The 72,089-nt window shown below is 33.2% G+C and overlaps 6 protein-coding genes and 2 long non-coding RNA genes across 9 annotated transcripts; 1 reads left to right on the top strand and 7 right to left on the bottom strand.

Moving 5' to 3' along the window:
* Window positions 1–4,246: 4,246 nt before the first annotated feature.
* Window positions 4,247–4,957, bottom strand: LOC114401816 (AT-hook motif nuclear-localized protein 28-like). The gene has a single exon (XM_028364400.1). It carries the CDS (start codon window positions 4,955–4,957, stop codon window positions 4,247–4,249), a length of 711 nt encoding a protein of 236 aa, XP_028220201.1.
* A 15,090-nt stretch (window positions 4,958–20,047) lies between these two features.
* Window positions 20,048–20,455, bottom strand: LOC114401815 (AT-hook motif nuclear-localized protein 17-like). Its single transcript, XM_028364398.1, has one exon. The coding sequence runs from the start codon at window positions 20,453–20,455 to the stop codon at window positions 20,048–20,050; it is 408 nt and encodes a 135-aa protein (XP_028220199.1).
* A 12,843-nt stretch (window positions 20,456–33,298) lies between these two features.
* LOC114401814 (AT-hook motif nuclear-localized protein 16-like) lies at window positions 33,299–37,617 on the bottom strand. The gene is made up of 2 exons (XM_028364397.1): window positions 37,132–37,617; window positions 33,299–33,412 (listed from the first exon to the last, which is right to left on the bottom strand). Exons 1-2 carry the CDS (start codon window positions 37,615–37,617, stop codon window positions 33,299–33,301), a joined length of 600 nt encoding a protein of 199 aa, XP_028220198.1.
* Window positions 37,618–45,539: 7,922 nt separating this feature from the next.
* LOC114401405 lies at window positions 45,540–48,052 on the bottom strand. The gene is made up of 5 exons (XR_003664265.1): window positions 47,716–48,052; window positions 47,520–47,609; window positions 46,957–47,034; window positions 46,152–46,227; window positions 45,540–45,642 (listed from the first exon to the last, which is right to left on the bottom strand). It is a non-coding gene; the product is annotated as an uncharacterized LOC114401405 (long non-coding RNA).
* Window positions 48,053–48,336: 284 nt separating this feature from the next.
* On the bottom strand, window positions 48,337–50,048 carry LOC114401813 (increased DNA methylation 1-like). Its single transcript, XM_028364396.1, has 4 exons — window positions 49,943–50,048; window positions 49,732–49,817; window positions 49,099–49,281; window positions 48,337–48,504 (listed from the first exon to the last, which is right to left on the bottom strand). Exons 1-4 carry the CDS (start codon window positions 50,046–50,048, stop codon window positions 48,403–48,405), a joined length of 477 nt encoding a protein of 158 aa, XP_028220197.1. The 3' UTR covers window positions 48,337–48,402.
* A 1,604-nt stretch (window positions 50,049–51,652) lies between these two features.
* On the bottom strand, window positions 51,653–53,281 carry LOC114403158. The gene is made up of 3 exons (XR_003664605.1): window positions 53,147–53,281; window positions 51,893–51,951; window positions 51,653–51,784 (listed from the first exon to the last, which is right to left on the bottom strand). It is a non-coding gene; the product is annotated as an uncharacterized LOC114403158 (long non-coding RNA).
* A 10,055-nt stretch (window positions 53,282–63,336) lies between these two features.
* Window positions 63,337–63,921, bottom strand: LOC114401811 (AT-hook motif nuclear-localized protein 19-like). Its single transcript, XM_028364395.1, has one exon. The coding sequence runs from the start codon at window positions 63,919–63,921 to the stop codon at window positions 63,337–63,339; it is 585 nt and encodes a 194-aa protein (XP_028220196.1).
* A 3,049-nt stretch (window positions 63,922–66,970) lies between these two features.
* On the top strand, window positions 66,971–71,818 carry LOC114403442. 2 transcript variants are annotated; one of them, XR_003664661.1, is made up of 9 exons: window positions 66,971–67,454; window positions 67,643–67,799; window positions 67,959–68,054; window positions 69,262–69,493; window positions 69,575–69,843; window positions 70,215–70,369; window positions 70,461–70,549; window positions 70,896–71,137; window positions 71,243–71,818. XR_003664661.1 is itself a non-coding variant. In XM_028366424.1 (7 exons), exons 2-6 carry the CDS (start codon window positions 67,752–67,754, stop codon window positions 69,720–69,722), a joined length of 450 nt encoding a protein of 149 aa, XP_028222225.1. In that variant the 5' UTR covers window positions 66,971–67,454; window positions 67,643–67,751; the 3' UTR covers window positions 69,723–69,843; window positions 70,215–70,373. The 2 variants fall into 2 exon arrangements, 1 of the variants encoding a protein (XP_028222225.1); XM_028366424.1 differs by lacking the exons at window positions 70,461–70,549; window positions 70,896–71,137; window positions 71,243–71,818 and adding an exon at window positions 68,516–68,569 and having other exon boundaries at window positions 69,390–69,493; window positions 70,215–70,373.
* The last annotated feature ends 271 nt before the right edge of the window (window positions 71,819–72,089 follow it).

Below are 72,089 nucleotides of genomic sequence, written 5' to 3'. Positions count from 1 at the left end.
GCTTTTCGCTTTTTCAAATACGATTGTAATTTTTATACTTCATTTTTTATTATTTTTGTATAATTTCTTGAAATTCTAAAATATTTTTGTTTTACATTTATTATTTTTGGAGTTCATAGAGCATTGTGGTGAAATATCTCAACTCAAAATATAAAGCAATCAATTTGCAAGTTGGCAATAGTTTTATTGTTCTAAATTTTTTTTCAAAATCTTGATTTATAATTTTTTTTTTCATTTTTTATAAATTAGTTGCTTTATTTCAAAATGTCAACTCAAAAATTTGAATATGGTTATTCAAAACTAAAAAAAAAAAGTTCATGCTTTAGTTGAATCACAGAAAAAGGGATTTTGATAGATTTATCAAAACAAATAAAAATAAATATGAAACTATAGGTAATTGCTCATGGAATGAACAAGTTAATAATGTATAAATTGATGAAAATGAAAATAGAAAAGAAGTATTAGTTAATGAACAAGTTAACAATGTAGTAATTGATGAAAATGAAGATAGTGGGGAATTATTATTAGTTAATGAACAAGATTATATTGATTCAAAACTCAAAATGAAAAAGAAGAAATTAATAAATTAAAAGAAACAAGTATTAAAAATATATATGATCCAAGTCAATGGACAAATATTAGTACAAATTCGAGAGATTTATTAGTAGAAAAAAGGTCCTACTAAAATTACTAATATAGATTTTCCTAAGGATGAATTCTCAAGGTACTTTTCTTTATCATTTTACATTCAGAAGCTGCCTAATAGTGAACAACATGAAAGAAGATGGTTAATTTATTCTCAAGATTTGCATAAAGTGTTTTGTTTTTGTTGCAAATTCTTTAATCTTGTTCCTAGTGCAACTTAATTTGCTAATGAAGGTAGTAGGGATGGGAGAAATATTAGTCATCAGTTGAGGAATCATGAGATAAGTAATGGGCACATTGCTAATATGAGTTTATGGATTGACTTAGAAACAAGGTTACTAAAAAATAAAACAATTGACAAACATGTTCAAGAACAAATAAATAGAGATAGGAAACATTTGATAAATATTTTATTTAGAATTATTGCGGTTGTTAAAACTCTTGCAATAAAAAATTCAAGTATAATTTAAATGATTGCAAAATTTGATCCTATAATGCAAGAACATATTGATCGAATTAAATATAATAATATTCATAACCATTACCTTAGGCATGGGATACAAGATTAATTGATAAATTTGTTAGCAATTGAAGTTAAAACAAATATTATAAAAAATATTAATAATGCAAAATATTTTTCAATCATACTTGATTGTACTCCTGATATAAGTCATCAAGAACAAATAACTTTTGTATTACGATATGTAAATGTTTCTTCAATTCAAATACAAGTTTTTGAATGTTTTTTAGAATTTCTAAAAGTAGATGATACAACTGGAAAAAGGCCTTTTTGAAACTATTATGAATGAAATAAATAATATTTCACTTGATATTAATTACTTAAGAAGACAAGGTTATGATAATGGATCAAATATGAAAGGAAAACATCAAGGTGTGCAAAAAAGAATTTTAGACATTAATTCTCGATCATTTTATACTCCACGTGATTGTCATAGTCTAAATTTGGTACTTTGTGATATGACTAACTCTTGTCCTAAAATTACATCTTTTTTCGGAGTACTAAAATGCATATATACTCTATTTTCTTCTTCAATAAAAAGATGGAAAATTCTACAATATGATATTCTAGCCTAACTCTCAAACCATTGTCACAAACACGATGGGAAAAGTCATATTGAAAGTATAAAAGCTTTTTGATTTCAAACTCCACAAATAAATGATGCTTTACTAAAATTACGTCAAATTAATGATGATCTGAAAAATAAAAAAGCAAAGCTAATTGTTTGGCAACTTATGAGCTTCAAAATTGAGTTTTTGTTAAGTATGATTATTTGGTATGACATATTATTTGTTGTAATCCATTAGTAAAAAGTTACAAATAAAAAGATATCAGAATGTATGTTGCTATAGAATAATTGAAAGGCCTAGTCTTGGAGGGATAAGCAAGGCATGGATCTAGTCTTGGAGGCATTGATGGAGAGGTTCTCCTGGTCCCTCTCGCAATGGCTTGGGAACCATAGAGGGGGAGTTAGAGAATGAGAATACACAGAGTGCGAGAGAGTAGAGGGAGACATCAAATATTAAAAAAAAACGAAAATTCTTCTAAGACAGTTTTGTAAAATTGTCTTAGAATGACAATCTTCTAAAATGGTTTTTACAAAATTGTCTTAGAACGATAGTCTTCTAAGACTGTTTCCAATAAATCATCGTAGAATGATTGTATTTATTTACAAAAATGCCACCACATTTCTTTCTAAGATGATTTTTTGACAACAGTTTTAAATATGCCTCGTAAAAACTATTTTTTTAGTAGCGACAAGACATTCTATATTATTATGAAAAAAAATAATTTACAAGTTAATTCTTCAAATGTAATCACTAGTTGAAAGCATCACTTGGTTATCCTCTAACCCGAGTAGCATGGGGCACGTGGAATCCCAAGTGAATCAGCAAGGGTGAATGACTATTCTGAGATCAAACAAGAAAACATTCTAGGTAGTATTTTTTTTAAGTGAAGTTTAGGTTGTAAAATTAAAATGAATATTATATGTAAGAAAAAATATATTTAAGCCAAAATTATATAATTAGATGATAATGTGATAATTTTATCCAATATCAGTATATTCTAGTTAAATTCTCACAATTATATAAATAATCTAATTGGAAAATATGTAAAACTCAATTTTCAAATGGTAACATAATTTAATATAAATTTATATTTAAAATAAATTTAAATGCAAGTTTGAATCACATTGAATGGGTTTGTGTTAAACGTATGAACATTAGTTTTATTAAATTTTACACCAATTTAATTAATTAACTGATAAGAAAAACAATTTAGTTCAATTATGTCTGACTCTTTGACCAGCAAAAACATGCTTGACTATGTGGAAAGTCAAATGAGCTGGAAGATACTAGATATACGTCAAATGTGTGTCCAATGCCCAAACAGTGAAATAAAACATAAATTTTTACGTACACTATAAATCAATTTATATATTTTTTATGGTGTCATTGACTGTAATAAATGTCTTATTTATTTTATTTAAAAAATTGAATGTGAAATAACTAAGGATGTAGTTAAAGAATTCATAAAAGTAACAAAGAATTAGAGTTTTATGAAATGCATGAGACTTTATAACAGAAATGATGTGTAAGGGTCTTTAATAACGAAAAAGAGGAGAATTTTCCATGCATTATTCATAATGGAATAATGAAAGCAACTTGAATTGAACATGGTGTAGTCCAGTGAGCCATTTGTGGCCTGTTCCTTCAAAGCACCATGCACCATTGACTTAGCTTCTTAATTTCTCTTTCGTTGTCTTCATCCTCAACATTGGAGATCATAAATCAAACATCTCTTGACAACGAAGAAGCAAAAGAAAGAAACACACCCTGTTATGCTATGGAAGTCCATAACCACTCCCTGGCACACATTATCATTGGCTACATTAGACACCCAACCAAAACTACAATTTCCACTTAACATGATAATAGACACCTCAACAATACAATAACTCAATTTGTCTATCCTTCTTGTTACATTATATGATTTATCATATTATGATGTCTCACCCTTCTGTTTCTTTATCTTTCATTCTGTTGATTAGAATTTATTGTCAACAATACAATATTCATTTCCACTACTAAATCTATCTATTCCATCTACAAGAATTCCGAAAACCATCATGCACTGCCACAAAAGATATTTGGTTTTTCATGAACTTGCAATTCTCTTAAAGGAACAAATCGCATGAATGGAAAAATAAAATTGATTTGAAAAAAAGAAAGAGGAATTGATTAATTGAAGAGTTTCATTTAAAATAGATAAGTTGAAACAAGTATATATGTTGAACATATTTTTTCACCCAACAAAAAGCACCAGCAAATAGAGTGTTGTAGAGGGCCATCCTCTTATTTTACCCCCATGACACAATGTAACAACTAACACACTTCCAACAAGACCCAAAACATAAACAAAAAACCACAAAAAAATTGACACATTTAGAGAGATAGATCTTCATTTATTTGATGCGTTCTTGCTCTCATGTTATAACTTTCACATCATTCACCACCCATGGACTCCGATCCATAACTAATCATGTTGAACCCCAATAACTCATTACTCCCATTAAAAGCTTTAGTTATTGTTATAATTGTTATTGTTATTATTGTCACCCCTGTCTCTTTCTTTGTCTCTAGAAGCGTACTTGTACATCACAGGGTTCTTGAAGGTGCAAATTGTAAGGCTAACATCATTACCGGCAATGACTCTACTGCCTATGGCACCGCCAAAGACTTGCCCTTGAGAGGTGGAAAAGCTGATCCCAAAGGATAAGGGAGGGGCAGGGGTGGCTCCAGGGTGAAGGGTGTAGTGGTTGTTGTATAAGTAGGAGCCATTGAGGGAGAGCAAGGTGAAGGGCCCGTGAAGTGTGAGGGCATCAACACCATGCAAAGAGTTGTTGAGGGTTACTCCAGTGATTGTTCCAGAGGCACTGAGGACAGTGAGGCTAACGTGGCCTCGACGAGCAACATCAAGAATGGACTCAATGATATCGCTGCTTGGGGTCACATTGACAATGATGACCTTCATGTAGGGTTCCACAGGTTGGGCCACCAAGAAAAGGGTGGTCTTGGGCTTGTTCTTGGAGCCCGCGGGCCTACCACATGGCTTCTTGGTGGATGGGTTTGTAAGGGGGAGATTCTCTAGGGGTTGGTTTGTAGTTGGTGATGGTGGACAACGAGGGAGTCGAGAGGAGGAGCTAGTGTGGTTGAGCCAGGAGGATGTCAAGTCTAAGTCGAAGGAGACGGAGTTCTGGGAGTTGGAAATTGCCATGGAATTGTTGGTCATTATGACAAAGAGGGGAATGAAATGAGAGGAGGTAGAAAATGTAATAGGTGTTTTAAATGTTTCAAGAGGTATGGAGTGAAAGAAAAAAAAAAGAGGTAAAATGTTTTGGGTGAGAGAGAGTTAGATGGAACAAGGTCCAATAGCCTTGGTTTTAATGGTGTGAAGTTTTGTTTGTGAAGGAATTTTTAGTGTGGTACTGGTAGTGACTTCTATGAATTTCTTTTCAGTAAACAAGAATCAAGGGGCTTTTTGGGGAAGGTAATGTGAGCGATTTTTGAAAGTGGGGCTCTTTTATGCACAATGCAACAAAAGTTTTTAAAGTCTCACGAAATTTATTTATAAAAAGGTAATATAATTTAAAGTTAGGATTATAGTCAAAGATTTTAAAATCATTTATTAAAATTATTACAAAAACTACTTCTAATAAAAGGAAGAATTTATTGGTATATATTATTTTTAATGTTCTATTTAATTAAGTCAAAGTCATGTTAGACATATTTATTATTACTAAGCACATAGATTAGTTAGTCTGAAATTTTTTTCATCATAATCAATAGTCTCAAGTTCAATTTATGGAAAAGCAACTATGTTAAATACATAGAGAGAGCTTTGTTACTAATAGTGATTCTACATAACTTAATAAGGCGTCTCCTTTGAATGATAACATGCAATCTCTACAAAGAAAAAAAAAACATATCCAAGCCCAAAAATGTTATACTTGTTAATTAAAAAATAAAGCTCATCAATGAGACATATGCTATTATGTGAATTTTATTCAACAAAAAATATATTTAAAAATGTGTCATGAGAATCGAGTTCAATGAAATATTGTTGTTATTTGAATTTTATTTGGATTTAATTCAATAATAAATAAAAATGAGTGTAAATAAAAATAATTAGAATTTGTATTAATTAAACTTTCCTAATTGCATTACGAAAAAGGTGTGATGAGAAAAATACTGATAAAATAGTTGAGCTCATTAAATAGAAATTTTTATATAATTTTGATTTATTTTCATATCATTTATCTACAAGATTAATAATTAAAATTTATCAGTAAAGTTCTCTACTTGCGAATAACTTATAAATGTTAACACCTAAAAATTTAGTCATTGGAGCAATAGCTAAAAACCACAGATTTCACCTCTTCCAAAGATGATTGAGCTGTTAGCAGGATATTATCATCAATACTAACCAGATTAGGAATTGTCTTCGCAATAAGGTCATTGAATTCACATTATATGCTGCATAAAACTTCTTAAAAGAAGTTAAAAACAAGATCTTCTAGTTTTGCCTGAGACTGGATTTACATCCCATCTTTCTTCATTGCATTCATATTCTTAGTAGCCCTTCTCACCTTAGTTACTTAATGAAAAAATGCAGTGTTATGGTCCCTTTGCTATGCCAATGATGCCTAGCTTTATCCTTCCAAAAATACTCTTGGACTACTAATTCATTTTGAAGTTCAATTTGTTCCTTTGTTTCAAGCAAATGAAGTTCCTCCTAGAGATCTATCACTTTATGCACACCTCCAAAACACCAGCTTATTCTAGGGTTTAAGTTCATTCTTTAAACCTCTAAGTTTTTGCCCTAAGACATACATAGGAGATCCATATATACGAGAACTTCAAACTTTAGAAAAGTCTTCTACAATCTGGATTATTAATCCACATCTTGTGAAATTTAAAAGAAGAGGCAAGAGAAGTTAGCCTATGTTTAAGGTCAAGAAGTAAAGGATAATGGTCAGTTCTTACCTTCATTAGTGTGCTACTATTAATAAAGTTTCAAAAATTGAATGCCTCATCATTACTCAACAATCTGTCCAGCCTCAATGAAATATATTGACTGCCATTCTTCCCATTTGACCAAGTAATTTAGCACCTAAGGTAGTTATGTGAACTAAGCCACAACTATCTAACCAACATCTAAATTCTTGACATTAGGCCAAGAAAGGATAGCACCCATCATTCTTCTCATGAGCCCCAAGAATTGTATTAAAGTCACCGTTGTAACACCATGGTTCAGGATTCACAGCTTGATTGTTAAGGGTCTTGATTTTTCTAATCTTCTAAAATGTAGTTTGGTTCTCCCCCTACTCAGCTATGCCCCTTCTTCCTAACATATATAACTTGGACCTTCCCTAGCAATGGCATTGTCTTGCAAAATGATCTCTTTATTTTTTTGTTTGGAGGACATGAACCTCTTTCTTCCTAGCTCCGATTACAGAACATTGTTTGATTCCTTTGATTTCTTTTTGCACTCTATAGGAGAATGACTTTCATTGTGGAAGCTAGAAAAAATGAAGTGAGTCTTTCATACTTGATACGCACAAAGAGAGCATATCCTTTCCTTTCCACTAAGACTTGTTCTGTAGTTTTCTATCAAGGTCCACATCTAAAAAAATCCAAGCATAGTGTCCAAATGCACGACTATTCATTGCATCATCTGTGCAGAGGGGATCCCAACACCTATTGCGATGGAGAATAGGATGGCTTGTCTCCATACTTTTGTGCTAACCCTAGAATTCGAATACAACTCTGGGTATTGGTTTGTTTCACCAAATTAGGGTTAAAGTTTGGGGTTCAGTTGAAAAGCCTCAGGGTGCTAGGGTTTAGGTTCCAAATCCCTACCACCAATACCTTACGTAAATCTTGAACTAAGGAGAAAGAAGAATTGAAATAGCCTTTTCCAATTGGGATCATATGCCAACGTCCCAAAGGATGCCAAAGCTTTGCAAGCTTGGCTTGCAAATAAGAAACTCTTTGAGGAGGGACGCCCTTTGCCAAAAGAATCCTGCTATGCAAATAACTTTTGCAGTCTTCAAGGCCTGCTATGTATTCCTCTTTCGGTATTGCAATAACAACCACATAACCCTTCAAAGCTTCTAACTATATTTACATGTGGCAAATATATATAACACATCACTATATATACATATATAGAATAAAAATAATACACAAGCAAGATATTCAAACTCATGAATTTCCTAATTAGTTCCTAAAGTATACTTAAGCAAATACATATATTTTATATATGAAATTGAAATCTAAAACAAAATCACTACAGATGTATCATTATATATATATATATATATATATATATATATATATATATATATATATAACACATTAGAATCTTATATACATATAATTTTATATATGGAAAACAAATATACATATATCACTAAACATATTCCAAGGCAACCATAAGAATCTAGCCACGAGAAGTTTAGTCAATAGAAGACTATGATCAATTTTAATTGGTGAAGCTTCGCATTCTAATTCACAAAAACATGGTTTCATGCATTGTACCAATATTACGGAGATTAATCACAAAATTTAAGAATTATCATATCTGTAAAACACAATTCGGCAAAATTCATCATTGGTGAAAAGGGGAAATTGTTACGAACATCATAACAAAAAATTTGTCCCTTCAAAATAAAATTAAACTTATTTGGAATTTTTCAACCCGTTCAAATCAAGGAAAAATTATACAATAGAAGGAAGAGAGAGAGCTCACTCCCCTTCACTCGAAAATATGATTCCCAAAGGCAAGACACTGTTGAAGTTGCTACAAATTTCTAGAATATTCTTAAATATAATATGTATGAATATGGTAGAACAATCTACAACTATAGTGTATATGAATATGGTAGAACAATCTAGAACTATAATGTGTATGAATATGGTAGAACAATCTAGAATCATAAGTGTATGTATAAGATAGAAGAATCTAGAATTATCATGATACTAATCTATCATGAAAACTCTAGAAAGACCTAAAGTAATGTAGAAACATTCACCACCATTGAGAGGTTGGTGACTTGAGCCTATAAATAGGCAATTGGTATGTTGTAATTGATAATCAAAGAAATCAATGACATAGCCTTCTTTCTAAAACAATTCTCTAAAACTATCAACTATCAACTATCATCTAACCAACTACCAACATGGCATCAGAGCTACGTTCGGTCATACATTGGGCGTAGTTATCTTACCTACCTACCATTCCAAAATCCTCCAACCTACTTCAAAAATTTCCTTTGTACTATTAACCCACTCTAATAATATTTTTTTCTAAGCTATGGATAACACTACTCAATCGTCAACTATTTCTGTCCCTATCTTCAATGGTGAAAATTATGATTTCTGGCGTGTTAAAATGGAAACATATTTTTCATCTCAAGATTTATGGGACATAGTAGAAGAAGGCTTCACCATTCCCGCGGATACTTCAGCTCTTAATGCATCTTAAGAAAAAGAGTTGAAGAAAAATAAACAGAAAAATTCAAAGGCGTTGTTCACCTTGCAACAAGCAGTGACTGGTCCAATTTTCCCAAGAATTATGGGAGCTAAGACTGCCAAAGAAGCGTGGAACACATTGCAGGAGGAGTTTCAAGGAAGTGTTAAGGTACGTGCCGTTAAACTTCAATCTCTAAGAAGAGATTTTGAAATATTGAAGATGAAGGAGTCTGAGATAGTTAAAGATTACTATTCTAAAGTTAAAGAAAGAGTTAATCAAATGAGAGCTTTTGGGGAAGATATTCTTGACAAGAAAATTGTTGAGAAAATTCTAATTACTATGCCCCAAAAGTTTGACCCAATCGTGACAACGATTGAGGAAACCAAAGATCTGTCCACTCTATCAGAGACAGAACTTGTGGGCTCTCTTGAAGCATATGAGCAAAGACTGTATAGGCATAAAGAAGATACAATTGAAAATGCCTTCTAGTCAAAGTTTAAATTTCAGCCCCAAAACAAAGAAAATAAAGGAAAGAAAAATTATGGAGAAACTTCCAGAAGAAGAGAAGGTTCTAGGAATTTCCTTAAGAACAAAACAGATAAAAATCCTCCATGCAATATATGCAAAAGGCAAGGCCACGCAGAGAAAAATTGTTGGTTCCATAATATGCCACAATGCAACCATTGCAAGAAGTTCGGGCACGTAGAGAAAAATTGTCGCAACAAAAATAGGCATCAAGCCAATATCGCAGAGGAGCATGATCAAGAACAATGTACGTTCTACGCCACTCAAGACTCAATAAAAGAAAATGGAGGAAACTGGTACTTGGATAGTGGATGTAGCAATCACATGGCCAAGGATGAGACTATTTTCAAAAGCATTGACGAGTCGGTCAAAGTCAATGTTCGACTGGGAAATGGAAGTGTGGTTGAATCTAAAGGCAAAGGCACTGTCATGGTGGAGACAGATAAAGGTACGCGACTCATCCATGATGTCTTACTAGTTCCCAGCCTAAAAGAAAATCTTCTAAGCATTGGCCAAATAATCGAGAGAGGCTACACACTTCACTTTGAAGGAGGTGTATGCAAAATCTTAGACAACGAAAATAAAAGGTCTGAGATAGCCCAAGTAAAGATGAATAAGAGCAATAGAAGCTTCCCTCTAAATTTAAAATATGCAACAAACATTGCCATGAAGGTACAAGTTGATGATTCATGGCTATGGCATCGAAGATTTGGCCACTTCAACACACATGCCTTGAAGTTGTTACATGAGAAGAACATGATGAGAGATCTTCCAAGCATAAAGGAGAATAATGAAGTGTGTGAAGGATGTCTCCTTGGTAAGCAACACCGATTTCCTTTCTCAACAAGCGGAGCATGGAGAGCGAAAGATCTATTGGAGCTGATACATACGGACGTTTGTGGACCAATGAGGACACCATCACATGGGAACAGTAGGTACTTCATACTCTTCATTGATGACTACTCTAGAATGACATGGGTATATTTTCTCAAAGAAAAATTATAAGTCTTTGGAGTATTAAAAAAGTTGAAGGCCCTTGCTGAAAATCAAAGTGGAAAACGGATAAAAGTACTAAGAAGTGATTGCGGCAAAGAGTACACCTCTTGCGAGTTTGAAAGATTTTGTGAGGATGAAGGCATTGAGCGACAACTTACAGTTGCATATTCTCCTCAACAAAATGGAGTGTCCGAGAGAAAGAATCGCACAGTTATGGAGATGGCTAGATCGATGCTCAAGGAGAAGGGACTACCTAACACATTCTGGGTTGAAGCAGTCTACACTGTTGTTTACATACTCAACAGATGTCCAACTAAGTCTGTAAAAGACAAGACCCCAATTGAAGCTTGGAACGGGAAGAAGCCATCAACAAAGCACCTAAGGGTCTTTGGATCTATATGCTACATTCATATTCCAGACGTGAAGAGACACAAGCTTGAAGACAAGACTATACGAGGTATCTTCCTTGGGTATAGCAATATCTCTAAGGGCTACCGTGTCTACAACTTGCAAACTAAGAAACTCGTCATTAGTCGAGATGTTGAAGTTGATGAATATGCTTCTTGGAATTGGGATGAATAAAAAGTGGAGAAGAATGTTCTTATACCCACTCAACTACCTCAAGAAGAAGCTGAGGAAGAAGACCCAGGTGAACCAGCTTCACCTCCACCACAACAACAAGATCAAGAACTATCATCACCAGTGTCTACTCCAAGACGAGTAAGATCTTTGGTGGACATATATGAAACCTGTAACTTGGCCATACTTGAACCTGGAAGCTTTGAAGAAGCGTCAAAGCAAGAAGTATGGGTCAAGGCAATGGAAGAAGAGATACAGATGATCGAGAAAAACAACACATGGGAGTTAGTAAATCGTCCCCATGGAAAAGATATCATTGGCGTTAAGTGGGTCTATAAGACAAAGCTCAACCTTGATGGAACCATACAAAAACACAAGGCGAGGCTAGTAGCTAAGGGTTACTCACAGCAACCCAGAATTGACTACAATGAGACATTTGCACTAGTAGCTTGTCTTGATACCATAAGAGCTCTAATAGCTCTTGCGTCACAAAAAGGATGGAGTATCCATCAACTAGATGTCAAATCCGCCTTCTTTAACGGCGTACTTGAAGAAGAGATCTATGTGGAGCAGCCACAAGGATTCGTGTCTGAAGGCAAAGAAAACAAAGTGTTAAGACTAAGAAAAGCACTCTACGGTTTGAAGCAAGCACCTCGAGCATGGTATAGCATAATCGATCAGTATTTCATGGATCGAGGATTCAGGAGGAGCAAGAGTGAGCCTACACTTTACATCAAGTCTCAAGGTCAGTACACTCTCTTACTCTCTTTATATGTAGATGATCTTATCTACACGGGAAACAATACTAAGATGATGATGGAGTTTAAAGAAGACATGATGAAGACCTTTGAGATGAATGACCTTGGTTTGATGAGTTACTTCCTCGGCATAGAGGTAAGTCAGAGAAATGAAGGGATATTCATCTCGCAAAAGAAATACACAGAAGGCTTACTTAAGAAATTCAAGATGTATGGTTGCAAACCTGTTGCTACTCCACTCATAACAAATGAGAAACTACAGAAGAATGATGGAGCACCAGAAGCTGATGCATCCAAATATCGAAGTCTAATTGGAAGTCTCCTATATTTGACAGCTACACGGCCTGACATAATGTATGCTACAAGTCTTCTATCAAGATTCATGCAAAGCCCAAGTCAAATACACTTTGGAGCAGAAAAAAGAATTTGGAGGTATCTACAAGGAACAAAAGAGTTCAGTATATGGTATACTACCGAGACCAACTCAGAATTACTTGGCTACATCGACAGTGATTGGGCAGGTTCGGCAGATGACATGAAGAGTACCTCTGGCTATGCTTTCTCACTAGGATCAGGAATGTTCTCTTGGGCATCGAAGAAGCAAGCTACAGTAGCACAATCAACAGCAGAAGCAGAGTACGTGGCAATTGCTGAAGCAACGGGTCAAGCTATATGGCTTCGTAGGATACTTGAAGACATGGGAGAAAAACAAGATGAGCCTACTAAAATCAACTGCGACAACAAATCAACAATTGCAATGGTGAAGAATCCAGTTCATCAGAGCAGAACAAAACACATAGCAATCAAGTATCACTTTATCAGAGAAGCTGAAGCAACTAAAGAGATCAAACTCGACTACTGCAGAACAGAAGATCAAATTGCAGACATATTCACAAAGGCTTTGTCGAGACCAAGATTTGAAGAATTACGAGCTATGCTCGGAGTCACAGAAATTTGCATCAAGGAGGAGTGTTGAAATTGCTACAAATTTCTAGAATATTCTTAAATATAATATGTATGAATATGGTAGAACAATCTAGAACTATAGTGTATATGAATATGGTAGAACAATCTAGAACTATAATGTGTATGAATATGGTAGAACAATCTAGAATCATAAGTGTATGTATAAGATAGAAGAATCTAGAACTATCATGATACTAATCTATCATGAAAACTCTAGAAAGACCTAAAGTAATGTAGAAACATTCACCACCATTGAGAGGTTGGTGACTTGAGCCTATAAATAGGCAATTGGTATGTTGTAATTGATAATCAAAGAAATCAATGACATATCCTTCTTTCTAAAACAATTCTCTAAAACTATCAACTATCATCTAACCAACTACCAACAGACACAAATACGGTGATTCTTTGTGATTTCCTCTTCACTGTTGCGTTTGTGTTTCTGATGGCACATTTCTCAATGAAAGTAGATAGAGTGCAAAGAAAAAATAGGTTTTAGAAAACCTATCAGCTTTTAAAGTTGTTTAATAACAAATAATATATATTTAAAAATAAATTTGATGTTACATTCAATCCTTAAGAAACTGAGCATTGTCTTCTTGTCAACAGATTTTGGGCGTGGTCTTTCATAAAGCATTATATCCACCGTTTCATAGGTTATGTCCTCCCAGTCTTTATCGAACACCAATGCCTCCTTGAAACAATCACTTGTAGCAGTAATGCTTTTAGAAAAGATAATCACCTCCTCCCTATTTACGCATCCTCTGATGCTTACTTTGTCTGGCCTTTTTGTTCCCCAAAATAAGGCATAGGGGCAATAATGCAAGGTACTAAATTTTTCAAGAAAAATAGTCCATCCTACATAATCAAACAAATCTTTTACATCAGACCCATCTTCTTTCAAATTTCTGAAGTTCACCCATCTTCTAGGAATGAACCACTGTTTTAGGAAAGCTTTCTTCGCATTTTCAACGTTGTTGATTACTAGAATAGAGACCGCTTTGTTCTTCTTAGGGAACATTTTCACAAACATGTTTTTTAAAGAGAAGAAGAGAGTTTTTGAATGACTAAATTCTCATATGCAACCAAAACGCACAAGAGTTCTCAGAGTTCAAGTTTTCAAAAGAGTCTCTATAGATGCCTACCTTTGCCTTTTATAGGTTTTTGAAAAGAAAGAAAGAAATGAACAATAATGATTCAAATCACATTTAATATTTTTTGAAACTATTTTCAATCATGGCAAAATAGGTGGCACACATTGTTCAAAAGGAAACTAATAACCTTTGTCTTGTCGAACATGCTTCCTTTTCCGTCTGTATACTTTAACACATGTTAGTCCCAATAGATTAATGAACAACCATAAGACCATGGCATCATCCAAGATGATATAACATAAATCATCAATTTGATAAACTAACCATATTTAAATGTTCCTAATACAAACGAAACAGTCTTTAGACAAAGACTTAGTAAAGATATCAACCCATTGATGATTTGTGTCTATGAATTTTATACCAAAACATATTTTTGCACATAATCACAAATGAAATGATATCCTATCTCAATATGCTCAACCTTTGAATGAAGTATGGGATTCTTAGATAGATTGATTACACTAGTATTGTCATAATATATAGGAATATTGTTTCAAAACTAGAGTAATCTTCTACCTAATACTTTACCCATAATAGTTATGAGCAACAACTTACAACAAACACATATTTAGCTTCAACTGGGGATAAACCAATGGAGTTATGCTTCTTGTTTTCCCAATATATCAGACTTCCAATATAATGGAATCCTCTACTTGTGCTTTTTTATTCTACTTTGTTTCTTACATAGTTTGCATAACAATATCCTACTAACTTGAAATCTTGATATTTCTTATAAAACAAACTTTGGTCAATAATTCCTATTAGATATCGTAAGATCCTCTTAACAACTTGAAGATGTGACTCTCGAGAATCAAACTGAAATCTAGCACATAGACATACACTATACATAATATTAGGTCTACTTGCATTTAGATAGAAAAGTGAATCAATCATACCTCTATAAATCATCTGATCTATTGGTTTACCTAAATTGTCTATACTTAGAGGATTGGAAGAATGCATGAGATTTTTCATTGGTTTAACATCCTCCATCTTGAACTTCTTTAGAAGTTCCTTAATGCATTTCTGCTGGTGAATGAATATACCATTGTTATCTTGCTTGATCTAAAGCCCCAAAAAGAACTTAAGTTCTCCCATCATGCTCATTTCAAACTCACTCTTCATCATATCAGAGAAATCCTTGCAGAAAGATTCATTAGTAGCTCCAAAAATAATATGATCTACATATATTTTAACTATAATGAAATCTTTGAAAACTTCTCTTCTAAAAAGAGTAGTGTCTACCTTGCCTCTCATAAAGTCATTTTCTAAAAGAAAAGAACTTAGTCCATCATACCAAGCACGATGCCCATTTTAGAACATACATGGACTTTCTAAGTTTGAAAACATGTTCTAGAAGAGTATGATCTTCAAAACCAGAAGGTTGTTTAACATACACTTCTTCAATAAAGACATTTAGAAAAAACACTTTTAACATCCATTTAAAAAATTGATGTTAACAAACTCGTCTTAGCATCCCTTTTACCAAAAATCAATGTTACTGAAAAAATATAGAGAAAACTCAAACAAATGTGGGTTGAGGTTTGTTCTTCTGCTGCTCGTGTCAGCATAAAGGAAACTTGTGTCGATACCTAAGGGAAGGACCTAGAAATGGGTGACTCAAAATAATGTGGGTTGTATGTCGATGAAAATCCTCCTCGACTGGTTGTTTTTGGAAGAGTTCATGAGGGATCGACGACCGTCCACAATGTTCCTTTGGGCAATGATCAAGTTAAGGTTGGTGTTGAGGAAGTTCAAAATGCTGATGCTCGCGTTCCAGTACCCACTCAAGAGGTTCAGTTAGTGAGACAGGTACTTAACACCTTCCTTGCTTGGACAACACATATTGTAAAACCTTTTTTAGAATAGGTATTTCATTTTGTTGTTTTTAAGAATTATTAAAAATGGATTTGTTACAAATAATGTTTCCACTGTCATTCGTTTATGTTTATCAACTGTGTAGGAAAACATGGAATTGAGGGACTGGAAAAACTTGTAGATAGGTTGAATCCTGATGTCAATCCCTTATACTTGATGACAATGACCATCCCTTCACGCTGGCCAACATTTTTTGCATGATGAATTTCTTCAGGACCTTCATCTCAGATGACATGATGTTCCCCATGGCACCGGCGATGGGAGGGATAAGCAAGACATGGATTTGATCTAGGAGGTGTTGACAGAGAGTTTCCCTTGGTCCTTGACACTATGGCTTGGGAATCCTAGATGGGGAGTCAGAGAGTGAGAGGGAGAGTGAGAATACATAGAGTCCGTGAGAGTAGGGGAAGACATCTAATATTAAAAACAACAAAAAATCATCTAAGATAGTTTTTACAAAACCGTCTTAGATGACAACCTTTGAAGATGGTTTTTACAAAATTGTCTTAGAATGACAACCTTCTAAGACGATTTTCAATAAACCACTGTAGAATGATTGTATTTATTTACAAAAATACCACCACATTTCTTTCTAACACAATTTTTCGACAATCATCTTTAAATACGCATTGTAAAAAGTATTTTTTTAGTAGTGAAAAGTCATTCTATATTATTATGAAAAAAATAATTTACAATTCAATTCTTCAAAGGTAATCACTAGCAGAAAGCATCACTAGCTTATGTTTTGACCCAAGTAGCATGGGGCACGTGGAATCTTGTGTGAATCAGCAACGGTGAATGGCTATTATGATATCGAACAAGAAAAATTGAATATAATTAATTCAATTTATACAACTTTGAAACAATTAGAAAATTACAAAAATAAAGTATTGTTACAAATGGGTCATTCGGGTGATATGCGAGTGTGTCTGCATTTACTTATTCAAAGTGACTTAGACAAATCTTTTTTGTCCATAACCTCAAACCAATCAATCGAGTATTGATTAATATGTAATCAATTGAACACTACTTGAAAATGGCTATTTTGGTAAAAAATGAAATAGTCCAAATGTTCCAGGAAATTCAATTATATGATAATTTGAAATAATCACAATCAAAAAAGTTAATATATTATTATTATTATTATTATTATTATTATTATTATTATTATTATTATTATTTATTTTTAATGTGAAGCAAATACTTTTCATAAAAAATATATAATTAAAATAATAATATTTGAAATATTAATAAACTCAATTTCAAAAAATCATATAACAGATTAAAAAAACAATATTCAACCCTCTTAAACGAGGTGTCAAAGCATTACAAGCGAAATTTAATTTTTATGTTAATAATAAATTAAAAATTATCGCTAAATCTATATTTTAAAAAAATTGTTATAAATTTTAATAGGTATTACAAGAGTCACGAATTTTATTATAAATAAATATCTATAAATTATAGTCTTAAATATATTTTTCATACTTGTAATAAAGGAATAATATTAAAGACTAAATGAATATTATATCATCACTTAACGAATCCCAACAGATGTTATAATCAAACATAAAAAACATTCCGCGTAGTATTTTTTTTAGTGAAATTTAGGTTGTAAAATAAAAATGAATATTATTTGTAAGAAAAAACATATTTAAGCCTAAATTATATAATAATCTATAATAATATGTAATTATATGGTGATGTGATAATTTTATCCACTATTAGTATATTCTGGTTAAATTCTCACAATTATATAAATTATCTAATTGGAAAATATGTAAAACTAAATTTTCAAATGGTAACATAATTTAATATAAATTTATATTTAAAATAAATTTAAATGCAAGTTTGAATCACATGGAATGGGTTTTTGTTAAATCTATGAACATTAGTTTTATTAAATTTTAAACCAATTTAAATAATTAACTGATAAGAAAAACAATTTAGTTCAACTATATCTGAGACTTTGACCAGCAAAAAGATGCTAGACTATGTAGAAAGTCATCTCGATCAAATATTTTTAAAGGTTGACTGACCGTAGTCCAAACTGTCTGGTTGTTTTAGAAACATGTATCAAACAGTTTTGAGACATACTTTAATGTAGGCCAATACATGGTTGAAAACGCTAGTCAAAGGAGTATTGTCAATGCCACATCAAAAATGAATAATTTGTTGGCCATATTTGTAATTAAATAATGAAAATATTTAGAGAGTTTCATTAAGAGCTATCTTGTACAAATTTAATATATTAGTTGTTACAGGTCAAATTTATAAAAAAAATAATTTATTATAGTCAACAAATTATTCATTGATAAATATAAATATATCATTGATAAATAATATAAATATTTCATGCTAAAAATAAATAAAAACTAAATGTATTATAATTTAATGGTGCAATAGCATCTGGTTTACAATTGCTGCTTTAGAATAGACATGTTTAAGTCACTCATTGTGGTTGTCAAAACATAAACATTCTAGTTGAGTGTGTATACTAAGAATTCAAAATGGCGTGTAAAGGTTTCCAACACTTCGTTAATATACACTTTTTAATAAACTTTGATAATACCTTAGGTACTCCATTTGTTACATAATATTTGTCATTTTAAGTTTTTTTATATAGACAAAAAATTTAATAAATAAATAAATGAGAGTAAAATTTTTATAAAGTTAACCTTATTATCCTTAATTTATATATAGATTTTGTTGTTCATATTATTAATATTATAAGCAACATTTTTTCTTGTTACATTAAAAATAACAATTATTTATAGACTTATTTTTTTACATGATAATTATTATATGACAGATGAAGTATCTAACTAGACCATGAGCTGGAAGATACTAGGCCGGTATACATCAAATGCAAGATGTGTGTCCAAGCCCAAACAGTCAAACAAAACGTAAATCTTTACAGTATAAATCAATTTATATATTTTTAATGGTGCCATTGACTGTAAAAAATGTCTTATTAATTTTATTTTAAAAAATTAAATGTCTAATAAATAAGGATGTAATTAAAGAATTCATAAAAGTAACAGAATTAGAGATTTATGAAATGCATGACACTTTATAACAGAAATGATGTAATGGTCTTTAATAACGAAAAAGAGAAGGAGAATTTCCGTGCATTATTCATAAAGGAATAATGAAAGCAACTTGAATTGACACATGGTGTTGTCTAATGAGCCATTTGTGGCCTGTTTGTTCAAAGCACCATGCACCATTAACATAGCTTCTCAATTTCTCTTTCGTTGTCTTCATGCTCAACATTGGAGATCATAAATCAAACATCTATTGACGAGGAAGCAAAACAAAGAAACACACTCTGCTATGCTATGAAATTCCATAACCACCCATTGGCACACATTATCATTGGCTACATTAGACACACAACGAAACTAAAATTTCCACTTAACATGATAATAGACAGCTCAACTATACAATAACTCATTTAATGTAAATAACTCATTTTTTCTATCCTCGTTACATTATATGACTTATCATATCATCATATCTCACTCTTCTGTTTCTTTATCTCTCATTGTGTTGATTAGAATTTATTGTCAACAATACAATATTCGTTTCCACTACTAAATCTATCTATTCCATCTACAAGAATTCCAAAAAAACCATCACGCATTGCCAAAAGATATTTGATTTTTCATGAACTCACAATTCTCTCAAAGGAACAAATCGCATGAATGGAAAAATAAAATTGATTTGAAAAAAGAAAGAGACATTGATTAATTGAAGAATTTCATTTAAAATAGATAGGTTGAAACATATTTTTTCACCCAACAAAAAGCGCTAGCAAATAGTGTTTGTAGAGAGCCATCCACTTATTTTACCCTCATGACACAATGTAACAACTAACACACTTCCAACAAGACCCAAAAAAAACACAAAAAAATTGACACATTTTGAGAGATAGATCTTCATTTATTTGTTGTGTTCTTGCTCCCATGTTGTCACTTTCATATCATTCACCACCCACGGACTCCACAACTAATCATGTTGAACCCCAACAACTCACTACTTCCAATAAAATCTTTAGAGTTATTGTTATAATTGTTGTTGTTATTATTGTTACCCTCATTCTTTTCTTTGTCTCTAGAGGCATACTTGTACATCACAGGGTTCTTGAAGGTGCAAATTGAAAGGCTGACATCATTACCGGCAATGACTCTACCGCCAATGGCACCGCCAAAGACTTGCCCTTGAGAGGTGGAAAAGCTAATCCCAAAGGATAAGGGAGGGACAAGGGTGGCTCCAGGATGAAGGGTGTAGTGGTTGTTGTATAAGTAGGAGCCGTTCAGGGAGAGCAAGGTGAAGGGCCCGCAAAGTGGGAGGGCACCAGCACCATGCGAAGAGTTATGGAGGGTTACTTCCATGATCGTTCCAGAGGAACTGAGGACAGTGAGGCTAACATGGCCTCGATGAACAACATCAAGAATGGACTCAATGATATCGCTACTCGAGGTCACATTGACAATGATGACCTTCATGCTGGGTTCCATGGGTTGGGCCACCAGGAAGGGGGTGGTCTTGGGCTTGTTCTTGGAGCCCGCGAACCTGCCACGTGGCTTCTTGGTGGGTGAGTTTGTAAGAGGTAGATTCTCTAGGGGTTGGTTTGTAGTAGGTGATGGTGGACAACAAGAGCGTTGGGAGGAGGAGCTAGTGTGGTTGTCCCGGGAGGATGTCGAGTCTAAGTCAAAGGTGATGAGTTTTGGGAGAAGGAGATTGTCATGGAATTGTGGGTCATTGTGAAAAGAGGAGAATGAAATAAGAGGAGGCACAAAATGTAATGGTGTTTGAAGTGTTTCAAGAGGTGTGGAGTGAAAGAAAAAGAGATAAAATGTTTTGGGCGAGAGAGTTAGATAGGGCAAGATCTAAAAGCCTTGGTTTTAATGGTGTGAAGTTTTGTTTGTGAATAAATTTATAGTGTGGTACTGATAATGACTTCTACGAATTTTTTTTAGTAAACAAGAATCGAGGGGCTTTCTGAGGAAGGTAATGTGAGTAGGTTTTTTGAAAGTGGGGCTCTTTTATGCACATCGCAACAAAAGTTTTTAAAGCCTTAAGAAATTTATTTATAAAAAGGTAATATAATTTAAAGTTAGGATTATAGTCAAAGATTTTAAAATCATTTATGGAAATATATTAATTAGGTCAAAGTCATGTTAGACCTATTAATTATTACTAAGCACGTAGATTAGTTAGTCTGGAATTTTTTCATCTTAATCAATGGTCTCGAGTTCAATTTATGGAAATGCAACTAAGTTAAATACACAGAGAGAGCTTTGTTAAAAATAGTGATTCTACATAACTTAAGTAAGGCATCTCCTCTAAAGTATAACATGCTATCTCTACAAAAAAAAAAACATATCTAAGCCCAAAAATGCTATGCTTGCTAATTCAAAAATAAAGCTCAATGAGACATGTGCTATTATGTGAACTTTATTCAACAAACAATAGATTTAAAAATATGTATCATGATAATTAAGTTCAATGAAATATTGTTGTTATGTGAATTTTATTTGGATTTAATTCAATAATAAATTAAAATGAGTGAAAATAAAAATAATTATAATTTGTACTAATTAAACTTTTCTAATTGCATCACGAAAAAGGTGTGATGAGAAAAATACTGATAAAATAGTTGAGCTTGTTAAATAGAATTTTTTTATATAATTTTGATTTATTTTCATCTCATTTATCTACAAAAATTAATAATTAAAATTTATAAGTAAATTTCTCTACTTGGGAATAATTTTATAAATGTTAACACCTAATAATTTAGCCATTGGAGGAACAAATGTTTATTGGATATGACTAGGACAAGGAAACTGATTGAGGTGGCTGAAGTGGCTAAATTGGGGTAAAATGGTCAAGTGACTTAGACAAAATACTTTGAATAGTGTGTAGGCCATTTCAGAGAACATGGGCGAATGACAAACAAGGAAGCGATTGAAGGGATGATAACCATGATCTCCTAGATTTTAGGGATTCTTAATAGTGTTTCAGCTAATGTAGCCATTAGTCGGTAATTATGAATAGGGCCTATCACAAGTATTGTAGCAAGGGACAAAGACATCAATACACAAAACCTAGTCATTTTCCTGCCTATTACTATTTGCATCATTTCGCTTATTTGCTTTATTTTGCCTACTTCTTTAAGTTTCTTTATTGCTTTTAGTCATTTATTGCTTCCTTTAGCGCAATTCCACATAGGAGTAGCCTAATTTAGAAACTTTAGTTTATTGATCAATTGCGGGAAAAGCTCTTTGGAGTGGACCAAGAACCCAACAAAGGAACAAAATCCCTTCCTTAAGTCAATCACCTAAAGGGAATCATCATTTGATATTTAGTCGTCACAATGACTAAAGGAATTCAACACCAATACAAAATTAGCATGATGAGTGGGACCCCAATTACATCACTAAGGTTTCCAACTCTTCCGGCATCATGTTGTCTGTGAGGAAAACCTAGCCCTCGTGGGATAGGAATCTCCACGGGACTTTGGAAATAAACCATGTACGTATTGTTTGTGAACCATGCATCATGTTGTGCATATGTGCTTTAAAGTGAAGAACGTTTATGAACATAACCGAAAGGTAATGAATGAGTTAACAAATGACTTTTACCTTGGGGGTGGTGTAACGGTTTAAAATCTCTTTTAAGCTCATGTTGATCACATGGGTTGGAGTATCCTTGCAAAGCTAGAACACCATAATGCATCGTTGGTGGTGTCATCTTGGTGAGAGTGATAATGTCAATTGCCCATTGTGTGACAATTCATCGACTACATGGACTCCTGGATTACATTCATAATGTTTTCGAAAATGATACCACATGTATACGAGTTTGAGTCTAATGTGCGTCGTATTTCATATGAGTTTGAGTGTAAGTGACGTTTAATTTGGTAGTGGTGTGTTTGTGAGACGTAAATATTCATATATGCAATTTATTTCTTTATGAATTACTTAAGCTTGAAATTTATTTGAGATGTATCTCACACCTCATCTCTTTGACTTGCTTGTGTTTAGGATGAATTGACCCCTTGCATGTGTGTCTCTATAGAAAGTTACAATGATAGTGCTGAAAGAAAGACTTAGGCCTCTACTTTATTATCTTTAAATTTTATGGTTATGGGTGCTCTAAAATAATGTAGCATTAGGTATGGATTTTATAAATTTATTTTGTTTTCAATTCATTAGTAGTTTTCTTTATTTTTTTATTCAGTATGAATTGCATGGCCACTAGAGTGCCAAGATTACTTTAACTATAAATTATATTATTGACTGAACTATTTTCTTAAGTTTACGAAGATAGTCATGTAATGCTTCTTTACCACAAAAAGTTTTTGGAAAGTCGTTACATCCCTTTGAATTAAATTCAACTGTGAACATATTTTAAAAATATTAAGTGTATCTGTTCCAAGGAAGAAAGGTGTTACAGTTGTACAATGTGTTAAATCAAAATGCTTGTTTACTGAATGTTACTTTTGGCTTGCATATATGATATTGTTTTAGGTGATGGGAACAAGTCCTTGAGTTTTAAGATTAATGCATATCATTTGGGTTTGTATGATCATTATGAGACTTCTTCCATGTGTTTTTTTGTTTGTAACAAGATTGGGAGTGATGAACTCTATAAGCATGAAGCACATATGTTAAAGGATAAGACGTTTTGTATGCCTATAATGTTATTACATGGAGAATCTCATGATAAAATTTTATTGGTTACGTTAAACATGAAACTAAATGTACATCAGATGTGTGGTGGGGGCATTAAAGTTGAAAATGCTAGGAATAACGTATTGTTCCATTAGTCATAAATTGTATTGCAAATGATGTGTGTGTGTGTCTTTGACCTAGGAGGATGGTTACAAGGTAATTCAATAAGAGGTTCCCTACTTTCCTCTAAAGTAAAACGTACATGTCTTTTTGTGTTAATTTATGATGTAGGTATCTTAGCACTGAATTCGAGGTCAATTTTTTTCAAGATAGAGGGAATGATAAAGGTCTAAAAAAAGGAGGTTGGAGGCTACATTGGAGTCAAATAATAGATTAAAGAATTTATGTAATTTTGTGTTTAACTTGTTGGGCCTTGTTAGTTAGTAGTATAAATAGGACTCTTAACATTTTGCAAGGGAGATTTTGGATCAAGTTTGAGATTAAACTTTGTGCTATGTGCAAGAGTTCCCTATTGGCTCTTGGATTAGAACCTTTTGATTCTTATCAAAGAAACACATTCTTTGTAGCGAATCTTCCTCGACTTATCAAACGATTTTTGTTTGTGGCATCATATCCATTTTTATCTTTTTTGGTTTTGGTATTTCTTCACCTTTTTAGTTCCATTTTTTTGTGTATTGATTCTAAATTTGTGATCCAATTTTGGCGGTAATATCAATTTGATATATGCACTATTGTATTTCATAAATGTTTATTATACTATTTTAATGCATTTCCACTATATAACTATATGTTTTTTAATACTGTAATAGTAATCCTTAGCTAATTGAGGCAGAGCTAAATACCTTCCACTTGTAGTTAGAGAAAGTGTGACCATAATTATCTGTGTAATGTGACACATAGATGGTTACGTTGAACTGGTGCTCAATGAAGTTGGGACTGGAGATATCCTTGTACTGTAAGACATAGACCTTGGATACGTGTTGGTAGTTAGTGACTTGAGACCAAAGATATTAATTATTAGATAGTAAGTTATGAGTACTGTTAAGTTAGGAACATGCAGTGACATGTTGCCTATAATGGAAGACAAAGCTTAGCAACCTAAGGAATGAAAGGCAAGGGCTCACAAACGGAAGTCTTGGGCATATGGTGTCTAGTGATGAAGTAACTGAAGGGCCAGAGGTAGTGGTGGATCCATAAATTTTTCTTAGTGGGAGCAAAAAATAGTTTATGATATTTTTGGATAAGTGACCATTTTGGTCTTGAAAGGTGTAAGCCATTTAGTCATAAAAGAACAAAATTTTGGTTTAGTGATTAAATATGTAAAGAGTGTGACATGTGTGTTCTGTTGTTATGTTTTGTGAAACCATTTTGGCTTTAAGCTATAGTGTTCACATACCAATTTTTCAATAAGTTATATTTTTTGAAGACTAATTTTTTTCAAGATGCTATTATCACACTTCTTAATTACATGTTTATGAACTAAATAAAAAATCTTTTAGAGACCAAATTGTCACTAATTTACATATTCAGAAACCAAAATTATCAATTATCAAATATGTTTACAAAAAAATATTGCGAGTTTTTACAAAAATACATAATGTCATGACAAAAGAAATCTAACATAATGAATAAAAAAAATAAAAAATACTTAAAGATCAAACTAAATTACAATTGTTCTATATGTGTAGAAGCAAATAACACAAAAAGGGGGATTAAATTGTGTTTTTAACTATTTAAAACTATTTCTACGTCTAAAAATATGTTTATCATCTGATAAATAGACCTTAAACACTTAGAGATCAGACTGTATCAAACGATGAGAGAAACAATTTTTCTTTGTAAAACAAAACAAGATATAAAATCTAACACTACTACTTTTAACATCGGTTATTTTGGACATTCAACATCGGTTCAAAATTGATATTGAAACTATCAACGTTAAAAGTATCAACGTTAATATCAGTTATGAAAACCGATGTTAAAATACAATACACAACATTAGTTTTAAGAAACCGATGAGGTAATATAAGAAATAAACCAAAAAAATGTAAAATATGCAGAAAACCAACATCGGTTTTATTAAAAAGTTACAACATCGATTTTGACCAAAACTGATGTAGAAAGACACTTTCTACATCGGTTTTAGCCAAAATTGATGTTGTGATGCAAAAAATAACATCAGTTTTTTCAAAAACCGATGTTGAATGTTCTTTGACATTGGTTTTAGACCAACTGATGTTGCTTTTTGCAAAAATTTTAAATATTTTGTTTGCTTTTACAATGAACCAACTAAAACTAATTTACAAAAAATATATTAATTTTAAATTAAAATATTATTTTCATTACAATATCACATTAGTTACGAAATCATTTGGTATTATTAACAAAGAAAATATAGCAGAATAAAATTACCTTGATGAACAATAACAAATTTTCTATAACAAGCCAAAGAACTATAACAAGCTCTCAACATTAGTGAAATATTCTCAAAGGAAAGATCTCAAAGGGATTGCAAGCCTAGTTTTGTATCATAGAAACATTATAGTTTCTCCCTAGCAAGAATAATTTGTGATGGATTGAAATTTCCTATATGTATCTATGAACCTGCGGCATAAAGTTTGTTTTTGAGCACACATGACATGACATGATGATACCTAACATTGTGTGGATCTTTAATGATAGGAAGAATGAAATGAAACTGAGATGAAATGGAATAAAATAACTTTAATATTGTTCAGATAAGTTATGATAGAATAAATTATAAACAATAAAGTATACAAGCTTTGTTATACATCACCTTCATTTGTTCAAAAACTAGCTTGATAGTTTTCTCATCAGAACCAAATCCAAAATTTGTCGTTGAATGGACAACGTCATGAAAATTTTAGAAGGAAAACATTAGAAATTTGGAAGCTTATGTACTAATCAAGTAAGTTGAACCAACAAAGCACAATATTGACTCCACAACAAAGAAAAAAGCAACAAAATTGTAAACCATAAATTTAAGACATAGTGATCAAATGTTCAACACTTAAAGGAATATCTTACAATGAAAAGTGTGTTTTGCAAGTGTTTCATTGGGCATATATTCTACCACAAGCAACCTCTCATCTCCTTCACAATAACAACCAAGCAAATTTGCCAACCTTTGGTTATGAAGCTGACCAACTAATCTTGCTTCCTCCTTTAGTTATGAAAGGAAATTGTTTTGGATAATTAAAAGTGAAAACAAAAGGTGGAAGGTGTATCAACACAACCTAATGCACACCATTAGCTTAACATAAACAATGAAACCTAAAAATCTTAGATTATTAGCAATCCATTGATAGAAAATATGTACAAATACAATTTTAAGCTTTAGGCATACTTGCATGTTACCAATACTGCAAATTGAAGCATTAGGTGTGTCATACCCTAATTTCGTCTGGGGACTATCATTCGTTGATCTTTTGATCCTTGTTAGTTGACTTACGATGTTGAACTCTAGTTACAGTGCGAAACAAAAGATCGTTCAATGTTTTGACCAAGAATGTGATAAATACCAAAAAAGAGGGGCAAAAGGATCTTTTCATTGAGTTTCATGGACCCTAGCTCACCCAGGGTAGCCTCTAGCTCACCTGGGCCCCAAAAAGACTTCAGGGTGAAGTAACCAGCTCGACTGGGTGAGCTCCATTGCCCCAAGTGCCTATTTTCCTATAAATAGGCGTGCTAGGGAGGCTGAGGAGAAGTTACAAGGGTTAGAAGGTGAGGGAATTGAGAGAAGAGAGAAAGGAGAAGAAGAAAAAAGAGGAAACGAGGTCGAGGCGCTACTGAATCGCGACCGCGATCATTCCTTACTTTGTTTCTTGTTTCGTGTTTTTCGTGCGACCATCAGTTAGTTTTTTTTTTTTTTGGGATTGAATGTGATCTATATACCTTTAGGGGTCCCCCTTGTTATTATGTGCACATTCATCTTCTCCATCTATCATCGGCGATCTCTTTTTCTTTGTAAAGTTCAATCTTAATTGATCACTAGTGCAATAAAATTGTCTTTAAAGAGATTGAAAGTTAATAAACAAAAGCAAGATAAAACCAACTCATAAACTTCTTTATTTCATCAAATATCACATGAGATCGTTTTAAGGTCCAACGCCTTAATGATTCTCTCTGCTTTTTTTCAAAGTTTAAAACATTGTTTCAAGGTCCAACGCCTTAAACGACTTTTTTTCGCAGTTAAAATGAATCTTTCAAAAACATAAAAAATCAATTTAACACACAAACATTCAGACTTAAAGAACTACGTAGGTTTGAATTCCTTATCGCACCTGAGGATACGTAGGAGCAAGGGCAGCCCCCTTTTCGACCCCAAAAAATAAAAAAAGGGAAAATAAATGATATTGAAGTCACGCTTTTTGCACAATCGATTAAAGGCTGCCATCCCTTGTGGCAGGCGTGTGGGGTTCTAATACCTTTCTTATGCGTAAACAACTCCCGAACCCTTCTTTTCAATATTCGCAGACCTCATTTTTGGTTTTTCTAATGTTTTTCTCGAATAAATGTTGGTGGTGACTCCCACGCGTTTTCCTTTTTGGAAGACGCTCCTTTGACTTTTCGCCCGCACTCCCGTCATAGGGTAGGTTGCGACAGATGGCGACTCCACTGGGGATGTTAGTTAGTTAAGCCATTCGATCAGTGTGCAATGTTTTATCGTGACTTCTTCTTTATTTATGTTTCCTTTCGCTTGTGTATAACCTTTGCTATGTTGTTGTGTTTGGTGTGTGTCTATCTATCTACTACATTCATAGTTAGAAATACTTTTTTTCTATGCACACATGGAACCTACACCTTTGCACACACATTGAGATATTAGGCCCTATACCCAGGTCTATGTGAGACATAAGGAGTGGAGGTTCGATCTGTGGTCATGCTAGGTCTTTGGGTCGCTTGATAATAGTGAAGCCTCATCTAGAGTTTTTCTCTTTTAGTGATGCATTGTCGTTGATAGTCCCTATCGCCACAATGTATTACCTAAGAGGATGATATCTCTAGAAGCCAATAAAGTTACATGAAACCACCCTTGGGCATTGTCACTAGAAGGGGACTTTTGGATCCTTTCCATTAGGTTCCTGAATTAGTGGGGAGGGGGGCATAGCAAACTCACTCTGGCTTGTTCCTTGATCGCATCATGCATCTCTTCATGGCATCGTAATGGACATATCGTTCCTGCATTTATCATTTATCATATTCATGCATTGCATTTGCATAAGTCATTGCATTATCATACATCTTCAATTAACATGATTTTGTTCTGCCAACTGCATACATTCTATTTTCATCGTTCGCATGTTATGTTCACTCATGCATGATCCTTGCATTTTCCTCTGCAAAAAAAAAAAACAAAAAAAAAGAACAAAAAGAAAGTCACAGTGAAACTTGAAAGTTTACACCGCATTCTTAGTTACATGTGTTGGATACCATGATGATAGCTATAAACAAACCATGTTGGGATTATACACTCATTTCTCTTGAAAAATGATTGAAAATCATGTGAACATGGTTCCTAATGCCTTGTTAACTAGGAAAAGGGTGGTTCTTCGGGCGTCTCATGTCAATCTCATAATTATGTTTGTCATGCATAGCATAAGTGTGCCCTAATCATTCATCTCTATGATAGCTTGTTGAAGTATTGGCAATCTAAATTTCAATTCTTGCGAACATAGGGTCGAACCAAGCACATGCTTTTAAGAAAAGGTTTTCATTAAGTCAAGGTCAAGTATGGAAGTAACCAGCTTGCAAAAGTTGGGGCTGAAGATGGATTGAGTTTACATAGCTTCTTTGGTTACTGCCAACACATGATTGAGCTAAATAATTTACAAAAATTGTGACTATTGATGTCCATGTTTTATTTCCAGTTGCACTTTGACTCTAACAAGATCTAATGAACAATGTTGTTTTAATGAAAATCTGGATTGATTCAACCCTATGTTCTACTGAGTGCCCTATGTAAATTTGCAATACTTCAACAATGTGTTGTTCACATACATCCATGCTTATTTTTTCTTTTCACATAGGTTGCATTCCTCATTTCATTCTTTCCTTGAAAGCCAAAATGTAATCATTGTGATCAAAAGGAAAGCACGTGCTTTACGGTGCCCTTACCAAACGCGTGCCAAAGCTAGAGTGATGAGTGAAATAGAAGAGGTGCAAGAGCAGATGAAGGCCGACATGGAGGCCATGAAAGAGCAAATGACAACAATGATGGAAGCCATGATGAGTATGAGAAAAGTGATGGAGGTCAACACGGCTATAGTCATTGCCACAAGTACTGCCACTGAGGTGGACTCGACTCACACATCTAGCATCAATAAAGCAAGTCGTCCAGTCTCGGATATGGTAGGTCATGGAGGCGAAGCATTGGGAAGTATGGGGGGGGGGGGCATTTTGTGCAGGTCCAGAGTAAGTATTCCTTCCCACCATATGGCTTGCCTCCCAACTATACACCACCCAACATCCCCAATTTGGTCATGCACAAGTCTCTCAACCCATGGGGGAGACACATGAAGCACCCCGAGACCACAATCTAGTCGACTTCGAGCCTCACATCGGATATGCTGCTGAGAGGCAGGCATTTTATGGCGTACCCATACCAAACACTTTGGGGGTCCTTCAGTATCGCCCACAACCACAACCCTTGCATTTTACAGTGGGAAGAGTCCCTCTTGCTATAGTGGAAAGGGAGAGATTTGATCATATAGAGGAGAGGCTGAGGGCTATTGAAGGAGGCAGAGATTATGCCTTTGTTAACATGGTAGAACTGTGCCTAGTGCCCGACATCGTTATCCCTCCAAAGTTCAAGGTGCTGGATTTCGATAAATACAAAGAGACTACTTGCCCTAAGAATCACCTAAAGATGTACAATAGGAAAATGGGGGCATACTCAAAAAATGAAAAATTGTTGATGCATTTCTTCCAGGAAAGTCTTACTGGGGCATTCGTCACCTGGTATACTAATCTGGAACCTTCCCGAGTCTATTCTTGGAAGGACCTAATGGTTTCCTTCATTAGGAAGTATCAGCACAATTCTGATATGGCTCTGGATAGAATGTAGCTACAGAACATATGTAAGAAGGAGCATGAATCTTTCAAAGAATATGCCCAAAGGTGGAGGGATCTAGCAGCTCCAGTAGCACCCCCAATGATGGAGAGGGAGATGATAACAATGATAGTAGACACGTTACTGGTGTTCTACTATGAAAAGATGGTGGTTACATGCCTTCAAGCTTTGCCGATTTAGTTTTTGTCGGTGAAAGGATCGAAGTGGGTATGAGAAGAGACAAATTTGATTATCCTGCTTTGATGAATAGGAAGCCTGGAGCAAATGGAGAGAATAAGAAGGAGGGAGAAACCCATGTTGTGGTTGCCATTCCTATATGGCCAAATTTCCCATTAGCCCAACAATATCAATACTCGACCAATCTCAGTCCTTCTCATTACCCACCACCCTACCAGCTAAGAACGCTCAATCATCCATAAAGGACATCCCCAAATTGGCCATAAAATCCACCCGATGCACATCCAACACCCAAAACCACCCCTAATACCAATCAAAACACCAACCAGGGAAGGAATTTTCCAAAAAAGAAGCCTGTAGAATTCACCCCAATTCCATTGCATACGCTGACTTACTCCCCTATCTGCTCAATAATGCAATGGCAGTTATAAGCCCAGCAAAGATTTCTCAACCTCCATTTCCCAGAGGATACAACCCCAACATGACATGTGCTTATCATGGGGGAGTTCCGAGGCATTCCATTGAGCATTGTATGACCCTAAAACATAAGGTGCAAAGTCTGATTGATGCAGGCTGGTTGAGATTCGAGGAGGAAAATCGCTCGTGAGTTTTGATGTCGTCAAGTAATACTCTGTATGATGCTTGGAGCAATTTAAAGATTGTTGTTAGATGTCTCCAATGACTCATTAGGATTTTCAGGTTTATGCCATTATTGTAAACAATAGTCACAATGCTAATAATATGGATAAATTTGATGTCCTTGTCACTCATTCTCTCACAATTACATCTTTGCTTATTTAACTTTCACTGGAATGTGAATGTAAGTTGTTGGTTTGTTTGCTCAAGTGACATGCGCTCCTGAGTTGATCTCCAAGTTTGTTCAATCAAAAATTGTTCGTTCTCCACATTTGGTGAGGGTGCCGTAAACAACGAGTAAAGTAAGAAGTAAAAAAAAAACCTTTGATCGACTGTATTCCAAATAAAAAATAAGAAGTATCGACATTCATGTGACCTCATTTTATCATTCTTAAAAGTTTTCTTTTTGAGAGAAAAGTGAGTTATCAAGAACAGGAGTCATTTGACTTAATTTGTCAATTGAAAATCTTTTAAATATTTCTCGTCCTTGAAAATTCATTTTTGAGAACCTGTACAGTTTCTTTTATTGCTACAAGGTCATGACAAAAGACAATAGATACCTTAGAGCCCTACACTGGGGCAATGAGAGGCACCATGCATGAGTCTCAAGCGAACCTAGGGGCAGATCATAAGTTCTCACCTAGTAGGTCGAAAACCCGAAAGGGAGGCCTACGCAAATATTAGGGTTAATAAAAAATAAAAAAAGGAAAAAACAATCAGGAGCATGTTTATTAGGGGATTGGTCTCGAAATTGAAACTACAAAAGGATCTAAGTCAAGATTTGAAATGACACATGGTCGTGTTTCAACATCTCAAACACTAATTTATCCCTTGCTATCCCCCTCCGAGCCAAAGCATATTTGTTTTCTAAAATAAAACAAAAAAGAACAAAAACAAAATAGAAACCCGAAGTAGGAACCACTGCTAAACCGACGAGAAGAGCAATGCAAACTACACATGCATGAAGTTGGACAACAATGAAAGGGAAAAGAAAATAAAATCTGCCAAAGGCGAGTGAAGAAAAAGAGAGACAAAAGATCTCCAGATTTTAGAAGGAAGGCACAAAAGTGCAATAAAGATTAATGTATAAGACAAAAGGAGTAGAGCCCGACCCAAGAGTTGAAAGGAACAAAAGTACAAGCAAGACTCTCAAGGTTCTTACTCAATATAACCCTTATACACTCTTTGAGCCTCTCTAATCCTTTCTTCCATAGCTCTCTTACCCCTAACCATGTTACAAGCCCAATAAAGCCCATGTGGATCAAGGAATAACTAATTTTGCTTTTAAGTTGGGATTCTGGAATGAAACCCACACACGCTTTTGATTGTTGAATACATACATACATACACACATACATACATACATACATACATACATATATATATATATATATATATATAAAGAGAATCCTCAAGGTTTCGCACTTGCACATTTGAGAAGAAAACTCATTTGACCAGGAGCTCGTGGAAAATGCCCAAAGAAAATTGTGATAATAGGGTCCATTTGATGTTAGTCGCTCATGCAAACTCCTTAGGATTCCTTTTGAATCCAATGGTGGCCTTTGTTGTATAAAATCTTTCGGGATTAGCCCATGTCATCAAGTTTCAGTGGGATCGACAGACCCTTGACATCACTCTATAATCTTAAACCAGGAAAGTTTCACTGGTTCATACACCAAAGTGTAACCATCCATTGCCTTCCTTCCATGGTACATGCGGTCGATCCCAAAGCCATATATTTCTTGCTGTGCAGAATAATCGAAGTTTTTTTAAACAAAAAGAAAGGGACAAACCATATGATCAATATTTCAGTTGATTGATTAAATGTCAAATGGTTCCACTGCCATCATCCAAAATTGTCAAGTGACCAAATCAAACAAAACATACACTCTGAGGGAGTCCCTGAAGAGATTTACAAAAAGATAGGATGAGGTCTCATGAGTTATCACGTCTTTCAGAAAGAGACAGTCAATCTGTGTTTTCCACAAAAAAGGAAAAAAAAGAAAAAAAATCAAATATAAATCAAAATCACAAAAATAGGAAAGAATGTCATGAGCATTGCACAATTTTTCAGTTCAAAACCTTTTACATTTTTACTGCATTTCAAGATGAAGGTTGCATGCATCTGCATCCCAAAAATCATGTTAGGTTATAAGTGAATAGATTTCTCTTTATATACCAAATTTCCAAATCAAATGTCCTATCTTTTGAGTTTAGGATGAGAGACCCTTTCAAAGAGTCAACCTCTTGCTTTCTCATAAGGTTAAACCCTTTGGTACTAGTACCTATTGGCTTGTTTCGTAGGATTCAACGTCTTTTCCTTTATCTTTCATAGGACTCAAAGTCCTCGCTTTTATCTTTCACAGGACTCAAAGTCCTCGCTTTTATCTTCCACAGGACTCACAGTCCTTGCCTTTATTTTTCATAGGACCCAAAGTCCTCCTTGCCTTTATCTTTCATAGGACTCAAAGTCCTCGCCTTTATCTTTCATAGGACTCAAATTCCTTGCCTTTATCTTTCACAGGACTCAAAGTCCTTGCCATTATCTTTCATAGGACTCAAAGTCCTCGCCTTTATGTTTCATAGGAATCAAAGTCCTCACTTTTATCTTTCATAGAACTCAAAGTCCTCGCCTTTATCTTTCATAAGACTCAAAGTCCTCGCCTTTATCTTTCATAGGACCCAAAGTCCTCGCCTTTATCTTTCATAGGACTCAAATTCCTCGCCTTAATCTTTCACAGGACTCAAAGTCCTCGCCATTATCTTTCATAGGACTCGGGTGGAATGCGCCTGCGACAAATGGTGGACTGTCTCCTCGAGGCGCTCAGTGGAGGATTGGCGAGTATTGTGTTCCGACATTGTCGTGGGGGCAGGTCGGACCAAAATGATAGGGAAAACTATTCTACTAAGACAATTAAGATAAGTAGTAATTCATCTCTGCCTTTATTCCTTCATTAGGTTTATATTTATAGCTGAATACAGGATAATTTTGTAGGAAATTAGAGATAACAGACTAACAACTTTGCTAATTTGAATTGTAGTTTGTTACAACTAACTATTGGCAAAGTAGTGGAACCAACGGTGGGGCCTGATCGTGTTCACTCATAATCCCACAAGTGGACTAGTTTGCTGCTTATTCTCTTTAGCCTGAGGTTCTTGGTAAGATTGCTATCAATTACCTGCACGCTCAACCTTAATACAAAGGGGAGTAGAAGTTCCATATGGTGCTTGTGTGTTTGACGGAGCACATTTTACAACATGGTCTATTCTATAGAGGGAAACACTTGCGTGGATTACAACATGTTAAATGGCACACAACTTTCTGGAGTTTGTGGTACCATAGGAATCAAAAGGTTTTTAATGGGGTAGATGGTGTTGGGACTTAGCTATCTAGAGATTATCATGGTCTTGGATAATTTCTAATATCAAACTTTGTTCTGGTATCTCTTTTGCCCATTGGTGTAATAGTTCTTTTCATTGTCTAAGGACGTTAGCTACCTTATGATGTAATTTCTTTTTTTATTATGGGTCAAATTTCGTGTCTAGTCTAATAATATTCACTTTGCTTTTTTAAAAAAAGAAACATCATTTATTTTTAATAAAATTGTTAAATCATATAAATAGATGCATAAAAATATTAATTAATACATCTGATCATATGTTAAGTAAATAATGAAAGCATATATACCATTAAAAATTTTAATTAATACATTTTAATAAATAATATTATTACTTGATACTAAAAGAGCATAAAAAGATTTTATTATAATATAATAGCGCCAAAGCATGTAGTTTACACACCCACACACTAAACTTGAGTATATTTTTTTAATTTAGGTATGTCATATTCGAATAAACCATTGTGAAGGTTAATAACTATCTATTAAAGTAGATTATTTAAACCATGAGATGGATGAAGCTAGATAGTGGGATGCCAGATATGTGTCAGAACAGTCAAATCGTTGTGGTAAGAAACGTGACACAACATAAATTGTCATAAATTTATATTATTTAAGTCAATTTATTTGAACAGAGTTATTAATACAATAAATGTGTCTTATATTTTAGTGAAAAAAAAATTTAAATCCATAATAAATATGGTATATATTAATTAAAGAACTAAAAAAATTATAAATAATTATAGATTTAATGAAATGCATGACACTTGAAAACGGAAATGGTGTCAAGATTTGTAAATAGAACAAAAAAAAGGAGAAAATTCATGGACGACTATGCACAATGGAATAATGAAAGCAACTTGAATCATGCATGTTCTAGTCAAGTCATCCACAGGCCATTTCTTCAAAACAACACGCTCATGTGACAGTTTGTTCTCATTGGGTTTTTTTTCATGCTCAACATTGGAGACATTTAATTGAACCCTACCTTAGACAACAATAGAACAAAGAAACAGTCACAACGCTATTGTATTCTATGGAATTCCATAACTACCCACAGACACACTAAAATTGGCAACACACGCAGTACATGTCCAATGGCAAAACAAGTTGAAATTTGAAACTTCCATTAACATTCTCACACAAAAACTATAACTTTAACCAGCAACACCATCCAAGCACTCAATGAGAATTCAGAAAACATAGAACAAATGAAAGTAAATTAAACATATTAACTATTAAAAGAAGAAAAAAAACGGCATCGAACAAATTTATAAATATAGAAACTACAGTTTCTACCAACCAATGATTTCTAAGTATAAACACCCATTTAATCTAAATACTCATTTAGTATCTCTTTCTTTCCTTGTTATCTTTCCTTTTTGTTACACTATTGATGATTTATCACATTATTACTCCTTCTTCTACATCTTTCTCTTTTAAGGTCTAGACTAACAAATTTTACACCAGTCATTCCAACCAATAACACCAATAAAGTACTCAATAAGAATTCTGAAAACCATCATGCACCTCCATAGAAGATATTATTTTCCACGAAGTCACAATTCTCAGGAAGACATGCACGAATCACATTAATGAAAATTAAATATATTAAAAAGAGAAGCAATAATTAGTCAAAGAAATTCATTTAATACTGGTAATTGAAACATGCAAGATGACACATAACTCATCACCCAGCACAAAAAACACCCCCAGCAAATAAAGCATTGTAGAGAACTCTCATCTTATTCCACCCTTATGACACACTATTACAGCTCACCAGAAATAAAGTAAAACAAAACAAGATAAGAAAAAGTAAATAATGACACATTCAGAGACATCTCGATTGCATTTAGTTATTCAATGTTTCCTTGCACTTATGTTATCACTTTCACATCATTCGCACCCCTCAGATGCTGATCCCACCATGTTGAACACCAACAAGTCACAACGCCCACTTAAATCACATGGATTATTGTCATAATTATACATTGTTGTCATCATTGTTCCCTTCTTTGCCTTTAGAAATAAATTTGAAATATTGGGTTTTTTTTTAAGGTGGAGACCATGAGGCTGACATTGTCACCAACAATTATGCTACCACCAATAAGTCCATCGAAGACTTGTCCATGAGATGTGCAAAGCTTGATACTGAAAGAAAATGGAGGGGGAGGGGTGGCTCCTAGGTGAAGGGTGTATTGGTTGTTGTATAAGTAGAAGGTAATGAGGGAGAGCAAGGTCAAGGGCCCAATGAGCAAGGTAGGGGCACCTTGTGGTAGGTTGCAAACAATTACGTTTTTTATCATGCCAGAGGCATTGAGAATGGTGAGGCTAACATGGTCACGACGAGCAACGTCAAGGATTTTCTCCATGACATCCCTACCCAAAACAATGTTGATCGTGACAAGTTTCACAGACAGTTCAATGGGTTGGCCAACTGAGAGGGAGGTGGGCTTGGGCTTGTTCTTAGAGCCGTTTGGCCTGCTCACTATTTTGAAATTGGGGCCATGAAAGACCGACTGGTGATGGCAAATGTTGGAGGGGGTGGACATCAATGGGAAGAGAAGTCCATTAGGTGGTCCAAAAGTGACACGGGTTTCGAATCAGAGGAGAGAGTTTGGGTGAAGCACATAGCAATGAAGAGGTATACGAAGTAAAAGAAAGACCAGGAAAGGTTAAAAGAAACATATGAGGTGACAGAGGAAAAAAATGAAATGTTTGTAGTGACAAAGAAAGAGAAAGATATAGACTAACCAAAGCGCAAAAGACCTGGTTGTGATTCATGAAACTTTGCTTGTGGGGGGATTTAGTGTGGCGGCAGTGGTGGTGACATGTCGAGGTTAGGGAGATAGAAATCTAGGGGCCTTGTGAGGAAGGTTTTATGTATGGAGAGGTTGTGTGAAAGACTTTAAGAGTGTGGTCTCTTTTTTTTCAATAATGCTACACAAGATTTTAATGTTTGAAGATATTTAGTATAAAACAGGTAATATAATTTAAGATTGGTAAATTCAAATATTCTGATATCATTTATTAAACTGTATGAGTAAAAGTTAGATCAGACTCATTAATTATTATTGAGAAAAATGAAACAAAGAAACATTAGAAAAAAATAATAAAATATTAATTTTTTTGAAGAAGACAAAGAGAAAAAATAGATCTAAAACCTTTTAAATCCCTAAACATAGATTTGGAAAAGGTTTTTGCACTTGTTTCTGAAGAGACAGCCTTTTTCATAATTTACTAGCTTAAGTAATGAGAGGCAATCCTTGATGCAATCCTACCCCGCAAGGGCATTGGATAGAAGACTCCAAGAAGATTGGGTCAGAGATGCAAGAAAAAGCCTTAGGGTAGATTTTGGGTCCATGGGCTAAGTATTGGTCCACTTATCTTTGTACATATTAGATTAATGTTTCATTATTTTTGGGTCTTTTATTTAGAGTTCCATAGTGTAGGGAGGGTACCCTCGCAATATATGATTTTCAACCCTTGTATTTTATGGCACATAGACTAGTTTTTCTTTTAGGGGTAGTTTTGTAATTTCACATGCATTAAGTGCACTATTTGATTGTGTCATGGGAGAGAAATTTAATTGAATTGGGAAAAGCTCAATTCAATTAAATTTCGGACCAGCCTGAGGGGGAGGTGAGCATTTGCTTGCTACACCCCATTGCCACATCATATAGTCACACTTTGTGCATGTCCTTCATGCTTTACATGCCTCGTGACACCCAAGCATACTTAGTGGAGAAACTTAGATTTGATCTTGGATTAGTGGGATGAACCATATTTGAAATTCACTAATCATAATTAGTGAAAATTTGGCTCTAAATTTGGCTCCACAAATTCAAGTAAAATTTGAGTAGAAATTCAAATTTTCTTCCAATTTTGTGTGACACTTAAGCTATAAATAAAGGCCTTGTGTGTGCATTTTTTGAATTATGATCTTTTGAGAAATTAAACTTCAAAGTTCAGACCTCATTTGAAGTATAAAATTCTTGCCCCCCCTCTTTCCCTCTTCCTCCACTCATCTTCTCCTATCTTCAAGCTATTATTCATGGTCTCCTATGGTAGTGAGCTTGTTATTGACTCGTCTTCTCCTTGAAGTGGCATCTTCAATCACCTTTCCTCCTCCTCCATTCCGCTGCCATTGATCTTCAAGAAGCAAAGGATTCCATTGATGAACAAGATCCAAGGCCTACAAGCTCTACATGGTGTTACATCAATCTTTTGATCAGATTCTCTTTACAAGGCAAAATCTCAAATACCAAATCCAAGAATCGTCTTTGACACATGTCTTCAAGTATGTTGAATGATCAAATTTTACATTAAGTATGAAGATCCTTTTTTAGGAATGATAGCTTGTTGTTGCTTCTAACAAGTTGTTTCTCGAATTCCATTAGCAGATTCTTAAGCTATATCGACTAGTTTTGCTCTGTTGTTTGTGTTAGATTCTAGATTCTCCATGTTTGACTCTAAAAGGATATTGTCTTAGAAATTTCCTTCGTATGGAAGCTTGATCATAATACTACAGACTTTGCAAACAATACATAAGAGATTATGAAATTATTTATGCCTACAGTCAAACCTACCAAAGAAGACAAATTGACACTAGTAGACTATGTTTCAATAATATATTTTCTTATAAAAGCAGAAAAAACTCAAGTAGTCTATATTGATTTAATTTTCATTTCTATATATCAATTCAAATGCTGAATCAACATTCAAATTTTGTTCCAAATTACTGTGAATTAAAACCATCACTAGTTTTTCTATTAAGTATACGCAGATACACATACAATAAGTTATTACACAATAAAACCTTACTTGCTTAACTGCTATCACTCCACAACTTAACACAATAGATTGGAAACGGATGTGACACTGAATGAGAAACCCTCCACTACTCAGTGTTAACGGAATAGCTATACTGTTAATGCGAAAACACCACCAGAACAAAGTTGACCGAGGTGGGATGCCATCACTTCACAAGGTTCATCAAACTGCTGGCCCATTATAAAAGTATCAAGAATTAAAATGGGGATAGGATAAAATAAATTAAATCAAGTTCTAGACTAAACAAATATTTTCACCAAAAAAGAGGAGAGAGATGGATTCAAACCCTCGATATTCACCAATCAAAAGTAAGAAATAGTTTATCTTACAAGAAAAGGATGGCTTAATTGGTCTATAAAGAGCATGAACTAGTTGATGTTGTTTGATGACTCCAAAGGTGGACACTTTTGGAAAAGGTTTTCTCACTTTGTTTCTTGAAGATACAACTTTTTCATAATTTATTAGGTTAATTAACGAGAAACAAACCATTGATCAAATTCTCTTTTGACAATAAATTTAATACTTTAATGTTTTGAAGGAAAAATATCAAATACCAAATCCTAGAAGAGTCTTTTGACACATGTCTTCAAGTATCTTGAATGATCAACTTTGACATGAAGTATAAATATCCCTTTTTAGGAATGATAACTTCTTGTTGCTTCTAACAAGTTCTTTCTCAAACTAAACTTCATTAACAGATTCTTAAGTTGTATCGACTAGTTTTGTTCAAGTGTTTGTGTAAGATTCTAGATTCTCCTTGTTTGAATATATTAAAAAATTTCTTAGAAAGTTCCTTCATGGAAGCTTGGTCATAATAGTATAGACTTTGCAGCCTACACATGTGTGTTTTTGTTTCTTCTCTCACTCCTTTTTTTATTTCTCACCATTATGTGAAGAGAATTATGAGTCTGTAGGATCGAGTATAAGTGGTCCAACACTAAAGGACAATAAATTAACACTTCTCCAATATTTAATGCCTAATATTATACTAAAGTGAGGCAAAGTAAACAAAGAGGAACTTCCAAGGATATATCTTCTTACAGATAAGGGAACTATATCTCTTCCGGACCTTAATCTTTTCCTCTCTTACTGACCTAGTTAGATTTTCTTCCACCATCTAAGAGATTGCAAAAGTATTTTTGCCTACCATCAAACCCACAAAATAAGACAAATTAAAACTAGTAGACTATGATTAAAATATGTCTACTTATAAATAAAAGGAAAAGAAAATACTAGATACTGTGGATTTTACATTCTATTTAATATTGCTTATAAGAATATGACAATTCAAATGTACTGATTCTACATTCTATCTTTTTGGTAAATTATTGTGGATTTAATACACCACTTCTTTTTCCTATTAGGAATAAAAGGATATGAAATAAGTTATCGTATGGTATAGTATGCTCATTATTATGGTGAAGAAAGAGATTAGCTTTCATATGTTACATTATGAGGATGATTGGTTATTGTTTAGGGAGGTTTGTTGGCAGAATGTGTGGATAACTAAAGCAACTCTATAGGGGTTCTCTACTAGAAAATAAACTTTTAACATCGGTTGTTTTTTACTTTTAACATCGATTTTTAACCGATGTTGAAATCATCGACGTTAACATTATCACTATTAACATTGGTTTTAGTTTTCAAAAAATCGATGTTAACATACATTACACGACATTGGTTACTAAAAAAATGATGTTGAATTGTGTATTCTGAAGTGTTTTCTACATCGGTTCTAGAAAAACCAATGTAGATAGTGTCTTTACAACATCAATTTTTGGCAAAATCAATGTTGAATGTGTTTACAACATCAATTTTGGCCAAAAACGATGTAGAAAGTAGTCTTACAACATCGGTTTTTCAACATTGATTTTTTAAGAACTAATGTCGTCTAGTGTGTGTTAAGATCGATTTTTCTAAAACTGATATTTTAAGGGTACTTTCTACATCGATTTTACACCAACCAATGTTGTCTTTTGAAAAAAATAATTAATATTTTATTTGCTTTTAGAATAAACCAACTGAAACTAATTTATAAAAAAGATATTAATTATACATTAAAATATTTCAAATATAATTTTCATTATAATATCACACTACTTACAATCTCATAATATTAATCTATAAACCAATTTAAATGATAGTTATCAAACTATAAGTATAAATATTACTCATTTTCAACTTACTCACATATATATCCTACCACAAAATAAGTTAAAACTAGATTTGTTGCATTTAAAAACAATTGGTGTATTACATAAATTAAAAATAGATAGATAAGGTCTAAAGAAATAAATTAGCTCTACAAGAGCAACAAAGGATGCCATCATCATGGCAAAGGCTTCACCAACATCAAATGTAGGTGCTACCCATTGAAATGGATATGGAACTCGGATCCTACAAACACAAAATACATGTTTAATACTTTCCCATAGGTTTCAAGTCACGAGGCTATGACTAAATAGTAAATTATCGTGAGTAATAAATTAATATCTCAAGGATGCAATAGAGTCATACATAAAAATGTCAACTATACCCATGCTCTAAGCTTGATTGTGATAGGGAGTTCAACATCAATATCTTGAAATATTATAAAGAGACAAACTATTAATCAAGATCAATAACAGTAACTGCACATATCTTATTAGATTTTAAAGGTTGATACCAAGGATATAGAAACAAAAAATATTCGTAAATTAAAAAGAGAAGTACTAGCTTTTATATTTTTAACGTAATATATGTTTTTAATTTAATGAACAAATTTACTTTAAGTTGTATCCTTGACATCAAAAACCCTTAAATTTACATAATGTTTGGACTAAGGGAGGCTCAAAAGTTGGCAAAAGCTAGTTAAGTTGGTAGAAGCTAGTTAATTGTTTTTCTAAACAATTGTTAGTATTTCAGTAAAAAAAATAGTTAGTAATTATTTTTTTCTTAAGAAAAAACTAATAGGAACCTCAAATACAATTGAAAAATTGAGGAAAAAAGTATTTTTGAGTATGTATGCATGTTATATTAACAATAAGAAGTATTTTTTGGTTCTTAGTAAAAAAAAGTACAAATAAATAGAATGAGATATATATGAATAAATTACCCCCAGGGTCCTGGATTCTCTAATGATTGACACACTTTAGGCAAATGGTTGACTGGCTAGCCAGGAGATCTTTGGAGAAGTAAAAGGATTGGCTCATAATTCATATCTGTTGGGTGTAGACACTTTCAGAGAGAGAAAGAGTAAGAGAGGGTGAGAAAAGAAATATATGATATATTCACATTCTTTGTAATACAATATAATAAAAAGTAGGAAGTTTATATTGTTTGGATGATGAAAGAGCAATTACTAGAGAAAGAAACCAGTTAGCAAACTCAAATTTGAGTCATCCATGCCGAAATAGGAACTTAGAGTTAGTAGCATTAATAATTTAATATACCTTATCCTTTCCAGAAATTATAGGGGTATTCCATTTCAATTTCTTTTCATGAATTTTATTGGCTCGTCTCCTATATGCAGTGAGGGAAAGATGCATAAAAGCTTCTGAGAATGTATAAATAAAATTCAATTAGAACACATATAATTGGGTCCAAATGCTCTACAAACCATAAAAGTTAAAGGGGATCCTTGAAATCCAAAAAATAGAATGAAAAAGGAACACAACACACTACTAAAAAAGGGCTTTTTACGACGGTTAATAAGTGTATTTAACGACGATTTTCAATCATCGTTGTTTAAAACACGTTAAAACGAAATTCATTTTTACGACGGTTATTATAATAACCGTCTTTGAATGTATGAATCTTTCATAGACGGTTATTAACTAATAACCGTCTTTGTATACTGTGTCAGCATTTACATTCAAAGACGGTTATTTCATAATAACCATCTTTGAAAGATTCATACATTCAAAGATGGTTATTTCATAATAACCGTCATTGAATGTGAAGACCAGAAACCTTTCAAAGACGGTTATTTCTTAATAACCATCTTTAAATGTTAAGAAGAAGAAACTTTCAAAGACAGTTATTTCATAATAATCGTCTTTAAATGTAAAAAGTATAAACTTTCAAAAACAGTTATTTCATAATAACCGTCTTAGAATGTAAAAGTGAAAACCTTTCAAAGATGATTATTTCGTAATAACCGTCTTAGAAAGGACATCGAAAGTGATAAATTATCAGGCATTAAAATTGATATCCAGGTACTAAAATTGATATCCAACTTAGTACGTACTAAAATTATCAGACATTAAAATACAATTATGGGTTTGATGACAAGTCATAATTTAAAAACTCCTTGCATGAAACAATACAAGAAAGAACATACATATTTTCCAAATGATAAACTATTTAGAAAATGAAAGCTTCCAATAAGAACATACCATGTATGAAAAAACATGCATATACGGCATGTTTATTTGATGAAAAATTCTTATAACCTAATGACAGGTTTGTTTGAGAAGCGGGAGCTAACCACGAAAATCACTAGGAGAGGAAGGAAATTAATTAATTTCGGGTGCTTTCAAATCCTAAGTGTTAATTAAAAGTTAAAAAAAAGTTATTAATACTGATAAGTCATATATAAGTGCCATATCACATGCTCCTTACAATTTTTTTGAAATGTATTCATTAAAATTTTGAAAGTAATCCCATGTAACACTTATTACAATTTACAAGGCTAAACAACATTTTTTTTCTGGGATACGTTTGATGATAATAATAGTGTTTTTAATCTCTAGGCTTTTTCTCCAATTCTGCACCTTTCTAATATCATGTTGTCATTATTTCATGATTTGTTTTATTTATATTGTAACTAAGAACTCTTATCTTAGATTGATTGAAATATTATTTTTCAACAATTATTTAAATATTATTACCTTACCTAACTAAAATGTTTTTTATTTCTCCCATTTATTGTATTTTAAAAACTATATTTTACCATATACTTTAATAAATTATATATCTATAATTGACAACAATAATTAATAATTAAAAGTATTATACTTTACAATCAATAATTAAAAAATTAATTATAAATAATTCCTACTATAAATTTAAAAAATATTTGTATATTTAAAATATTCATGAATAATATTTTCTTGTGTATGACACAAATCAATTACAGTTGTTAACTAGTGATATACGGATGTAAGAATCTTGAAACAAGACAAGAAACAACTGCAGCATTTTTCACAAGCGATAAAAAAAAAGGTGTCTACACATAATATACTAACCCAATGGTGGTGATAAAACTTGTTGTGAATGAGCCATCAGAAAACCTCAAAAGTAGACAACTCTTCCCCACACCTACAATGATTTTGGGCAACAAATAAAATAAACCAGAGAGCAGCAGAGCCAATAATGCCATATATAATCAGAAATTAAACACTAATCCCTATTCTCAACAATAACTAGTAATAATAATTAACAATCGGAGACGAATAAAAAAATCATTGAATTGAATCAAGGAAAAACTCACCGTTGTCGCCGATAAGAAGCTTGATGAGGTAATTGTAATCAGTACACTCACACAGTCCACCAACTTAAAACCTATGACTCATGTATAGGATTTAAAACTCAATTTTTTCCTCCCACACACAAAAAGCCACAAAACTAGGGTCTTCCTCCCTAAAACCCATGTACTGTTGCTCCCAGTTTTCCATCTCCCCTTCACCTGTTTTGCATGTTATCTACTCTAATTTCTATCCATCATAAAAGCCATCACGACACATCCAAAACCGCTTCTTATCCTAACAAGTTAAACAAACAAAACATTCCCATGTTCCTTTCTCTTCTTACCAAACTAACGACGGCAACACATCAGCACATACATTTATTTAAACACAGCAAAAACCACTCTCACACAAAATATCATTAAAACCCAACAAGGGAAGCAAATAGGGGAATCAAATATTAGTTGCCAATACAATGTCATTTTCTAACTGTAGTGAGATGTTCTTTTAAGCAGAGGTGATACAGGGTTCAGTGGGTTAGCCTTTACTAATGATTCAAAAAGGAATTTAAGTAAAAAAAAAAGAAAGAAAAAGAGATGTTTCTTGTTTTCTATGTAATTTTTAGTTAAAAACAAACATGAATTCATGTTCTAAAATACTTCCACTTTGTCCCTCGCAACTAAAATACAAGCATAAAGAGTTCTTATGAAATGATATTTAAAATGAATACCAACTAGAGTAGGAACTAACACTGATCCTCTCTGAATACTCTCGGCTGTATAAATGTCCTACTAGTATAAATTTACCTCTTTTTTGTTAATCTGTAGCATCTTAGAATGAATATCTAAAAGTCTTGAGGCAAATTCGTCCGCATTCTTAGTTCTGCATTGAGACGAAGAGAGAAATATTATATCTAATTAAAGGCATAAACTAAACTGAGTTGAATAAGAAAAAAAAATCTAGGAGATTATAGGTAATTACAAAATTATATGATAGAACAAAAGATTCCAACCAAGAGTTGATTAACGTCTCCTTGATAATTATTTTATAATGTAGGAAAATCTAAATGATAATTGAGCAAATATGATTTTAATGGCAATTGAAACTATTCAAAAAAAAAAAGACAATGAAGGAAATTTGGATTGAGATTGAGAAGAAAAAGTAAGATGACATATATTATATAGATTGATATAGATTATCCCAGTATTAATTGGTACTCAACTCAGGCTGAACCAAATTCTATTTTTATTTTATTTTTGTTGTACATTTATATATCATGTCTTTTGTATCTTTAAATATATTTTTAAGGGGTTAATATATCAAGACATTTTTTTTACTATTAATTAGTTATAATAGTTAACAATTACAAATTTTTAGAAGCACTTTGAAATGTATTTTTAAACATATTAATCAATAACATGTTTAAAAAAAAGGTTTTATCACTTGTGCAGAACCTGGACATAGCATGTTGTAGCATCCTCTACTACCATTTCAATTATTATAATGTGGCAATATTGAACCTATGTGCCATAGTAGCATGATCCCAATAAAACAGTAACAAATCAACTATCAACAAAAATCAAATGAACATCCACGGCATAGGATACTTACGTTGAAGAGAATTGCAATACAGTTGGCATATCGATCATGGCATAGGATACTTCCCTCAAGGCCTGCAGATACTTGAAACTAAAAATAAAGGAATACTTGAATGAGTTCAATCAATTAACTTCACAAAATTCTGCTCCAAATACCAATGGAAAAAAATTAAATATGTTTTTTATTTATGTAAGTTAACATTTTTTTATTTTTGATTAATGTAAATTTATTTTTCTAATTTTAGTTATTGTGAGTTTGAGTTTTTTCAATTTTGATCCTTGTGAGATATTTTGTTCATTTTAAGTTCATGTAAATTTTCATTTTATTAATTTTAATCTTGAAAATGTAAACTTATGAGGACTATAAATAAAAAAATAAAATCTTATCAGAACAAAAATTAGAAAAAATATAAATTTACGGAAACTAAAAATAAAGAAAATGGTATAAGAAATAAAATTAGAAAAACACTAGAAACTAAAATAGAAAAATGAACTTATGGGAATAAAAAATGAAAGTTACTAACAATAGCAACAATGCAGCTTAAGACAAGCAGCACTAGAGTGAGGCTCACAAACCCAATTGGATGACACCACAAAGCAGCAATGCTATTCGAACTGCTGTTGCCATTTTTGATGGCTTGACAAGCTCAAACCCAATTGGATGTACTACAAGTAAATTAAAACAATTATCAGCAATATAAAATCTATAGGTTCTTTAAAGTTCAAAAGAGGTGTAATATTGCAACAAAATGGAAGGTAAGTAGTTAGGTACCATTAAAATGAAATGTGTAGGTTGTTACTATGACTGGAACTACAGTAAACAGATCAAAGAAAGAGGTATTAATTGGTTCCTAGAATTAAAAAAAATAAAAAAATGATTCCCAAAATTATAAATCACCAAATAATTATTTAGTCTCTTCGCTATTAGTTGGTTCATCTAACCTTGATAAAAAAATTAAATAAAAAAGGCAAAATCGATAGACCAATACCAAAGTAGTAACTAACTCACAGGCTCACATACATGGTTGTCACAATATAAGATAAAAATGAGCACAATATTAGTTCAAAATAAGCTGCTAACCCGAAGAGCTTGCTTGCCAGAGGTTTGAAATTGTGCCTGTATTTGCCTAGCCACTGTAGCTTCAAGTTTTGGGCAATGGTGCAAACAATAAAAAAATACCAATTGTCACACGCTCCCAAGATACCTGAATGAGCCCCCTTATCATCTCCTCTACTTAAGGAAAGTACAAAAAAGTCAAAAATAAGAATAGCATAGTAGGCTAAGGATCAAATAACAGGTACTGAATCTAAGAGATATATTAGGCATAAGAGCTACAAATAGCGGCTTAAATTACATCAGCACCTCCTATAATTATATTGTATTACTATTTGGTGTAACTAAGGTGAGTGTAACCACTGAGATAAAACCAGACTAGGTGAGTCCAAGAACTGTGACCTCTCAAAATTTGTCATCTTTGCAAAACCAAAAGAATTGGTCCATGTTTCTAGCACACCAGAAACAGCAAGCAAGACTAGCCTCTCCACTCCGAGTTGTGTGAGCCTTTGATAAAAAGAAAAGATCAACTGAAAAAATGATCCTATACTTAAGAAAATAACAGGAACACTGAGACTTTTTAAGTAAAATTTGACATTGTAATTATTCGAAGTTATAACCGCTCTTGCTAAATTCAATACAAACAGATTCTACTACGTAGAAAAGAAGTTAATTGAGAGTAAGTAAGTGTATGATTTACATAACACAAGATCATGCTAATAGCTTTTAGTTATGTTTTATAAAATCTCATGTTAAATTGCTAATACATTAAGAATGAATTAAAAAATACTTGACAGGAATATCCTAATGGAGAGAAAAATAAATGGCAAGATCGAGGAGAATATGACAGGAATATCCTAATGTAGCAGGGTGTTTGAGCAGTTACTTGATTGTCCAAAATGGACATTGCATTATGAGAAGCTAATTATATGAAACCTTATAGGATAAGAAATTAGATCCAAATTGATGATAGCTTAACTTGAATTCCTTCATAAAACAATGTAGTAGGAATTCCTTTTATAAAAGAAATTGGCAAATGTGCATACATGGTGTAATGGATAGGTAAAAATTAAAAAAAAAATATATATCTTGTCAATTAACTGTAAATTGTGAAATCACCAAAAGTGCAACACTGAGTTTGCAGTATTTCTCTGCCAATAAGTCATTCTTAGTACTACCAACATCACAACTTTCAGAGTTGATAAACTTCACCGATGTCCATGTTAGATTGTTCGCACCCACTATAAGTGGCTTTCCTAATAGACTTTGGAGTCCTTCATATATCTACAAAAAATACACACAGGTAAATGTTTCTAGCAGTATATAATGAAGAAACAAAGCCTTTAAATGTGTACTTCTTGTGATGTCTTAACACATATCCATAACCAAAATCTTCCATTGTTTCAATTAAATGAAAACCATAAATAAAAGCACATATGACCTGAATAAAGAACTAACTCTTGGACTAGAAAACATGAATTCTATAAGATCTTGTGTTGAATAGTTAACTAGAATTACATATGGAGCAGTAATTGATAGTGATTACTTTTGTTTTCATTAAAAAAGGGTAAAGTAATGCTTTCATGGAATGCAAAATCACAATAAATAGAAGAAGATAAAAGGAAAGAAAAGAAAGTTTGAAAGGAGATCAAGCAGATTTATTAATTCTACATGCAAACTATGATTAAAATTCTCCTAATTATAGAAGAAAAAAAAGAGGTGGATTTGATATACCCGTTCACACTCTTTTCCACACAACCAATTTTTCATATATCTTCGTGACTCAGATTTTTCTCTATATTTCAAGCATCCAACATGATCTACATAGGGTTGACAAAAAATATCATAAACATTACAATATTGATCAACATGTGCAGTCATCTGCAAAAACAAACTCACAAAAAGAATGGATGAAATATTGAAGCAAATATGCAAATAAGCTTACATTTATGTTCACATTGAATGCAAACAAGTAAATCACCATCCTTAGTCCCTTCTATTTTGGTTTCACTACTAGAAAAGGCAGTTTCAACATCGGTGGAAAAACACATTTTACATCAGTGGTCAATCGATGTTGAATATGATGTTGTTGAAAGTTAAAAGTTTCAACATCGGTCCTCCAACCACCGTTGTAGAAAGACAACATTTTTTCACATCGGTGCTTACTTAAGAAACGATGTAGAAGTTAGACCTTCTACATCGGTGTTATCATAGAAGCGATGTAAAATAGCGCTTTTCCACATTGGTGCTCAGTTAAGAAATGATGTAGAAGTTAGACCTTCTACATCGGTGTTATCAAAGAAAACGATGTAAAATAGCGCTTTTCCACATCAGTGCTCAGTCAAGAAACGATGTAGAAGTTAGACCTTCTACATCGGTGTTATCATAAGAAACGATGTAAAATAGCGATTTCCACTTCGGTGCTCAATTAAGAAACGATGTTAAATATTTAATAACCTGCAATTAAAATTCATTGGTTGTACCACTCTTTTCTATATAAAAGAATCACGACATCATCTAATATTGCCGTACCACTCCATTGGTCATCAAATTTCCCATGATATTTTGTTAACCACAAACTATCTAACTTTCATCTAAAAAAGCTATAAAAATAAATTAAAAACATGTAACGAGCTTGCTTTGCTTTGCATACATAATCCAAAGTTAAATTAAAAAAAGGAGATCAAACTACAAGTGTAAAATACAATCAGCAGTTCACAATAAATTCAATTCAAGGTGGAGCAAATGATCAAAACTACCATGGGTAACACAACAACCAGAACCATTAGTCAGATACATTAACTAGACAACCAAAACCATCAAAGAGACATATACACACATCAATTTAGCTAGAATTCCTTGCAATTTTTAATTTGTCACATGTGTTAAAAAAAGTATGGCTCTACTTGGATATTTCATACTATGTTTTGTTTTAGTCTACGTGATTCTTTTATGCCCTTAACATACATTAATCTCACTCTCTTGATTACCTTTTTTTTTCTCCCTAGCTTTCACTATCTAAGTGTCTTTATAACACAAGCCGATACACCCAACTTAGGGATAGGGCCGTGTTTGATTCCTTTATTGTTCCCAACGAGCAAAAATAAATAAGATCTCGAATGAGAGTGTTGAGGAAGAGCATTATCTAGTAGGACATGGGAGCGTGGGCTGATGATGACAACGTAAACCCTTAATACTAACTTCTTCAACACCAAAGAACAAAAGCTAGAGAACATTAGGGAGCATAAATCTCGGTCCTCAACCTGGCTTAATGGATTTGCTTATTGCAATACCAAGTCAATGGTTTCAGGCTCGAGACATGGACAAGATTAAAACCAAACCAAACTAGGGAGCATAAACACGAAAACTAAGGGAATCTTTCATAGGAGGTCATCCTTACTTCAAATCATGATTTTCGTTTCCTAGAAGTATCTTTCATAGGAGGCCATCCTTACTTCAAACTAAGGGAATAAAAAGAAACCAAAATAGCAAGTTAACCCATATCGCCAAAAGAACAGAATTAGAGAGAGTAAAAAAAGGAAAGAAAATAGCAGGATCTGTGAAACACCTTGTGTTGCCTTTGATTTTTGTACCTCTGCTATTCTTGAATTCTAGAATTAATTCAATGTCTATTATTGTATAAAATGATCAATATCTGGAGAACATTCAATAAAGAAGTCGTACCTTTGAATACTCTCTTATTCGGATGTAGAACACTAGTCTGAATTGAGAAATAAAGCTATAGTGCAAATCCTTGGGTAGGAATCCCTGAAGGCCTAAATCAACACTGTAATTTCAATAATTATTTTGTCAACCATAAATATGTCAGATAGTCAACCAATTAGGCATGCATGAAAACTCAATGTGCCAAAAAAAATAAGAGTACAACATATACCATAGTGTGCCTATTTGAAGATTAAATAAAAGGGCTGGTGTTCATGTAGCAAACTTCTCCTGCAAAATCCAAGTAATAAAATTAGAATATATACGTCAAACTAAAACAGCTAGGTGAAGCAACAGTACAAAATAAATTCTTTCCAATTGCAGATAATTACATATATATATATATATATATATATATATATATATATATATATATATATATATATATATATATATATATAATTAAGAATGATTCCCATTGGCAAGAAGTATGTTACAAAAGTTTGCTTATTGCCCCAAAATTAAATGAAAAAACTCAAATAAACATATATTGTTGCATATTATTTATGACCAATGAAAAAAAAAATATTTTTGACTAAACAATCCAAGACCAACCAAATACAGATAAGAGTGAAATTTAATTAGCACAACGAGCTGCCGTACAACATCACATGTAAGAGGAAAATCTCTTTCTTCTCAGCCAACAAAAGAAGCCGTACAACACTAACGATGACATTCAAATGTGTAATCTTATCCGCACATTAGAAGTCATAAATAAAACTTTGCTTGCATATCATTGATATTATATGATACAAACTTTAACCGATGAATCAACATGTTTCTTTGGTTAGGCTGGAGATAACACTAATGACATAAAATTGGAAAAGATGAGTGGAAAAATAGAGTTGAAGAATGTTGACTTTTAAGATATAAAAGCTCTGTTATCAATGACACCCAAACCAAGTTATATTATATAACCTTGATTTACTTACAAAGCCTTTTCAAAACACAGCAAACCTACAATTATAGCACTTGATAGCTAGTGGCATTATGTTAATTAGTTTTGTATTCTGCTATATTCAATGAGTAGGAAGTTAGTGCAGGTCCTACTCTCATTTTCATGAATTGAAACAAGAATAGGAGTTACCCAACTCACAACTCAACCATCAAATGCTACCCACAAACCAATTCAAGGTTCTCTAGATAAAAAGTGCTTCAAGCAAGATGAAAGAAATAATTGAAGCAGAAATAATTCAAGGTTCTCTACATAAGGTAGTGTTGATAATGAATAATAATGTCGATAATGTTACATTATTATAATTATTTGATTGATTAATATGATATGGTTGGCGGGTTATTATGTTTCTTAAGCGTATGGGTGTGCAAGTAATTATCTGAGATGGAATCTTCCCCATGAATCCAGCATAAGAGAGGTTGAGGTGAGTTAAGGAAGTCATTGTCCTAAGGAAAGAAGGAATTAACATACCTTCAAAATCATTGCCGCTCAAGTCCAAGTAATTCAAATGCTTTAAATCAGCCAAACAAGGACTTATTGCTCCACCAAAGCTCCATCTCCTATAAGCTTCCTCATCGAATTCATAGTAGCTATCATAGTCATGATAGAAAGCAGAAAATGAAGTGTTGAGGTGAAGCTGAAGAACATGGGAATTAAGGTTGTTGCAAAGGACTCCATACCAGTGGCAATAGTTTGTATGATTCATTAGTGAATATTGTAATTAGTGAGATACAAAGAAGTGTGAAATGCTTGTTAACAATTTTTTTCTATAGTTAATAATTTTTAATAATTTCTTATTTCACAACCATAACGACAATGTTGTTCAAATACTACATCAAAATTTTCGTTCCTCTTCCATGTTTGCTTCATTCTAGTTGTAATTGTTACCCTTAATTTTGTAATTTTTGACGAATTCACCTCCAACTTTTAGAAAACTAGTAGGGGATTTTTTAACACCATGAGATGAGGCAGGGTGCATCACATAAAAAGGTGTTAGGGGCTATTAGAAACTTAGCATTAGAAAAAGAAGAAACCAATCAACTCTCTGGAAGTTAACTTAGCAGTAGAAAATTATCACAACCACCCTTTTATATTAAATTTGATATTATATTCTCTTGAAAGTTAACTTAACCTATTAATATACTCTCTCTTCTTTTTCATTTACAACCCATATTCTTTGGAATTAATTCTTCATATCATGCTTATAACTTTAATTTTTTTCTATTTTAATCTATACATCTTAGATTCTAGTTTTATATTTCACCTGAATTTAAAAATATTCATGCGCATAGGACACTAGTTGGTTTTATTAATCTTAAAAAACAGATGTAATCATAATTCATAACATGCATTTACCATGTAGAAGAAAACATGGTAATTATAACATGCAGGCTATGCAGCAGTTCAAAATGTTGACTAAAAGAAACTGCAAGTAAGATTACAAATGAAATTCTTTTCATCACATTTTTTGTTTTTCTTTCCTTTCTAATTTTTACCCTTTTTATGTTATTCATTTAATGGTGAAGAATTTTACAGAAATTTGTGGTGCAATGGTTCCATGTAATTGACCCCATAAAACAAAACTACCTTTAAGTGATGATAGGTCTCGGTGCCCATTCGCAATGCTTCCTCAAATTTGCTTGCTCCAATTGGGATAATCATGATTTCCTAATAGGAATTATGTAAGAAAGATTTCATAATTAAAAGAGTTTAAATCACTATGAAGCAAAAGAAACACAGATTAAAAAGAAACTATATTTGTTTTTGCTTGCTTAGAAAATGAAGAACAGAATTAAACACAACAATAAATTGCAAAAGTTATGCCATAAATAATTGAACACGTGTTAGTTACAACAAAAATAATTTATTTTTTAGATATCATGACTGAAACATATACACTTATTTTCCAAATTAAAAGTTAAATGAACTTATAAAAATATTAATTGTTAAAGAGCCATGCTTAAAGAAAAAAACTACTGCACGAAAGTTACGAATTCAAACTTGACAAAATCAAGTTTTGGGTAACCAGTCATGGAGGAAAGATCATTGTCTCATAAAATTGCAACAAAATAGTTTCGTTCAAATTGGTGAATGGTAAATTTCATACCACATATCATATTGTGAAACCATACAAGTTCGAAAGGCACAAAAGGTAATATATTAATGAAGACTATGTTTATGTAAAACTTGATTGTACAGACAAAACTAGAAGTTGAACATGAGAAGACAAAATTGTCACTATGTGTATACATATATATATTTCCTCCCAATAAAGATGAATCTAAAAGTTTTGCGAATAATACATAATAGAGGAAAACAAAACCATATACACTAACTATACATTGATTCAAGTATTGTACTATCCCTATGCTAATATCTTGTCCCATAGAAAGAATATAAGAATATGACAAAACAGAAGAAATAAAAAAAGGTTTTAACATTTGATGAAGGAGGAACAAGTTATGCTACTGAAGGTAGTCATTAGTCAATGGCCTCAAAACTGAAGAAATAAAACAAGGTTTACAATGAATCAAGCAATTACGAAAGTTAGTCAACCAAACCCACGCTCTCACGGTGCCTCAAAAAGGATTGTCTCACGGAAATGTAAACTAACAAAATAAGAAGGAAATGTGGGAAGAGAGAATAGATCTGAGACCTTGGTGGCCCGCACCTACCGCAGGAGCGGTGATGCCGCTCTCGCCGCCGAGAAGCTTCTCATAGTAGCCCTCCATGTCGTTCCCGAACACTAATGCGAGCCCCATCCCGTGATAATCACGCGCTTCTTTGGGTCCTTCTGCCGCTGCGCGGGGACACCTTTGGCGCCACCGTGGCGGACACGAAGAACACGCGCTTCGCAGAGGTGGTGCGTCGCTTGGCGGCGGCATTGTTGGGGCCCTAAAGAGGGTCCAAGGGAGAACCGTGGAGGGTGATGATCACGGGAGGACAGGAGGCGCGGTAGAGAGAGAATGTTCTCGCGGTGGCATTGTTCGTCGGAGTCTCGATGGCATCGGCATTGTTCGTCGGAGTCTCGATGGCGCCGCCACCTACACATGAGGTTCTCGCGGTGGTTTAGGGGTTGGAGATGGGGAGGACAGGAGGCGCGGTAGAGAGAGAATGGAAGGGATTTTGTAATTTGTGATTTTAGAGAGAGAAATAATCTAGCTGAGGAGTTGGATCTTAAAGGGAAGACAATAACTTATTCAAAGACGGTCAAAATAAAAAGACGTCTTTGTATTACAAATACAACTACTATGGGCAACGCGGGACCCGTCCTAGTACTTCTTAGAGTTACTATTAAAGGCGGTCTGTTAAATGCACCGTATTTTTATATTTTGTCAAAATTACTATAATGTCACTGTATATTTTTCAACAACGTTTTCTTCTCAACCGTGGTAGGTAGTGTGTCATTAAAACGCTTTATTGCAGTAGTGTTTGTCTACAAATCCTGCAACAACAACAACATGGACAAAACCAGTCACCATCAGGGATATCCTACTCATGCAGAGGCAAATCAGGCCAATGAAAGACCCAAGATGCAAGAACAGTTGTTCATATATGAAAGTAGTGAATTGAAGTAATCACCAAGAGGGAAAATGATGATTCACTCCCGGAGCTATCACTTTTATACCCGGTTCGTTTAGAGGAAGTGAACCGGTTTGTTGAATCGGAACCCTCAGTGAAGAAAATGCCTCGTTTTCCGTGGAAAATGAAAATAACGAGCAAGGTGAGAACCATACGGAATAAGGAAGCCCAACACTCGCGAGTGGTCATTGGGCAGTGTGACACCCTCTACCCCTCACATATATACTGACAAAGGAATAAAAATCCAAATATTAATTAATAATATTTTTTTTACATTTGTAAATACAAGTCTTTCAAAGGGATAAAAGGCTCACATTCACTTTCTTCTACATCATATTCAAACTTGTCCAAATAAATAATAAAGTTGTCTCGGTTTAAGCAAGACCGTCTAAGACTTCATACAATTAATATAAAACCCTATACCCCAATGCCACATCCTATCATAGCGTTGTGTCTGGACGTCCTTCAGCACAAGGTTCCTTAAATCAATTCACCTAGTCGTCTGCTCCCCCGAACACAAAGTTCAAGATCATCACAGGATCCAAATACAAACAACACACGGGGAGTGAGTTATCACATTCCTAACTAATAGAGAAACAAGACAACTAGATATACATATCATATAAAACCAAATAAAATTTACTTACACGTAATTCACGTAATTCCACCACTTTGTCATTCAAAGTTCTCTTTTCATCCATCAATCACACTTTTCAATCATCAATCACATTACACAAAAATCACATGTTCTGATCAAAACATAATAACACATCAATTTCATAATAAACAATTAGCAAGCGCATGAGACAGTTATGCTAAGACTCAAGCCTATATGCAATGTGGTACCATGTCAGTGAAAAACCACCCTGGGGCGCTCAAAAGTACATAACAAGACACACCACACAATGGGTTTGTCAGGTCACTCTCACTAAGTAAGATCATAGGGAGACCAGTCAGGGTCACGATGTTTTGCAAGAATGCTCCAACCATATGGGATCAGCATAGGCTTAAAGGAGCACTCAAACCTGGTGACCCCCAAGGCCTACACTTCAAAGAGTCCGTCAGGGCCTCTCCCTCCTGATTCAGGTCCAACCCCTAAAATCATTTTAGCACACAGACACTGCTAGTGAATTATACAATACTCACGACCTCACACTCGTGTCTTAAGCACGTACAACATATTGTGCTACAATTTAACACTGGTTCCTAAATAGGAACCTACACTTTCTCTTTAACATTGGTTCCTAAATAGGAAACCTACACTTTCTCTTTAACACTGCGCATTTACACTTTTCTCAAGATAACACTGGTCGGGTTATTGTACAATTCATAGCTTACAACACAAATAATGTCACATCAAGAGTTAATCACACACTTATTCACAACCAAAACTCATTCACAATTTCACATCTCATAATGTCACAATCCACCATCACATGTTTTCACGTATATCACAATTCAACATCTGTTCTACTTTACACTTTTACTCAATCTCAATAACAATATTATAATCTCAAGGCAACATTTCATTCCACAATTCATCACATATTTCATTTATAAGCACTGCTCATGAATTATACAATACCGCGACCTCACACTCATGTTTCAAACATGTTTAACACAATTGCGCTACAATTTAACACTGGTTCCTAACTAGGAACTTACACTTTCTCTTTAACACTGCGCATAAACACTGGTCGGGTTATTGTATAATTCATAGCTCACGATATAATTAATGTAACATCAAGTGTTAACACATCCACTTATTCACAATCGAATATCATGTCCACACTTTAACATCTCATAACATCACTTCAACCATCTCATAACATTCCCAATGGTATTCATAAGGTACAACATACACATGTTCATGAAACTTAACCATAATATTCTCAAACTCCAACACTTAATAATTTTTGGAATCATACTATAACACTCTACAATATTATTTACATAAATTATTAATATAAATAGCTACCTCTATATCTATAAACTAGCATACATCATATTGAATCACAAATTTCAAAGTAAGCTTTCAATGCACAAATTCTAAATAATTATATGAACACTTTGGTCAGTTTCAATTATGATATTTATTTTTTAATTTATATATAAAAACCTAAACAACAAGAAAAAGAGAAAATACAAAATCAATATCTCTCTCTAAATTTCTCCTTACTTTATTTCATCAATTCATATTAATTAGAAAAAGTACTCAATTTATAGGGTTCACGCTCAACACAATAGCATATCAATTTCACAAAAATTGGTCTGTCAAACATATATAATTCACTATAATAATTATAAGGATAAAATGAAAATTGCAAAAACACCCCAAAATCCATTCCAATTGATATCTATAAGGATCCCTACACATGTTTTCACAAATTCTCAATTGTAAATAACTCATCCCTTACCTTTAAGCGGACTCACGTGTCTTCCGACAGTGATAGCCGCATCTCTAACGGTTCCCTGAGATTCCTTCAGTTATTCCTCCGATTGTTCCGATAGAATTCCCAAACGTCAGAGAGACGGAGAAGAGATTGAAACCTCCACTTGTACTGTCTTCATGCGATTCCTTTTTCTCCCAACAGGAATATTATCTCGCAAATTCCAACGGTGGAAGTGTGCAAAATTGAATTTAGAAAAACATAACCAAATTTCATGAAAATCCAATGGTTAACGAAACTGGGATCGCAATTTTACTGAAACTGTTTTGGGTTTCTGCGGGAAAGGAAAAGGCTACAATGCGAAAGGTATTTCTCTCATTTCAAAGATGATATCAAAATTCCCAACGGTGAGAATTCTCAGAATTGGGCTGCAAACCTAGTTCTCAAATTTCACGACGATCCAACGGTGAACGAGTCCAAGATCGTTGTTTTTCTGAGATAGGTTAGGTGGCCTGCGGGAAAAAGAGAGGGTTTTGGGAGAAGAGAGAAGAAACGAAATTATTGTGAGGCAGAGGAGGCTGAGGAGTCAGTCTGAAAATTGACCTAGCATGTTGCTATTTATAGTTAGGGACATTTACGACCTATTATTTACTCTATTTATTTATTTATTATTTATTATTTTATAAAAACAAATTTTATTTTATTCTCTATCAAATAAATAAATAAAATACTCTTTTTATTTTCTTTCAAATCATTATTTTAATTAATAATTATATCTCCTTATTTATTTATTTATAAAATCTCATCATTTTTTTAAACTTTATTTATTTATAAATAACAATCCTTTTTAATCTAGTTTACGAAAATTGGGATGTTACAGGCAGCACATTGCTCTCGCTCCCGTCTTCGCCGCCCGCGAAGAAGCAGAAGAAGCGGGTCGAGGCCCAAGTCCAGCCCGTTGGAGTCCAGATTCAGTGGCAGTGCAGTCACTGCCAGGTGCAAAACACGCCACAGTGGAGGACCGACGACGACAACTGAGCTTGCGGCACAGTTCGACCCTCACGGCGGAGTGAAGGAGGTCATGATGAAGCTTGCGATTGCGTTAGGAGTGAAAGAGGGTTTACTCTATCAAGAGAATTTAGACAGACGCACGTAAAGTACTTATATACCAATGAGCTTACAAAGTAAAAAAAAAATCATTTAAAATATTTGCAATTCAAAGACGGTGCCAATGAAAACCGTCGTGGTCCACTTAAAGAACAAAGGCTGTTTTATAATAACCATCGTTAACTTGTCAAAAAGTTCCTATAAATTTCAAAAATACCACCGTGATATTTACTACATCAGTTTTTTAATAACCGATGTAGATTTGACGATGTTAATTCATGTTTTTGTAGTAGTGACACTTGGACCATTCTTCATAAATGTCATGCTCTAGGATAGTAGAATCTAGTAAGAAAAGTTGCTTATACAGAACTTACCATGTTTGACAAGATCATGCTCAGAGGGGATATGACCAACATGAATGTTGAAAGAAACAGTCTCAGGTGTTGAGTAAGGGTTATGAAAACAAGATTTTTAAACCATTTATTACGTCCATATTAGTAATAATAAAAATAATATATCCTTAAGAGCATGAATACTTTGGAAGTCTATAATCCGAAATTCAGAGCAACATATCGTCTGTGTTTAAAATAAATTTTGGTCTCAAAAGTGTTTATTGCTTCAAATAACTATCATAGTTGCATTACATGGATACTACAATCAAGAAAAGCACTTACCTATAAACTGCAATTTCCCATTTACTGTCAATAATATCAAATGAAGCAACTAAAGTTTGAATATGTCAAATCTATTATCATTACTCAAGCATACATAAGGGGTTCAAAGAAACTACATGAAGTAAGCTAGTCCTGGATAGCTGAGCTCAGTGCAATCAAATTTTTAGACACGTATTGGAGCGTACCTATACACAAAGGTTGTTAGTGTAAAAGAAGTGTTAGTGTAACTTTTAAGAAGACTAGGTTTGACTTTGTCAGATATTATATAACATTTAGTGAAATTAGTAATTCATTATGAAAAAGTTATTTACTATAGAGGGACACCATAAGCTTTAAGACTTGTAAGCATTTACACAGTCTTCCATATTAGCACAGGTGGTTTTCTGAAAATAACTAATTAAAGACGAGGAATAAAATTTCTGATAAAAATAGAAACTAATGAAAAAACAAGTCGACTAAATTATCAGATAGTGTGTAAGAAATTTTGGAGTGATTGATTTCTGCTCGATCTAGCCAATAAAAAACATGTATTAAGGTGTATCTCCAGACAACTAAGGCCCCAAAGAAGAATTCAAAGATATAATTAAAACTTCATTTTTATCACAGAAGAGCACATTTGTACTATACATTAGAGCAACAAAATTCTAGTTGTAGGGGATATTTTTTTCATACCTCTCCATTGAAACCTTCCCAAGGTTCTTTGAAATCTTTCTCCTTTAACGCAAGCCAAATAAAAATGTCTTAGGAGTGACAAACTGACCAAGTATCCTAATTCAAGTAACATCATATGCCTATTTTTGACACGAAGCTCCCTATTGCATTTTTTGGATAAAGAAAAACTTAAAATCTTTTTAAGTTTTTGAAAATCTTTCTTGAAGTTTATAACCGGCTATATTAAACATACTATTATAATTCTTTTCTAATAAATGAATTAAAATGCAATCTAGTTTGTCTGTCATTCTCATAGGATACCATTATTGCATAATTACTTAGTTTGTTCAGTAAAATTGAGCTGCACATTTACTTACAGCCGTATTCCTTTATTGATTCTACACCATGCATATTCCTCCCATCCATTTGGTAAAGAATCAATGCATTCCTTGGGGAGTATAGTGGTACTGTTCCGCACTTGAGAAATCATTTCAAGACATATAACATTAAAATGTAAAGCATAGATCATAAATTACTTTTAAAATTAAAAAACCTAATAAAAATGTATTTACAGGGTCTAATAAAAAAGAGTAGGTTAATTACACACACGTACTAAATTTGAGTTTTTAATTTAATTAGGGTACACCATATTTGGATAAACCACCGCGATAGTTAAAAACTATCTAATAAGATAGATTATTTAAACCATGAGCTAGAAGATATATACTAGATACATGAGATGCAAGATATGTGTGAGAACTTTCAAATCACTGGTAAGAAAGGTGTCGTATCATAAATTGTCATAAATTTATATTATTTAAGTCAATTTATTTGAACAGAGTTATTAATACAATAAATGTGTCTTGTGGTTTTAATGAAAAAAAAATCTGAATCCATAATAAATATGGTATATATTAATAAAAGAACTAAAAAAAGTTATAATAAATAAAGATTTAATGAAATGCATGACACTTTTAAACGGAAATGGTGTAAGGATTCGCAAATAGAACAAAAAAGAGGAGAAAATTCATGGACTGTACACAACAGAATAATGAAAGCAACTTGAATTGTGCATGTTTTAGTCAAGTCATCCATAGGCCATTTCGTCAAAACACATGTGACTTAGTTTGTTCTCCTTCGTTTCTTTTCATGTTCAGCAACAGAGTCATTTAATTGAACCCTACCTGAGACAACAGCAGAAGAAAGAAACAATCACAGCGCAATTGTATGCTGTGGAATTCCATAACTACCCATAGACAAACTAAAATTGGCAACACAGACAGAACATGTCCAATGGCAAAACAAGTTGAAACTTGAAACTTCCGTTAACATCCTCACACAGAAACTATAACTTTAACCACCTACACCTCCAAGCACTCAGCGAGAATTCTGAAAACCACCATGGACCAAAAATAAAAAACAATAAACAACCAGACCTTTGATTTTCCACAAACTCACAATTCTCCCAAAGGCATAAAACACATGAAAGTAACTTAAATTAACTAAAAAAAAGAAGAAAAAGGTATCAGACAAATTCATAGACATGGAAACTATAATTTCTACCATCCAATGATTCGTAAGTATAAACACCCATTCAATCTAAATACTCGTTTAATATTTCTTTTTTTTTTCTTGTTATCTTTCCTTTCTGTTACAGTATTGATCAATAATTTATCACATTATTACTCCTCCTTCTATATCTTTCTCTTTTAAAATCTATATAAGAAATTAACACCCCTCATTTCCACCAATAACACCAACAAAGTACTCAATAAGAATTCTGAAAACCACCATGCACTGCCGTAGAAGATATTTATTTTCCATGAACTAACAATTCTCACGAAGACACAAATCACATTAATGAAAATTAAATTGATTAAAAAGAGAAGAAATGATTAGTTGAAGAGATTCATTTAATACAGGTAACCGAAGCACGCAAGCCGACACATAACTCTTCACCCAACAAAAAAAAATACCATCCGCAAATAAAATGCATTGTATAGAACTCTCATCTTATTATGCCCCTATGACACACTATTACAACAACAGACCTGAAATAAAATAAAACAAAAAAAGATTAAAAAAAAAGTAAAAAATGACACATTCAGAGGCATCTATGTTGCATTCAGTAATTTGTTGTTTCCCTGCACCTATGTACTCACTTTCACATCATTTATAACCCACGAACATCGCAACCATCCATGTTGAACAACAGAGAGTTGCCACCCCACTGAAATCACTAGGATTATTGTTATAATTATGCATTGTTGTCATTGTTGTTCACTTCTTTTCCTTCGGGAATAAATTTGCAAATATTTGGTTCTCTGAAGGTGGAGACCATGAGGCTGACATTATCACCGGCAATGACGCTGCCGCCAATAAGTCCGTTGAAGACCTGTCCATGAGATGCGCACAGCTTGATCCCAAAGGAAAACGGAGGGGGAGGGGTGGCTCCTGGGTGAAGGGCGTACTGGTTGTTGTATAAGTAGAAGCCAGTGAGGGAGAACAAGGAGAAGGGTCCAATGAGCAAGGTAGGGACACCTTGTGGTGAGTCACAAACAGTCGCATTTTTTATCATGCCAGATGCATTAAGAATGACGAGGCTAACATGGTCACGACGAGCAACATCAAGGATGGTCTCCATGACATCCATACCTGGAGCAACATTGATGGTGACAAGCTTCACAGAGGGCTCAACTGGTTGGCTTAAGAGGGAGGTAGACTTAGGCTTGTTCTTTGAGCCGCGGGGCCTACCACGTGGATTCTTGGTAGGTGGGGCCATGAGAGGCTGATTGGCAGTGGTGAGTGTTGGTGGTGGAAAGTGTTGGGAGGAGGAATCCATTAGGTGATCCCAAAGTGACAAAGGGTACAAAACTAAAATGTAAAATACTTAGTTGTGATTTGTGAAACTTTGCTTGTGGGGGATTTATAGTGTGATAGCGGGGTGACATCTCTAAAGAGGTTGGGGTGTAAAAAATCTAGGGGCGTTGTGAGGAAGGTATCATGTATGGAGGGGCATTATGTGTGGTTTTGAAGGTGGAGTCACTTTTATGCAATAATGCTACAAAAGATTTTAATGGTGAGAGATATTTATGATAAAATAGATAATATAATTTAAGGTTGGTAAAGTCAAATATTTTGACATCATTTATTGAACTTTATGAGTAAACTAATATAGTTTTATTATAAAACAAGTAATATAATAAAATGATGAGAAATAATATTAGTAATTTATCTTTTTCATGTATTATTTAAATATGTCAAAAGTTAGGTTAGACTCGTTAATTATTATTGAGCATGCAAATCAACTAATGTGGGATTAATTAGTCAAACTTTCAAGTTTGAATCCTACTAATGTAACAATGTAATTGTTTTAATGACTTGATTGAAGCTAAATCTTTATCTCATAGTGGACCTCTTCATTACTTTTGTTTTGTTGAGATTCAATTTTCAAGGATTTGATCTTCTATAAAATAATTCTAACTTTTCTGAAATACTTACAATTTAATCATTATTTATTCTTTCTAATATGGTGTATTAGCTTTTCTGTTCAATAGAATTGTCTTTCTAATCAATTGTGTTAGGTTTTTTAATCAATGTTGTTGCCTTTTTTTATCATTTCTGGTTGTGGCTTTAATACTTTGATACACATAGTCCTTGTAGGTTTCTTGAATAATTCTTTTTCATAATTCTCATAAAGATTCTTGGTTAGGAACCATCTAGGAAGCTTGTGAATGGGTTAAAAAAGTTTATCAAAGCTAAAATTGTCCGCTTCTAAATCTAGCATTGTATTTCCTAACAAACACATGTAAGGTAAGGAATTCTATTTATTTTTTATGAACCAATTTGTGTTTGAAATTTAAATGATCGACACTCTTATTCTTTTCATAAAAAAGTTTGTCTAACCTAATAATATTGGCCAATTTCACCCCATTAGCCCAAGTAACATGATTTATAAGAAAAAAAATGAAGATTATTGATATAATGCTAAAATTAATTATACATGTAAGCCAAAGTGGCTCACACCCATTGCAAGAATATGAAGGATTAATATCTTCTTCATGATTAGATTCTGGAAGTATATTAAACATTTTCATTTTGTGAGACATACCTGGTAATTATGATTTTCTCATTTTCAATAAGAATTCTGAAAACCATCATGCACTGCCGCAGAAGATATAAGATATTTATTTTTCATGAACTAACAATTCTCAAGAAGAAACTAATCACATTAATGAAAATTAAATTGATAAAAAAAGAGAAGAAATGATTAGTTGAAGAGATTCATTTAATACAGGTTTGTTCTTTGAGCCGCGGGGCCTACCACGTGGATTCTTGGTAGGTGGGGCCATGAGAGGCTGAGAAATCTAGGGCATTGTGAGGAATGTTTCATGTATGGAGGGGCATTATGTGTGGTTTTGAAGGTGGAGTCACTTTTATGCAATAATGCTACAAAAGATTTTAATGGTGAGAGATATTTATTATAAATAGATAATATAATTTAAGGTTGGTAAAGTCAAATATTTTGACATCATTTATTGAACTTTATGAGTAAACTAATATAGTTTTATTATAAAACAAGTAATATAAGAAAATAATGAGAAATAATATTAGTCATTTAACTTTTTCATGTATTATTTAAATATGTCAAAAGTTAGGTTAGACTCATTAATTATTATTGAGCATGCAAATCAATTAATGTGGGATTAATTAGTCTAACTTTCAAGTTTGAATCCTACTAATTTAACAATGTAATTGTGTTAATTACTTGATTGAAGGTAAAACCACTACTACCAAAGTGTGATTCAATATCGTTGAATCTAAGTCGGTTATAAAAAACCAATGTAATAAAGCTTGCGGTGGCATTTTTGAAATTAATACCAACCTTTTATAAAGCTTAACGGCGATTTTTATAAAACCGCCTTTGATACAAATGTTACGAAGGCAGTTTTATAAAAACCGCCTTTGTTTGTAAGCCTATTACTCTGGTTTTTTAAAAAAACCGCTCATTTGTAATTACTTTCACTATAAGAAAAATAACCTATGCCTACGGACGCTTTTTTGCTACAGACATAAATTAGTGTAGGTAAATCTCAAAAATACTTTTACTTACGACTGACTAATGTAGGTAAAATTCAACCACTTGTACCAACCATTATTTGGTGTAGACAAATTCATTAAAACTAAAAAAAATACTTCTACCTACAATTATGTTGTGTAGGTAAAACTCCAAAAAACTTGTGCCTATGGTTGATTAGTGTAGATAAAACTCAAAAGAATTATTACCTACATAAGCACAGTGTAGGCAAAATTTTAAAAAACTTATACCTACAACAACGTGATGTAAATAAAACTTCACAAAATCTGTGCCTATAATTTGTTGGTGTAGGTATAACCTCAAAAGTGAAGGAGAAGACAGAAAAAGGCGATTTTTAAGGCTTGTTATTTAAGATAATGACCTTAACATTTTGATAATACTACTATTAGTTATTAGTATTAAAAAATAAAAACAATTTAATAAAGTTGCTTAAAAAAATATGTTTTCAATATTTCTCATTTTGTTTTACAGAAACTACACTTATCTTTACATGAAGTAAAAATTTAGTTGAATCAGATAAAATTAGTGCAATAAATTCCAAATATTTAACAAATTAAAATTCAAAATTAATACGTTTAAGCTAAAACAATTCCACTTGAATTGATACAGACTTGAATATTTTTTGTTAAGAATAAATAATTCATACACTAAATAGTGAAATAATTTTACACATTCTTTCAACCGTAATCCTATGATAAATGTGAGGAGTTTTACGCTAACTATTTCAAAAGTCCTATTGTCAATGATTTACTATGAATATGATAGATGATGTTAAAAATAGCACGGCGGATAACAAAAAAAAAAATAAAAATGGGATGAGTGAGAAGGAGGTTGACCGTTGCCCCACAGTCCTATGCTACCCTTCAGAACATTGATTCACTTTACGCACATGCACATAAAGTATTTGTGAAAATGTCACAATGCCAGAGTGCAACAAGCAAGCGGTGACCATGACAAACACGATTATCAAACCTCTGGTTCCATTCTACACCAATTTCTGTTCCCCTACACCCAAACTTTTATCCAAATTTCACTCCCCAAAGTCCCTGTAATTGAAACATCCAGAAATTGTTCAATAGTATTAAATATTTTCACAAAATAATTACCCCTACAAAATGTGACCAAATTTTAAACTTATAAGAAGTTTTGTTCACCTTCTCTTTATTTCATTCAAAATTGCTGCCCACTTTCAAAACTTAGAACCCTTGCTTCTTCTTATTTTCCTCTCAATCTTCTTTTTTCTCTCTCTCACTCCGTGTTCCTCTTTCTCGCAGTAGGTAAGCAAGTTCACACTCCAAATTCCATTTTGAAACTTCACCAGTTTCAACGCTCGACGCTTTTTTCTCTCTCTCTCTCAATCATTCGCTGTTATGCGAGATTGAAAAAAAAGACAGTGAGTTTTGAGCGCAATGCAACTCTAAATGACGTCGTTTGATTTAATTTCTGTGTTTTGATTGGATTTTAGGGTTTCCAGCCTCGAGGCTGATTCGGATTGGTTGGAGATGGAAAATTCCAATTCGACGTAGTGTGTTCAAGTTGCCGTCAAAGTTTGGCCTCTGATTACGTCGGAGCTTATGCTTGGATGCACCGATTGCATCTCCGTGGTTCCTGGTGAACCTCAGGTGTGTTTTCTATTTGAATCTATGCTTTGTTCGTGTTGCAGTTCAAAACCATTCACAGAACCTAGTCTGAAAAGTTTTTTATTTCCTTTTCTTATTGTTTTATTTCTTTTTCTAATTTGTTGACAATATTCAGGTTGAATTGATTACTGCATTTAACAGACTTGTGCAGGGGCTGCCATCCTAACAGACATTGTATTTTGGGTTTGGGGTGTTATAGTCCCATTCTTACAAATTCCTCACTTAAGACTAAGCCCAGTGAGTATAACTGTAAACCATCTGTAAATTAACTGTTCCTGTTCCTTGGTTTAGAGTCTCCTATTTTGAGTAAATTAATTGTTCCTGTTCCTTGGTTTAGAGTCTCCTTGGTATAAATAATAACCTCCTACTTTAGATGATGCAAATTTGTGCAATTGATATTTCAACTACAATGAATCTTGTTCCGAATCTAGATGTCTGTCCTAAATTTCCCATCTGGCCAACCCACTCAGCACATAGGTCCAATTACTATGAGGGGAAAATTCTAAGGATAATAATCTTATATTAAATACGATCTCTTTATTTTTCAAGATAATCTTAATTATATCCAAACACAGAGATAATTCACTTCTCATTAAGAATAAGACTAAAGAGACTATAAATACCTGTATTAGCTCAAAAGGAACCTAATCTCTCATACATAGCGACATCTTGATTTTTCTCCAACATCCTATTTGAAGGGTTGTGTCAAAAGACTCTCGTTGAAAGACCACCTCACACAACAAGATCATGAGGTACATGATGATGACCTTCGACTAGTTCAAAACTAATTCAATTCCTTGTTGTTATTTTACTCTTCATATTATCTTAATTAAAATTATCGTTCATACTATGTAAGAAATTGTTGAAAACAATATTTTATCCTCTTTTTTACCATGAATTAGATATTTATCATTCAACCTTAGTTTTAAAGTGCAGTTGTGGTTTTGTCGTGATCCTTGATATCACACACACAAAAAACATTCAGCCGATTTGGCCGCAATTGCAGTTGCCATGTAATTACAATGAATTAAGAAAATCATTAACTTGCGGGTGGCCGCAATTATAGTTGGGCTTGTAGTTTAAAACCATGCTTTCAACCATTTATGTTACAATTTAAGTCAAAAATCCCAAAAAACTAGTTACAGGACTGAGCACTTTGGGAACTTCAGCCATAACACTTCATAAATTTTGTTTTGCATTTATTTATTTTACAATTAAAACTGATGGGTTTTTTATTTATATGTTCTTTTCTCATATTATACAGCTACTATTTTTTCGTCTTCTAATGTGTGATTTTGTTAGTTTAATTAGGTTGTTGCTCTTGTTTCATTTTAGGGGGTGTTTGTTACAAGGAAAACATTTTTGTACTAAAAAAATCATGATTCCTAAAAATCTTGTTCCTGTTCCTGTAAATTAACTGTGATATTGGTGCATTCATTGGCAGCCATTTCCTTGATTTAGAGTCTCCTATTTTGTTCTCTGGAGCTGTGGCTACGTCATTTTTCAATGGGTCATCCACGCCTTTGGTTTTAAATGGTACAATAACTATGTTTCCTTCCTTTCCATTATCAGCCACAAGCTTTGTTCTACAACATTAGCTGTAAGCATATGTTGTTGTTCCCAAACGGGTGGCCATATCCCTTTCTGGAGCTTAATAACAAGTGGGCTCCTATATGGTGGGTGACACACAATATAAAATTGCTCAAGTCTTGCCTTATTCGAATTGCCTTTTACTTATTAAACTACATACAATGCAGGTATTTGTGCTTGGCAGTAATTCATGCCCCTTGCTATGGCGTGTATTATCTTATAGTGCGAGACAAAAATACGATTCTCCCCAGATTGTTCCCTCAAGCATTTTTGTCACAGGACGTTCCAGAGTATGAAGGAATCCTCAGACTATGAAGCATGTTGAGAAAAGGAAAATGTCGGTGGAATTATACCCAAGGTGGTGGAGACAATATTCAAGAGGGTTCAGATTATGAAGGAATCCTCAGAGTTTTTTATTAGGGTATCTTTTATCGAGGTAAACAATAATGTTTGATGAATTCTCTCTGTAATTGAAATTGAGCTTTTGAAACATGGAAGTTTGAACTGCTATATATTTTTTTTGGTGAATTATTGAACTGCTATATTATGATGAATATTTTGCGTTAAGATTGCTGTTGTTCATTGGGGTATGGATAAAATAAACATTTGTTTGTTTATTTTGGTCTATGGTGTATATGAATCTACATTTAATACGCATATTATGTACTTCTATCTCAAATTGAAAAGCGATTAATTTCCTTAATATTATTACATGTGGACATCCATATATTGATTTTTATGCTTTCGTATGAGATTGAAATGATAATTAATGCCAGTCTGTAATACATTGTTCTGGTCATCATACAGGGGGATTTGTGGGCTCTCATTCGCAAACAAGGGATGTCTTCTTCACATTGTTGAACATAATGGGGTAGCATACGGGGTTAATATTGAAACAAGAGAGCTTTTAAAGGAATTTAAAATCACAAAAAAGTCTATTACTTCTCTGGCTTTCTCGCATGGTGAGTGCTAATTTCATCTATAGCTTAGTCCATCATATTCATTCATCTTATTGCATGACAACTGACACTTGTTTATTTTTTAATTTTCCAGATGAAAAATATTTAGCTATTGTCAGCTCTAGACCACGGGTTATAAGCTGGGAAATTGGGGAAGAGATTTTGAAGTTCCCTAATGATTTGGTAATCTTCATTACTTATTCTGGATATGAATATTTGTCTTTACAAGTTAAAAGCATCATTACATTTTAGTTTTATTCCTCAACAGGGAAATGTAGAGCACATTTCTATATCGAGTGATGCCAAAAATTTAGTTACATCAGATTTTGAGGGTAAACATCTTCAAGTTTGGAAGTGTGATTTAAATTCAGGAAGTCTGTGCAGAGGTCCTACACTTCCCATAAGACATCCTCCATTAGTTTATGTAAAATTTACTCTTTGGCATGATGAGCAGTAGTACTACCACGGTACCACCATCTGAGTATATTTAAGAATTGATTGGTATTTTTTGTACTATCATTTAATGTAGATCAACATGAGGCTGTTGAAGGAGTCCTTCTTGATGATGATTTGAATGAGCCAACAATGGGAGAGAAACTTGCTAGTCTAAGTGTTCTGGATGGGAACAAATCAAGGAGTGATATAGAGCAAGAATCTTCTATCCCAGCAAAGTCTCCAAGTGCAGACTCTGTACATGTTTTGCTTAAGCAAGCATTAAATGCTGATGATCGCACCCTTCTGCTAGATTGCTTGTTTACACAAAATGAGAAGGTTCTCTTTCTCTCCTATTTCTATTGAAAATTATGTATATTTGAATGGAAATTGTCCACTTGCTTAGTTTCTTATATGTTATACATGATGTAACTCCTTTTGCAGGTTGTTGTAACTTTTCAAAGGCCATGTTGTAGCAGATCTCTAACTTTGTGCAGCATAATAATAAGCTCATGTATATTTAATTAAAAATTATAATCAACAAAGAGTGTAATTAGTAACTATTTTTATTATTATTATATGACATTTACCTACAGAAGACCATAGGTACAAGTAAATTGACTTTTACCTACAGTTAGAGATTATAGGTATAAATTAATATCTTTTACCTACACATTTGAAATAGTAGGTGTTACCTATAGTGATAGTTAAATTTGACTGTAGGTAAAAATATGTCCGTAGGTAAAGCCTATAGTGACAGACTATTAGTTGTCACTGTATACCCCTCAAAGTTGACGCAAAAAAATCTGTAGGACAAAGTCCTTTATACATCTACCTACGGATTTTGGACTTCTAGTGATAGATTTTGACTGTAGGTAAAAGTCATTTTCCTTGTAGTGATTTATTAATTTATGCCTTTTAGTCTTTGATACAAATGTTACGAAGACAGTTTTATAAAAATCGCCTTTGTTTGTAAGCCTATTACTATGGTTTTTTAAAAAAATCGCTCATTTGTAATTACTTTATTAATTTATGCCTTTCAGTCTTTGGAACTCATACGCACATGCCTTTCCATCTCCCTCTTGTGACACCCTCTACCCCTCACATATATATTAATAAAGGCATAAAATTCAAATATTAATTAAAAGTATTTTTAAAACATTTTTAAATACAAGCCTTTCAAATGGGTAAAAGGCTCACATTCACTTTCTTATACATCATATTCAAACTTGTCCAAATAAATAATAAAGTCATCTCGACTCAAAGAAGGCCATCTAAGTTTCATACAATT

Source organism: Glycine soja, chromosome 20, assembly GCF_004193775.1.
Source record: "Glycine soja cultivar W05 chromosome 20, ASM419377v2, whole genome shotgun sequence".
NCBI lineage: Eukaryota > Viridiplantae > Streptophyta > Magnoliopsida > Fabales > Fabaceae > Glycine > Glycine soja.
This window is presented reverse-complemented; position numbering and strand designations above follow the sequence as displayed.

What these genes read in the sequence shown, in the direction of transcription:
- LOC114401816 (XM_028364400.1), bottom strand. Translation starts at nt 4,957, where the DNA reads ATGACCAACAATTCCATGGCAATTTCCAACTCCCAGAACTCCGTCTCC.
- LOC114401815 (XM_028364398.1), bottom strand. Translation starts at nt 20,455, where the DNA reads ATGGAAGTAACCCTCCATAACTCTTCGCATGGTGCTGGTGCCCTCCCA.
- LOC114401814 (XM_028364397.1), bottom strand. Translation starts at nt 37,617, where the DNA reads ATGTCCACCCCCTCCAACATTTGCCATCACCAGTCGGTCTTTCATGGC. An exon ending in GTGACAATGTCAGCCTCATG is followed by an intron (nt 33,413 to 37,131) that starts GTCTCCACCTTA and finishes TATTCTGCACAG; the next exon opens with CAAGAAATATATGGCTTTGG.
- LOC114401813 (XM_028364396.1), bottom strand. Translation starts at nt 50,048, where the DNA reads ATGTGTTTTTCCACCGATGTTGAAACTGCCTTTTCTAGTAGTGAAACC. An exon ending in CATTCAATGTGAACATAAAT is followed by an intron (nt 49,818 to 49,942) that starts GTAAGCTTATTT and finishes AACCCTATGTAG; the next exon opens with ATCATGTTGGATGCTTGAAA. An exon ending in TGGTGATTTCACAATTTACA is followed by an intron (nt 48,505 to 49,098) that starts GTTAATTGACAA and finishes TTTTTATCAAAG; the next exon opens with GCTCACACAACTCGGAGTGG.
- LOC114401811 (XM_028364395.1), bottom strand. Translation starts at nt 63,921, where the DNA reads ATGGATTCCTCCTCCCAACACTTTCCACCACCAACACTCACCACTGCC.
- LOC114403442 (XM_028366424.1), top strand. Translation starts at nt 67,752, where the DNA reads ATGCTTGGATGCACCGATTGCATCTCCGTGGTTCCTGGTGAACCTCAG. An exon ending in CTCACTTAAGACTAAGCCCA is followed by an intron (nt 68,055 to 68,515) that starts GTGAGTATAACT and finishes TCCTATTTGAAG; the next exon opens with GGTTGTGTCAAAAGACTCTC. An exon ending in TCACACAACAAGATCATGAG is followed by an intron (nt 68,570 to 69,389) that starts GTACATGATGAT and finishes TTCCATTATCAG; the next exon opens with CCACAAGCTTTGTTCTACAA.